The sequence below is a fragment of the Capsicum annuum genome, chromosome 9 (assembly GCF_002878395.1).
Source record: "Capsicum annuum cultivar UCD-10X-F1 chromosome 9, UCD10Xv1.1, whole genome shotgun sequence".
NCBI lineage: Eukaryota > Viridiplantae > Streptophyta > Magnoliopsida > Solanales > Solanaceae > Capsicum > Capsicum annuum.
Window position 1 is genome coordinate 144,561,308 of NC_061119.1, and position 72,089 is coordinate 144,633,396.

The following is a 72,089-nucleotide window of genomic DNA, read 5'->3' on the forward strand; positions in this document are numbered from 1 at the left end:
CTTATAGTGTTATGTCTTGTCTTTAGAATCTTGCCTTGGGAGGCATGGATAACTCTTGTAATTTGGTTTCTTAAAAATGACCCTTCTTATGTTAGGATGGTAATAGTTTAGAAAGTATGGTGATATGGTAAAACGAGGAATATAGAAGTCCCTAAGTGGGGAAGAGTCTAGGGTGATGTTAAAAGTTAAGATTTCGGAATGTGAGGTAAGTTTGTTGTCATGGGAAATGGCTAGGAAAGAAATAGGTGGTGAAAACTTTGTGAATTTATAAAGCGTGCTACATCTTTGGAAATGATAGATCATACCGCGAGTATATTAGAGGTAGGCTTGAATTTTGTGATTGGTAGATATACCAATAAGCTATGTTGGGTACCTGAGAGGTCTGGTAAGGCATAGTTTTATGAATTATTTTCATGGCTTAGTAGTTGTGTGATTTTGGGTTTTTAATTATAGGCTGGGGTTTTGGTTATAGTGGTTAGACATGGTTTGCCCATGTCTTTTACTTGTGGGTTCATATTATAATTGTGATGGAAGAGGAGTAGTGTTTCGGGAGATATGTAAGTAGTAGAGCCCGATGGCCTAAGTTAACTCTTTTTAGCTTTGGATAGGCTTGAACATGGAGGTGGTGTATAGCTAGCCTCAAATTCTCGTAGTGGTGTGTCTTGGTAAATTCTAAGCTGAATTGGACTTGCCCTTGCTTGAGTCCATTCATCCGATATTCTACGTATTTGTATTGGGGTAAGGTGTGGATGGTCCTAGGTTGGTTGCTTTCTTTGGATGGTATTGGCATCTTGAATTTCTTGTTCTTTAAGGGGATCCCAATGAGGATCATGGAATAGTAAGTTCACCAGTTGCAAACAAAAGTTGTGGCTTCGGTAAAGGTTCCATGGTGGAACTAAAAGTCTGAGAAAGTCATTTGGAATACGAAAGGGGACATGGAGTTCAAGTGTTCGTGTTGGTTTTTCGTTTCGGAAATTCATGTGTAAGGTATGTGCTCTTCAACACGTCTTTTTGTTTTCTAACATGGTTAATAGTTCTTCTTGCATCTTTGTTTTCTAACTTAGTTAGAGGTCAAAATGAAAGTGTTGGGGTTTAAATCGTGTTTGGGATATGTGATGATCTTCTCACCTTGGCTTGTGTCTTTGTCTTCTATTTTGGGTTGAAGGAAAGTTTGATGTGTGTTAATGTGTTACCACGTGTTTTTTCTTACCCTTACTCATCATGCAAAGACGAATAGTCCTAGTGGGTGAGATTGAAACACCCCACGTGTTGGACCCTTGCAAAATTTCTCATGTTTTAGACCTTTTAGACTTGGTATGACCCAAGGGTACCAATCGTTTGGATTGGCTACTGCCCAAGATATAAATCACTAGGTATGAATCGTATAGGAGCATACAACTGGTTAGTGCAAGTTGTAGGGTGCATGATCGTCTTGGTCTTATAGAGTCTGCCGAAGATATGGTTGGTGGGTACGATTGGGGGTGTCACTACAACTAGCGAGGTGTGAGTCGTATAGAAACTAGTAGGTAGGGTCTTGGCATGGTCTTGGGTACGAGTTGGGGTACCACTCGTACCCTAGGATACAGATGGTAAGGAGGGTTCATAACCCTGGACATGGCTTATTTTAATATTTAAGTCAAGGGTAGTTTGGACATTTCCTACTCCTAAAACCTTATGTACTCATGTTATATAGACCTTGGTGACCTTCTATAACACTTTTTAAAGGGATTAAAACACTTCAATTACTCTCTCAAACTCTTTTTTGAAGATTGGAGGCTAGGATTTCTTCATGTGTTCTTCAAAGGGCTCAAAGGTCGAGATTTCTTCAGTAAATCTTCTTGTATAAGGCATGTACTCCTTCCCTCATTGTTATTTCCAACTAAAGGCATATGTATTGTGTTTTAAACATTGATTTATGAATCATGAATGGTGGTTTTCAGAATATATGTTGAGGGTCTTGATACATATGGTTTGGTATTGGTTTAAACTATGTTTTTACATGTTATTGGCAATGGTTTGCATATGTTGGTACTTGTTGGTTATGATTTAATAAAAGGGTATTAAGTAACCCTAATTATGGTGATTTATGCATTGATTTTAGTCTTGGTAAAGGTATGCCCTCAACATGTTTGATAAAATGCCTAAAAGAGTATTTTCACTCTATTGTTGAACTTTCATTAGAAATCTTACATGGTTTGGTTTGGTAATGAAACCCTAAATGGATTTGGATGGTTTAAATGATATAAATTCTTTAAATGTTTGGCATGGTCATAAATGGTTTGGAAGGATTAGATGGTAAAGCCTTGGTGGCTATGAAATTGGTTATGCTTGTGGGGTACATAAAATCCCCCAAGAGGTTTAATATGGTAATTGGGAAGGGCACTTGAAAGTCCCCTTAAACCTATAAATGATTGGCTATGGATGATTCTTGTAAGTAAGGGTTGGTATGACGATACTAATATCAATGGCCTTGGTAAATAAATGGATAATGATTTGGTTATTTAGAAATTGATTTTAATTGGGAAATAATGGATGGATATGTAGCAAAGCCGTGGAAGGTGGAGGTCCCGGGAGGACCAAAATTGGAAACTCATATTTGCCAATATGAGGTTGGTCTTGGTGACCGTGTGCATGATGTCACACCATATTTGGGGGATGTACTAGTTATCTCATGGGATACTTCTCTGGTTGTGCGGCTACAAGCACTAGGGTCCTTTCAGAAAGGGGAGCTGAACTCATATAACCCGTGGATAGTTTAGGATGACAAAGCTACATAACTCAGGTAAAGGTTTTAATGACATGATAAACCCAGGTAAAGCTATGTATATATGTATATATGGTTGTATGCATTATGGATGGTTTTACTTGGCTTTGTAGATGACATTATTTTATCCCTATCTTGAGTACATGCTAATGTTCACCACTAACCCGTCTTAGGGCGGTTGTATACCCCCGCTATGCAGGGACCTATTATTCTACTTCTCCTTCTTAGTAATAGATTTGGGGACATATGATGTTGGATTGAATTGGTGAGCTTTCATATTTTGTAAGGCATTTATTTCATGTCATGGGTTACTTTACATGTTTTTTTGTCTTTCATAGACTTTGGTTTTCGACTATGGTTAGGGCATGTCCCGACTAGGTACTCTTTGGTTGGTCTAGAGGCTTTGTATAGACAACTGTGGACTTGGGTATGGTATGGATTGGTTATGTTTCATATATATATATATACATATATTGGCTTATTATAATGATATTGGCTTATGATTTCCAAATTGGTTTGGGTTGGTTATTGGGTGGTTGGAATTGGTTGGGTTGGTCTCGAATATAGACTTATCCAAGAGTCACCACATGGTTGGATACGCTATCGTGTCATATGTTAGAACAACATCTGACTCAAGGTATGCTTTTGGTGTTCGTGTTGGGTAACGGGGGCAGTTCCCGGTCCTGGTTGGGCTTGGGATTGCCCATTATGACAGGGCTCTGGTTCGGCTCGTGTCACACTCCCTGCATTTTTCTAACCCTAAAAACATGCCTCCTCTAGCTTAAATTTGTCTCACAAAAAACCTGGCTTAAACTTTTTGGAAAACCTTCCTCTAGAAGACATACATAAGTTCTGGACTGTTTCCATCTAGAGAAGTTTGTGGCGTTCAGGAGTCACTCAATTATGACTAGAAGGGTTGTTAATCTTCAGCAATTGAATGAATCTCATTGCAATGTAAGTCTTCTGTTTAAGGCTTAGGATCTATCGTTTGTGTTTCATCTAAGTTGATCGGAAGTTTTTGAGGTTCCCGTTAGAATGTTCTGTGCAAGTTTCTGTATTTCTAAATATAGCGGTGAACTTGAAACCCTAGTGTTATGGATAAGGATTATTTTGATTGATATTCTGTTTTAAAAAGGTTTTTGATTCTAAGTTTTCTGGAATAGTTACATTTATGAATGACACTTAGCCCGAGAATTTTGAAGTTAGTTTTGAGGAGGCGAAAAAAGCAGTTGCCAAACCCAAAGCAAAGCTGTCAAATTTTGGACCTCTGCCTCTATGCTACAAACACAGAATTATATCCCACATAATCACTACTACCCTGATTACCCAAAAAAGACTTCTCAACGATGTCACTTCGAGAAATGTGTTTGTTCCGTACTACTGATACTTATGCTTCAGCAAGTTTGTCGTATGGGTTGTTGATTACTCAAATCCTACTTTGTTATTCCATTAACCTTTTAGGTTTTCCTGCAGTTGAAGTCTCTGCCAACCACGACTCTAAAACCTTTGCTAGCACGGGCTATGCGCTAGTTGGTAATGAATGATTTAAAAAGGACTCTTTGAAAGCAAGGTCTGATCTCCCCAAGGTAAGTAAATCTATTGTTAATCCTGCTTTTACAGTGTTGAAGGAAATAGAAATAAAGGGGCGACTAAAAGTCATCGAAGAAGGGATGATGGGTCTTTAGGAGTCGATGACTAAGCTGTTGCAGCTGGGGAAAAACACTAGTACTGACGTGGGAAAAATACATATTTCACTTGGTGGCCTCAAACAAGAAAGAATCAAAATTTTCAACAAATTATTCAAGCGAGTCGACTCCATCAAGTCTGAAGCCAACCCTTCCCACAATGAGCTTGCTATTTATTCCTGAACTCCTAACTAATTTCTCTAAGAATGTGGAACGATCCTATGAGAGATTCTGTCACAACATGCATAATACCCTCACATACTTTCTCAAGAAATTATGGCTCTGTTTTCTAAAAATTTCTTCATTCAAAGAGGGTTTGTTCTTTTTCTGCTACTTTGGGGTCTATATAAGGGGCACTATCGTTCTCCAACTGAATGATTTCCTTTACTATTTGAACTTGACCTGTATGTCATGCATATATCTATCTATTTTTCTTGCTTGCTTGTTTTTCATGTCTTTTTGTTTTTTTACTATGCCAAAGGGGGAGAATATTCCACAGATCAATAATTATCAGTCAAAGGGAGCTACGTGCAAGGAAGAGTTAGCTATCAGTCAAGGGGAACCACCCGAACAAAAAAGACAACTGATATTTATTTTCTTTATCATTATAAAAAAAGAGGAGATTGTTAGCCTCGTATAATCACCTAATATTTTAATAATAACAAACTAACAAAACAAACATGCAGGACCTACCTTGGAGGATCTCAAAGTATGAAATCAAAAGATAGGAAGCAATCAATGAAGATCTCACACCAACATGGAAAGAATAAAATCAAAGATTGACCGACCTTGGAGGAGTTTAAAATAAGGAATCAAAAGATATTTACACACGGAATAATTAATGAAGATTTCAGATCAAAAATTCGAAAAGCAATCAAAAGAGACAATCAATATGAGGCAAGATCTGATGAAGACCAAGCAAGAAAAAAGATTGTATTTCCTATACAGACATATCTGATATGGATCAATCCAGAAAAGGAAAAAATATACCGGACATATCTGATATGGACGTGCTAACGATACGAGCCTTCAATCAAGGAATCCATACAAATCCTTGATTGAAAGAAAATTTCTTAGATTTTTCTCTTAAGAGCAATGAGGCAGCAAAGATGAAGACTATACAAGAGCACAAGCAATCAGAAGGATGAGCACGTAACTTCACTAGAACTACAATTCTGTCTCATCTTTTAATTCTTCATAAAGCTTTGTAACTCTCTTAATTTACAATTGTTACAAAAAGAAAAGAATAGGCAGTCCTTAGTTATACTAATTGTGATTGTCACAAAAACTGGACAGTGTTAAGCTTGGATCCAGGACTTGTCCATTTATGTTGCAATCAATATTTCACGCCAAGCTCTAAAGGAAATCCTCATAACCTAAGGAGACTGAAATAGGCACCACATTGGTGATCTGAAACAATATAAATTCTCCGTCTTCTTGTATACTTCATTTCCTGTCTTTAAGATATTTCGGATTTACTATTTATACTAATCTTGGGGTGAGTCGACTGACCAAGTTGATCAGTTGACTCGAAAAAGATTTCAATTCCTCCCCCCCCCCCCCCCCCCCCACCCCCCCCCCTACTTGAATTTCAACCTTCCCATTGCAACATACTATTTATTTGCCATCAGTGACTTTTGTGTAGCAAGCAGTTACAAACCAACTTAACCCGTGTAAACTCATTTTTTTGTTCTCATTGCTTCAACTCGGAAGTTGGAACAGCTAAGGCTCGGAGAAAATTATTCAGAAAACAGGGTTGAAAGATATTAACACTCCTAATTATATCCTAAGACCCTATTAGGAAATGAAAAGGAAAAAAGCAAGCTCTTAACTCTTCGTGCCTCCAACATCTTATTAGAAAATCTGACAAGTTTTCTGCTGGTTCTTAACCAACACAGCCAGTTGTTAACTGGAGCTTAGAATCAACTCATAGAATGTAACAGACCTTTCATTAATAGCAGGAGCGGTTAACTGTCTTAAGTATTGTAGAGATGGATTTCATGAAAGAGAATATGGAGATTCCTCTGTAGGAATTGACACATTGACCTCCATATACTCATCCTTCAACAACCCCAATAGGGATTAGCAGGTGCCGTTGTATTCCACTTCTTTTGCCTGCAAAATATTTGACATGGCTCTACTAATACAGGCCAAAATGAGTGGTTTGGGCACTCGTCAATAGACAGTCATGAAACTGCTTTACATCATACATGATTTATTCACATACTATGGATGACACTCTATACAACTCAAATTTACAAAGCATATCCTCTGACGTCACCTATCAGAGAATAAATCTTTTGGTATCAGATAGCAGAAAGCTTCTAGATAGTATATATACATATATATGACAAAACATTAATTGAAAACATATCATGCCACTGCCTAGTTAGTTCTCTTTGAGCTTATACACAGTCCCAACGTATTCTTCTTCATCCCAAAGGAAGGAACCAAAAGCAATAGCCTCCAAAACAATTCTCTTCAAACTTGCCAATGAAGTCGAAATTACTTCATCACTTGCCACCAAACCTGTCTTTTTATCACCGAAGAGTGCATGGCTATGCTTCTAAATCAGATTCAGGGCCTCCTTGGACTTCGGCTTCGCACACATCTGCAATGTTTCTGGGTCAAAACTCATCACATAATACTTCAGATTGTTTTGCTTCTTTTCACGGATAAGTGGTATTTGACCAACTGATGTAGATCGTGTGCTGCTGGAGCGATCAATGGGAACAATCCCCGATCCTAAGGACCGAATCTCTGAAAGTAAGAGTTGGTTGGAATTAGCAAGACCAAGGTCAGGGTTGACATGATAAAGTTTCTGCTCCAAATGGTGTCTCAAGGAAGCTGACTTCAAAAAATACCCATATAAAGGAACTTCTGTACTTAGTAGGGGACCAATTGTCTGCCACATTTGACTTCTCTTTCCAACCTAGAACAGTAGTAAGATGTTCCCTAACCATTTCCAGTACTTCAGAGCTATGGATAGACTCAAGTTCTCAGTCCTTGCAAGGCCGTATGAAAGCCTGGGAACCAAGTGCACTCTGATTCCAGAAAACTTTTAAGATGTTAGCATGTACATAATGTCTTCAACAGCAGCTTGACACTCCTGCTCTTTTACTTTAGCAATCCTCCTGCGATAACAATATATTCAAATTTCAGTAAGATAGTCTATACCGAGATGAACAAGTATCAGGTAATCTAACAATGAATCGTTCAAACAATTATTCCTATCATCATCGCACAAAAACCACCAACATTTACCTACTATTTGTCATTTTGCTGATGAATTAGGCACCAAAACAATGGCATGTCAAGCTCCTACCAGAGATTCCTTGTATAATATCAAAAATAGTTACATTCCTCAAAGAGCTGTTGCAAAAGTAAAATAGAATAGGAAACAAAATTTTGAAGAAAACCCCTCTTCCGTGTCATTTTGAAAGCACTCCTGACTGCTTAATGGAAATAAAGGAGGGCAACGTCGATAAAAGATAGCCTCCTATCCATGGCCACAACATTTTCGCTTTCTCCCATGTTCCACACGCTCAACATCACGTTTCTTACATTTGTCCTCAACTTGGTACTGCGATTCTTTCTAAAAAAATGAATTTGAAATTCTACAAATTAAACATTCATAAATCATTCAGGGGACAAGAACATGATAATCGCACAAAAATACCACCAGAACCGAACTGAAATTGAAATCATAGAATGCAAAAGCAGATAATTCTTAATTAACTAAATTCCATGATGACTATATTTGTATTGTTGTTGCACTACTGCAGCTTATTTTCAATGAGGATGTCACGTTGAAGACATCATTTATGCTGGACTACATTCTGAAGAATGATTTTTCTATCTGTGAAGAAATATAAGAGAAGAATATTATTGAATTGTTGTAACTACATTATTACATTGAGGCCCTATTTATAGACAATACATTCCAATCTTTTTCCTAATAGGACACTACATTACAATCCTTTTCCAAGTAGGATTTTATATGTTATTCCTATTCCTACTCATATTCTAACAGTCCCCCTCAAGCTGGTGCATAGAAGACATATGTACCAAGCTTGTTATGGATGTAACTAATATGAGAATCGGTGAGGGACTTGGTGAAGATATCTGCAAGAAAACTGATAAGGATTGTTTTGGACGTCTGGGAGACCTCAATTGAAACGGAACAAACTGAAAAAATGATCCGAAAAGTAGTAAATATTGCCGTAAAGTCGATGTGTCGCGGGAAAATTGCCGAAAACTGGTATAAAATATACGGGTCATCTCGAAATCAAGAGACGAGTAGATCTTGAACATGAAAATCACCGGAAACTTAGCCGAAACATGCTCACACACCGGATTATTAGATTTGATGGATGAAAAGTGACTACAATTTGAGGAAAAAAAAAGTATATGGGTAGGGTCGGAATGATGATACGACCCTACTGAAAAAGAGAAATATGTGTAGGGTCGAAATGATGGCACCACCTTATTGAGAAATAGAAATTATATGAGTAGGGTCGGAATGACGGCACGATCCTACTAGAAAAGATAAATTATATGGGCAGGGTCGGAACGATGGCACGACCCTACTGAAAAAGATTTGAGGAGTCACCAGAAAGATGCATGGTGCTATGCAACTCAGATATGAGACAGTAGTCCGAAAAGATGCATGGTGCAACGCAAATCAGATATGAGAAAATAGTCACTAAAAAGAAGTACGGTGCTAAGAAAAATAGATATGAAAAAGTAGTCACCGGACAGATGCACGGTGCTACGCAAAGATATGAGAAAATAGTCACTAGAAAGATACACAATGAGTCAGTGACCCAACTTTTGCTAACATAATCATTGGCCAGACGGGCGGCATATATGGATTATAGCCGCCCGTCGGCAGCAGAAACTCTTTGATTCTTTTACCAAGATCGTGGAAGCTTTGATACCATATGAGAAATATAGGAGAAGAATATTATTGAATTGTTGTAACTACATTATTACATTGAGGCCCTATTTATAGACAATACATTCCAATTCTTTTCCTAATAGGACACTACATTACAATCCTTTTCCAAGTAGGATTTTATATGATATTCCTACTCATATTCTAACACTGTCATTCATCTACTTCATGCAATTGTAACTCGGATAATGAGATTAAATGGAAAAGAAAAAAAATAAATGAAGTCTATAAACTCAATGATAATCGATAATTTGGTGATACCACAGCAAGCTTATGCTCCTGCATCGTCAGCTTTATTGAACGGTATGCTCGATATTCGTACAATTGTGGTGAGCAAAATGAATTAAGTCACTAAGGTGTCATATGGTAGGGTGTATAAGAATAGTGTAGAATATGGTATATTAGTAATGATGATATTAGTTATGCTTGCATTAGTTATGATGAATTTTTTCTTATGTAGTGTTTGACTTGGTGTAATAAAAATAATACGCATTGAATAATTTCTAAAACAAATTATTTACCAAAATCCTCTCCACAAATATGGTGGAAAGGATGTGGAAAAGGTTTTGAGGGGCACTTGTGCCTTTAACTATGCTAATGCATGCATTAGAACTCGTTGCATCTCTAATACCATGGAACTCCATTGCATCTCTAATACCATGGAGTTCCATGTATTAGTTATACACACCTTAATACCAAGTAGAGCGTATAACTAATTAGTTATATATAGGTTGAAAAAGTGTGTCAAACAATGTACTAGTAATACGCAAACTAATGCATGCATTATCTTTTCCAATGCACCATACCAAGCGACCCCTAAGTATCTTATTTGGGATTTGTTGTTCATTGAGAACTAGAACTAGAGAAGACTTAAATGGGTCACTTTCGAAATATTTGGATTTCAGTATTATCTTACTCAGTTTTGAGGATTTGAGCTTCCTAATTATTTTACTCAACTTCAGCTAGGATTTGATATTTCTTTCTAATGACTCCAGTTAAAATCATTTTGTTTAATCTTCATATATATTGGATGTCATGCTTCTGGCAGAAGGTTGAAATTTGTTGTTGATGATCATCAACTGTCACGACCTAAGTTCATCGCACATATTGTCCACCTTAGGCCTAGGCCCGCAAATGATTCGGTATTCGGACTACGTCACATCGAGACTCAAGCACGCGTAGTATGTGAACTTGAGTCATGCCTTATGAAGCTCTATACTTACCTCACCCATTCCAATGTAGAATTCAACTAAGGTGTCATATCCACACCATCTTCAGAAAATTGCCAGCTTAGAAGCCTACTTGACCCACCCCCATCAGCGGTCAGCCTTCAGGGGGGTCGCATACCCCTCCACCCCCCTCTCTTAGGGACTAAGGGGGCGTTTAGTAGAGTGTATTATTAGAAATAGTTCATGTATTAAGTGTGGTATTATGTAGTACTATGTTTGGTAAGATTTTAGATCAATGTATAACTACATGTATTAGTTATACACCCTACATGGTATTATATAGGGTGTATAACTAACAATCCCATTTGGTAGTATTAGTAATACATGAGTTTTAATACCATGAGACTAATATGTGTAAAGACAAAAATATCCCTCAAATTCTTTTAAGCATTTTTTATATTTTTTATATTTGTACTAATAAATTTATTTAAATAAATTAATTTACAAATTTTATTATTTAGAGAGAGTTGTCCAATGTTAAATAAAATCCAATATCAATCGAATATAGAGGGTACACCGTGCTATCAAGGATTTCGATAGTGGCACATCACACCTGAAAATTGGTAACAAATTTTTACTCATATTTTAATTTTTAACTTGACTAATTTAATGAAATAGAAAATCCCACAAAAATTCAAAGGTATAATTGTAAAGGAGATTTTTGTAGATCTTAAATCAAACACAGTACATGGTATATCTACTTTTTAATACAATGAACCAAACACTTGATAAAAATAATCCAAGCACTACAATCCCTGCATTACTAATCTCTGCATTGCTTATCTTCGTACCAAACGACCCCCAAGCATCCTCACTAGCGAGGTTTGCCCCACTATTGTTATGAGGGAGCATTGGCTCTAATACCATATCCATATTTTTCACGACCTAATTACATGACACATATTGTCTGCTCTGGGCCTAGGCCCGCACGGATTTGTCTTTTAGGCTAAGCCACATCGAGCCCCAACAGAGAACATACCATGTAAACTTGAGTCACTCTTATAAAGCTCTTTACTTCCCTCTCCCATGTCCAAACCTAAGTTGCTCGAACTCGGGTGCGGGTGTCCGATACGGGTACGGATCTAGAGGTCAGATCCTTCACGGTCTCAGTTTAAAGATTCGGGGATATGGATCTAGAGATGGATACGGGTGCAGAGATTCGGTAAAAAATAATTTAAATATCTAAAAATAGAGTTGTAAAACATAAATTATGAGATATTATGTGGAAAACTAGAGGAGAAATAATTGTTCAAGAAGAAAATCCTGAAAGAAGATAAAAAGAAAAGCATCAACATCAACAAACCCAGTGTATTCCCACCTGGTGGGGTCTGGGGGGGGGTAGGATGTACGCAGTCCATACCTCTACCTCTGACGAAGTAGAAAGGCTGTTTCCGATAGACCCCCGGCTCAAGACACGCGGTACCACACAAACACATAGTAAAGCACAGCACAAGGTTACAAGATTACATAACATAAATACGGCACCCATAAGTAATCTAAAACAAAGGAAAACACACAGATCCATAATAAAACATGGGACACGGACTCCTAACATGAATAAACCCCCACCAAGTAGTTCCCTACACTAGCGACTCCGGCTGGCCCTAGTCCTCTGCCCTGATTCGCGTCCTCCAGACCTTCCTATCTAGGGTCATGTCCTCGGTGAGCTGTAACTGCTACATGTCTCGCCTAATCACCTCACCCCAGTACTTCTTCGGCCTACCCCTACCCCGCTTAAACCCATTCAACGCTAGCCTCCCACACCTACGGACCGGGGCATCCATGCCCCTCCTCTTCACGTGTCCGAACCATCTCAATCGGGCTTCCCGCATCTTGCACTCCACTGGTGTCACACCAACCTTCTCCCGGATGTTCTCATTCCGAACTCTATCCCCTCTAGTCAGCCCACACATCCAGCGCAACATCCGCATTTCTGCCACCCTCATCTTTTGGATGTGGGAGTTCTTCACTGGCCAACACTCCGCTCCATACAACATGGCCGGACGAACTACCGCCCTGTAGAATTTGCCTTTAAGCTTAGGCGGCACCTTCTTATCACACAGCACCCCCGACGCGAGCTTCCACTTCATCCATCCCGCCCCAATACGGTGCGAGACATCCTCATCAATCTCACCGTTACTCTGGATCACGGACCCGAGATACTTGAAACTCTCCCTCTTACCTACCTCCTGTGATTCCAGCTTCACTACTACCTCGTTCTCCCTCCTCATGTCACTAAACTTGAATTCCACATACTCTGTCTTGCTTCTGCTCACCCTGAACCCTTTATACTCAAGGGTTTGCCTCCACACCTCTAATTTGTCGCTCACACCCTCTCGGGTCTCAGCTATCAGAACTACTACATCGTCTGCAAAAAGCATACACCACGGCACCTCCCCTTGAATACGCCGCGTCAACATATCCATTACCACTGCAAACAAAAAGGGACTAAGAGTAGATCCCTGATGCAACCCTGTCCGGACCGTGAAATGTTCTGAGTCTCCTCCCGCCGTCCTCACCTTAGTTTTCGCTCCATCATACATATCCTTGATTGCTCTGATGTATGCCAGCGGTACTCCCCTCACCTCCAAGCATCTCCAAAGCACCTCCCTAGGGACTTTGTCGTAGGCCTTCTCCAGGTCGATAAACACCATGTGCAGGTCCTTCTTCCTCTCCCTATACTGTTCCACCAACCTCCGTACCAGGTGAATTGCCTCCGTCGTCGAGCGGCCAGGCATAAATCCAAACTGGTTTTCTGAAATAGACACTATCCGTCTCAGCCTCACCTCGACCACTCTCTCCCAGATTTTCATAGAGTGACTCAGTAACTTAATACCCCTATAGTTGTTGCAACTCTGGATGTCCCCCTTATTCTTATAGAGAGGTATCATGGTGCTCCACCTCCAAGCCTCGGGCATCTTTGCCGTCTTGAAGATTTCATTAAACAATCCCGTCAACCACCTCAGACCAGCCTCTCCAAAAGATAAAAAGAAAAGCAATAACATAAAAATTTCTATATACAAGGCATTCCATTTTCTTCAATTTCATCTTAGCTTTTGTTTTGATTACATAACTTATTAAATCTATCCGGACTTTCCCAACTGATTTTGGTCAAAGTACCCAAAATTGGTTGACCAGATCGGGTACGGATCTCACACCCACACCCACACCCACACTCACACCCATGTCGTGTCAACACGGGTGCGGCACCGAAAGTGAAGAGTCCGAGTAACTTAGGTCCGAACCATCTTTAGAAGGTTGTCAGCCTAGAAGCATTCCATTCTTGCCTTACCCATCCTCATTAGTCCATCCTTCATCAGGGGTGTCACTACGTTGTTTCCTTGTTTATATAATGGAATTAATGATCAGATGTCCAGAATTTTTGCATTCCACGACTTCAAACTCAGCTTGAGTTTGGTTCTGGTGGTATTTCGGTTCAATTAGCAAGATCTTATCCCTTTATAATTTACGAGTTCCTAATTTATAGAATTTTAATAGCGGAAGTTATGCTCTTTGGATTACCAAGCTGAGAACAAAAGAAAAAGACATGAAGTTGAACATGCTGGAAATGCAAGAAAGTAAACTCTTTTGGTCAAAGATTGGTGGCTACCTTCTATTAACTTCGTCTTCCTTTACTTTTCATTGACTAGTTGAAAGCTTTCAATATGCCATTAAAAGAGCGAGTTAGTTCAATTTTTCTTTTTCTGTCCCTGTGTGAATGCATCGCTGAATCCGTCTTTCCCAGCTCAAGTACCTATTCATTCGCAAAACATGTGATGTAGTTTGATAAAGGACTACACAAGCTTGCGGCCAAGATTTCCAATGGAACGGCTCAAGAAATGATATCAATCGACAATCATATTTAGTGAATATGGAAAACAAGGAAATTATTAAGTATAAAAATATCCGATAAGTCTTAAGCCTCTTTGGATGGGCTTATAAGCCAAAAATCATAGGTTGGGAAATCTAACTTTTGGCTTATTTTTGTTCTTTTGATTTAAAAACAAGTGCTTAAAATCACTTTTTTTATTCTACCAAAACACTACAAAACTGCTTAAAAATTATTCTGTCTTAAAAGTGCCTAAAATAAGCAAATCCAAACAGGCTCTTAGGCTGCAATATATTCTGAACTAGTATCTTTACCTGAGGTTCTCGTAGTGAAAGATGATATAGATGAAGCATTTTCAGATCCAAAAACATCAGAGTTTAAAAGTATTATACATGATACATGTTCATTTTGTAGGCTTAACCTACAGGTTATTGCAATAAAAAATGGACTTAACATACCCGCGTCAGATATCACATCGATCAAGTCATGTCATCACTAGGTAATCGCTATTCAAGTTTCAAAAAGTTTCATTCCTACGCAAGGCACAAGATATTTCTGGGACTGCATAATCAATTAGAGAATTATTGTATCCTGGATTGCAACTTTGCTAATAACACTACTAATTGGTCCATATCTATAAGAAAACTATCTGCAACAATATATTGATTAACATTGAGGACACTAACTCACAGAAGCAAAACCTTCACTCATGTATTGCTTTGCCAAAACAATGCATTTTAAAGGTAATGTAGTTCGAAGACACTAACACAAACACGGTAGTCTATCTTCAACTGAGAAAAGAACTTAATCAAGCGAAACGAAGAAACTCATAAACTATTATAAGTTGACACAAATTAATAGTGATTGATAATTTCTTTGCGCCTCATCATGTCCTTTCTGATTGCAAGCATCAATGCAAGATTACTACGCCAAGTATCTCAAAACCATTCGGTGAATGAAGATATTGTTGTTTTCCAAGTACAAAATCTATATTAATCAACAAGAACTTCAAACTCAAGTTCAAACAATTTATGAACTATCAAATGAAGTTCAAACTATTTTCTAGAAAAATAGTAAAATCAAAGTTTAGAAAGAGATAAAGATAGAAAGAATCAAATCCACGGAATTCACAGTGTGTCCTTAAGAAATTTATTCCCCACAAGTACCCGAGGTTAATGGAATATATCTTCCCAGGATAAAATGATTCACTTAAGCAAATAGTGGCACCTCAAATTTGCTAAACTACTAACTCACTCAACGATTGTAGATCACACTTGAATTTTTTCACAAAGAAGAGAGTAATTTTTACTTCAAAAGTTCATGCCTTTACCTGAAGAAAAATTCAGGTATTTATAGTCAAAAGGTGGTGCTTCAGTAAGGAAGCAATGGTTCTTGAAAAGCCGTAACTTTCTGAAACACCACCGACCTGCGGACCCCACATACGCCCGCAGGTGGACCTCATGCGACCGCAGGTCATTAATTATCAATTTTCAGAATGTTTTCATGTCATGTGATGACCTAGGTGCGTCCGCAGATGGGCACCTGCGCATGCATATCGTCACTTCGTTATCAAACAGTGCCTCGAAGGGCCGCTTCCCTTTGAGGTGTGTCATGGCATGCGTCTGCACATGCTCAGGTGCGTCCACATCTGGAGACAATTTTCTTTCAAATTTTTTTATTACAATATCACTAATTTTCAAGTTTCAAATTAATTTTGTCCAAAAAGATAATCTCTGAATCGATCATTTTCCAAATCCAAATTTGAATCCGAAGTCGAGCCGAGCTCGACAACGCGAGGCTTGTCTTGTTCTTGCCTCACTATCCACATGGATGAGTGCTTCTATACATAAGAACAAGAATTTTCCTTCCTCCCACCAATGTGGGAGAAAATTCCTTTTCTAAAGTGAATAAACACTTCACCTTTTCCTCTATTTTCCGTTTACTTTCACTTAGAACCTATCAGATAATGATGATAACGCAACTATCTTAAGCATTTTTAAGAGAGAAAGGAAAAGAGCAGAGATGAAAGAATGTAATGTAAACAATAGTCTTTGAATAGGTGGAAAATGAAAGGCGAATAGCCAGACTATGGATTTTCTTTTACAAGTACAGCTGAATTATTGATTGATTGAGAGAGAGAGAGAGAGAGAGAGAGAGAAAGACGAGTAATTAAATTGGTTTTGTCAACCTCAAGTAAATGTATAAGTACACGTAAATATCTCCCAACTCTTTCACTAATTTAGTGGTTAATTGAGTTTTAGTTTGTGCTATATTTGCTCCAGGCTCCAACATCTGTTGTCCAAATCTATCCAGTTGAATCCTCCTCTTAACATGATAATACCAAACAAGATCAAGAATTTGGTAAATAATCATCCCTATTACTCTCTACCATCAAAATCAATAATCCAAAACAAAGGAACGAACACTTAGTGAGACTCAGAAGTTCTATGTACCTAAGAAACAAAACCAATGGTTTTACTGTGTAGTATGATTCGTATAAATAAGTCCTTTTTCTTTATTCGAGTTCTACAAATACAATTCTATCTCTAGATACAATATTCAAGAGAAGAGAATCAGGGGATTTCCACCAACAGAACTTTGGAATGTTAGTTCAACTCTGCAGTGACCCTTTGCTTTTTAAGCTTTAAACTTGGTTATAGAAACGCTGAATATAGAAGTGAAAAAAAGAGCATGTCAGTCAAGGAAGCTAGAAACATCAGAGGCTAACTGGTGGACACAATTACCCACCTGGTATCTACACGAGGTTTTTACTAGCCCAGAGCCCCAATTAACTATCAGCATAAAGATATACAAACGTATCCAGTAAGTATATGGCATTCATAGACATGACACAAATACTGAGGCGTTCTTGCAGTAGGGATAATTAAAGATAGTAAAGCCAATTTTTTGATAAAAGAATAAAACCAAGTACTAAAACAAGTATGGAAAAAGCAAATCAGAGAGGTAAGAGGGCAAAAAGAAATAATTGCACAAACCTATGCAGAAAAGCTTCATCAGATTCCAAGCTCAGATTCACCCGAGCCACAGCTTCATACCGTTCATAAGCCAACTTCTCCAACTGTTTCTGAACGGCGACATGGAAGTACTTACTATCATTCTGAAGCACAGTGCTCAGCCGCCTCCCAGCCTGCGTTGTTGGTTCCAGCGGCGCGTTGAAGCCACTGAATTCACACTTACTGCTGCTGCTACTACTACCACTGACCACTATAAACAACGATCTTCTACAACCGACAGAAGAATTGTTGAAAACAAAAGGGGTTGATGATGATAGCAAAGTCTTCACCGTAAAAGGTAAAGACTGATGAAGGGAAATTTTGGTATAGGAGAAGGAGAGGCCACAATCCATTCAACAAGCAATCAGCTAAAACCCTTTTCAGAAATTAGGAAATGGATAAGAGGGAGAGAGGATAAGGATTGTGACTTATCCACTCAAAAAGCAACAACAACAACAACAACAACAAACCCAGTATATTCCCACATAGTGGGGTCTGGGGAGGGTAGAATGTACGCAGTCCATACCACTACCTCTAGGGAGGTAAAAAGGCTGTTTCCGATAGACCCCCGGCTCAAGACAAAAGACATTAAACAGAAACATCAAAATCGTAGAACATGATACAAATAAAATAGGTACGACACTCGCAATTAGAGAAAAGAAAAAAGAAATACATACGTAAATCAATAACTCAAGTCATAAATAAATAGATAAATACATAAATTTGCCAACAAACGACAGCAAGTCCACCTACTTACTGACTACTACTCCTCCACACCCTTAGCCCTCTACTCTAATGCTTTTCCTCCATAACTTTCTATCCAGGGTCATGTCCTCAGTCAGCTGTAACTGCTCCATGTCACGTTAAATCACTTCTCTCCAGCGTTTTTTCGGTCTACCCCTACCCCGCTTGAAACCTTCCAAGGCCAACCTCTCACACCTACGAACTGGGGCAAAACCTCTCCACTCGAAAAGCGTTTGTACTATTCAACCGTGGACCGTGCTTTGTCTTAACTCGCTGGGGAATTACGTCTCCCTCTTGGTAAAAAGCGGCAGCATCAATTTATGGCAACTTCTTGTAAGACGCACTTTGACTACAACAAATATTCACTATTTCTCGGAGAAAAATTCACTTTATTAAAAAAAAAAAATTGGTCATAAAAATTCAAGTTCAAATTTAAAGTTGTATTTTAGAAAGTGAATAAGTTTCAATTTGCTTTTACTTTTTTTCACTCCCACTTCTTTCATAATAACATTTTAAAACAACTCCACTTTATATACATGCACATGGCAAAACAACTCAAATTCTTTAGTGTGGGAAGAACTTTGAGTATGAATAAAATTCATAAGGAACTTATCTCTCTGAGTTGAGAGTTTCTTCATCGATTAAGTTTTCGTATAAGATTTTACTCGGGTCAACTTTAAATGAGCATAACTCATAGAATATGAAGCATTTTGGGCTCAAAACCCACCAAATTAAAGATTTTTGAGTTTTCTTTTCAATGCCACTGATCGTTCGTTTATTCGATTTGGAGTAGAAAGTTATGATTGTTTTACTAAAATGTATCAGTGCTGAAAATTTTTTTGTGAATCGCCGAATAGTTTGGCAATGCGCCAAACTCACCCGAAAACCTTAAAATATCATTCATTTTGGAGATCTAAGAATGCACTTTGGCAAACTGCCTGATATTTGATGATCTCACCTCTAAATTGCTGAAATAGACATCTGGATACATTAAAAGGTCATTTTTCGACTTTTGCCACTTTCTTTTTATTTCCCATTAGCCCTAAGTTGATATTTTCCCTCCTCCTCATCCTCCAACCCCAAGGCATGTTACTCCAATGCAATTTTAAGTAATATCGAGTATTTCAATCATTTTTTTTTCACAATTATTCATGCAATCCTACACCAAAACCTAGGATTTTCAAGAAAAACTCAATCAAGACTCCAAGAACTGAATTCTTGAAACTTTCCTCGGATTAGAGTTTCTCCTTAACTTCTTGAAAAAACAATTAAGGTATGTAGGACTTCAATGAGGATTTTCTTTCATCCTCATGTCCAAAACTCCTCCGTTTTTATGAATTTAATTTCATAGTTAGGGTTTACAAACCCACTTCTAAATTTACCATTTTTATGATCCAATTGTATTATTTCTTTAGGTCTTCACTCATGATTATGAATTTTATGACTATTGTATTTCCTGTTTACACTTAGCAAGGTTCTTATTGCGCTTTTGATTCTTGACATGATCTTGACTATTGTTGTTGAAGCTTATATTCTAAATAGGGATGGTAATGGGATGATGTGGTGCGAGTGTGATTATTTTCTTAAACCCGCGAATTTGATAACCACCTCGCACCACATCGCATAACTTTTAGAGCCGCATAAATCCGCCCCACACATATCCGCGCACACCCACACTGCGAGCCCAAATTCTTTCTCGCTCTTTACTGGTTCACTAGAAGGACAATTAATAAAGGTAAAAATGAACTCTTTACAATTCACAAACAGCACTCCCTTTAGAGATACCATCTGTCTTTTCAACCAAATATCATATTCATTTATTGAGTTCTATTATAATTAGACAAGCATTGCCACCAGTGTTGAGCTAACAAGTAAATTATTATGACAACAAAATGGTGTATATAGTGTAATTTTTAGTACACAACTTCATAATTTACTTATGTTATCGCATTATTCTCTAGGGATGTTTCTTGAATTTGTCTTGATTTTCATTTTCTTGACAATTAGCTTATGAACATAAGCATACAAATTCTGCTCAAATGCTCTGTTCATATTGAAATGTCGAAAAGCTGACCAACATTAGATAAATTTGCCAAGCACCTTCACTTAAAATGCGCTACCAAAGCTACATTCTCATAAGCTCCAAGAAAAGAAATACAAGGTTGAACTTGAATACACATTGAGAGAAATGTACCCCAACTAAGAGCAAAAGAATCAACGAAAAGAGACAACGGAATAAAACACAAAAGGGTTATAGTATAACCTCCTTATTCCAGACTAAGTATTGTAGATACTAGTCTGCAAGAGAATGAACTTGAAAGACATACAGAGCAATTATTAACCACAGAGTATTACAATAAGGAAAAAGGTAAACTTAAGGTGTCTCCTTTTCTTCAATCTAGAAAGCCACCTTGCTTGTAACTTTCAACTACATCAATTAGAGTTTCCTCCAGTGGCCTACATGCCAATCAAACTTCTGCAGCTTCTCTGAACAAAAACTTGCATTCTCTGTCACATCGCTAAAACTGTAATGTATAACGTACATTTAGGATAATAGATTTAGATAAATGAGGAACTTCTATGTCTAAGAGCTCAACCAACGAGTGATTATTGTCCGATTTGAGCCTAGGGTTGTAGGGTCTATGGAGTTGTCTAAGCATCTCTTTGGGTAAGACATTTTAAAGTCATATAGTCTTAGGCCCAAAAGCCACAATATCACTACTGGACAAGGTTGTTACTATAATACTTATCAATACATCTAAGCATCTAATCACGCACTGAAAATAGAAAATGAAATAGCCATAAGAGAAGTTCCAATTTTCTTACGCTACTTTTTTTTTCTGTAACTCTTGAACCAGACACAAGAAACTAGACATTAGATTCCCACTAAAGAAGCATAAAATGGAAAAGAGAGAACTTCACCGTCTAGGATACTTGTAGTTGGGGTAGTGTTTCTTCAACATGGCAACTAAATCTTCTGATTTCACTCTATGAGCTGTGTAGTTGGGGTATGCAACAGTCTATTCTCAATTGAGATATGTTCAAGGAGGTGCATCGCCACTCAACCAGAAATCAACCCTTTCCCCTTTTGAAAGAGAACCACCATTCACCAAGACTCTTCAAAGATTAAGTATTATATTTTATAGTTATCCAGACTAATGATTCAACCTTCATTTTCTTGGGCTCAGCAAAATTTCTGCAGCTCCTTCCAATTTCCTCGATGACAGATGCAGGATCTTGTATACTAGGCATTGTCGACGATTCAAGATCTTCCCAGCTATGAAAACTGAAAAGCCTAGATACTAATCACAAATGCAATATTTATAGAAGGAAGATACACGCAAACCAACATTCTTGAAAAGATAATAGATTTTGATGACTCTAATAAATTTGGAACTAATATGCTTATGCTTTTCAATTTTTGGTGTTTCGGAATGGATCAAAGCATCCCATAAGTCGTAAGTGTTGGTAGAACTGAAGGTAAGGATATGTTATTGTTGCGCCCATAAAGCCGAATATCATCCCTCAAGACACTTGTGTTGACAACTCATCCAATTCTTGATGAGTAACATTAAAATTTTAAACCTAGTCCAGAATCAAAAAACAATTTTGCTACTTCTAAAAAGAGAAAGTCAATTTGAATTTTGCTACAAATTGTCAAGTTTATCTTTTATATAATTCTAGAATACTTAGCTATTAAGAAAATGAATTGTCAACTATGAGTTGTCAATGAATTGTGTATGAGTTGTCAATGAATTGTGTATGAGTTGTGTATGAGTTATATAAAGGCTTTTGAAGTCTATATACAGAGGCAATGACCTCTAGCTATGTAGTTTTTTAGTTCAACTCTTCTATTAATAAAACTTTGTGTTTTCTTTTTAGATCTTGGATTAAATTTTGTATTTTAATAGCTTTGGATTAAGCTCTTGTTATCCGTGGATTCGAATTGTCTTTAAAGCATTATCTTATAACACATTGAAGTTGTTCCTTCAACAAATTGTGTGGTTTACTTTATTTAACACATTAGAGAGTTTCTCAAAACATTGTGCTACATAAGTTTGGTATCAGAGCAATGGAGGATCTTACAATAAGGGTGAATAACCTAGAAGAAAGATTGGATCAATAAATCACTACTCTTCGTGAAGAACTCACTAGGAGGTTTGAAGAACTTGTTGTATTAGTGAGAAACAATCAAGGAGGTGTTTCCAGAAACCGGAGACAACATCAAGCTCAATATGCGGAAGGGGAAGATGATGTAGAGAAATATGATCTTTATGCACAACCAAGAATTGGTCATGAAAATGGTGGAGATATGTACAAGATTAAGGCTAAAATCCCAACTTTCAATGGTAATGTAAACATTGAAGGGTTTCTTGATTGGATCTATGAGGTGGAGACATTCTTTGAGATTATGAACATCCCTTCAGATTGTCGAGTACCATTGATGGCATATAAATTAAAAGGAGGTGTTGGATCTTAGTGGAATCGTCATCAAGAAGAGCTTCGTTTGAGGGGATGAAAATCATGTAAGATATTGGCCACAAATGAAAGCACTTCTAAAGGTTAGGTTCTTGCTTGTAGATTATGAACAAATCTTGTACCTACAATTCCATAACTATGTTCAAGGTAATAAATCTATTTCTGATTATACAAAGGAGTTCTTAAGATTACAAGTAAGGTGCAATCTTTCTGAAAATAAAGACCAACAAGTCGCAAGGTATATCAATGGTCTCAATGATTCTATCCAAGAACGTCTTGGCATACAACAAAATTGGTCAATAGATCAAGCTCAAATTTTGCCTTGAAAGCTGAGAGATATATAAAGACCAAGAAGTCTTACAAAGCCACGTCTTATTCTCGCCCAAAAAATATATCAAAAAGTTCTCCACGCCAAGAGGAGGGATAGTTTATTCCATCTAAAGCAAAGAAAGATGAAAATGCACCATCTTCTAGCAAAAATAATGATAAGCAGCCATCTAATACGATCAAGTGTTACAAGTGTCGTGAAGAGGGACACATATCAAGCAACTGTCCAAGAAGGAAGTTTGTCAACACCACTCATCATGATGAATGTGATGAAGAGGTGGACAACTATGAAAGTGAAGGTGAACCCAAACTATGTGAAGAAGAGGGAGAAGAAATAGTATGTGTGGTCAAACGCCTTCTATGCTCAACCATGCAACCTAAAGAGACACAATAAAAGAGGATATGCGAAAGCAAATGCACTGTCAATGGAAAGGTATGCAAGTTGGTAATTGATAGTTGTAGCTGTAAGAATTTAGTTTCTGAAAATATGGTTAAACACTTAAATCTTGAGACACACGATCACCCGAATCCATATACTATCGGATGGCTCAAGAAAGGAGTGAAGATCAAGATCACCAAACAATGTTGGTTACCACTTTCTTTGGGTAAGTATTATCGATCAAATATTCTATTTGATGTGGTTGATATGGATGCATGTCATGTTCTTCTTGGAAGACCCTGGCAATATGATGTGAACACAACACATAAAGGAAGAGATAATTAGTACTCTTTCATTTGGAACAAATGAAAAATCATTATACTTCTAAACAAGACTACTAATAATGCCTCTGAAGTAAAGGAGAAGAGTATATTAACCATCATCAAAATTATGTGCTGCATTAGTCGTCAAAGGAGATGAGCAACCAACAAAAGAAATTCCAGTGGATATGTAAAATCTGTTATCTGAATACCAAAGCATACTTGGAGAGCCTCAATATCTACCTCCTATGAGGAATATTCAACATCAAATAGATTTTATTCCAGTTGCTAGTCTTCCCAACCTATCACAATATAGGATGAGCCCAAAAGAGCATGCAATTCTAAGAGAGAAAATAGAAGAGTTATTTCATAAGGGACATGTTAGAGAAAGCATAAGTCCATATGTTGTACCAGTATTACTTAGCAGATGAGTGTGGACAGTAGGGCTATCAATAAAATCACTACAAGGTACAGATTTCCTATCCCACAAATGGATGACATGCTTGACCAACTCAGTAGAGCAAAGGTGTTTTAAAAGCTTGATCTAAGAAGCGGATATTACCAAATATGAATTAGACTCAGTGATGAATATGAAAGACTGCATTCAAGACAAAAGAGGGGTTGTATGAATGGCTAGTTATGCCATTTGGACATTCTAATGCTCCTAGTACTTTCATGCGCCTACTGAATTAGGTTCTTCGTTCATTCTTGTCACAGTTTGTAATTGTATATTTTGACGATATATTGATCTATAGCAAAAATAAGAAGGAATATTTTGAACATGTCAAAAAAGTGATGGATGTATTGAAGGAGATGAGCTCTATGTTAACCTGAAGAAGTGTGTATTCCTTGAAACAAAACTAGTTTTCTTAGGCTTTATTATCTCAAGTAGGGGTGTACAAACCAAGCTGCTAAGTCAAACCGAACCGATGAATCAAACCAAACCGAGAAAAAAATGACTTATGGTTTGGTTTGATTGGTTTGGTGTTGGCTAAAAAAACTGATCATTCTTGGTTTAGTTTGGTATTAGCAAAAATAAAATTAAACCGAACCCAAACCGAACCGACATAATACATATATAATTTTAATTTTTTATACGTAAAAAAATATTACTTATAATCTACTTTCTAATTACTTTTATTACTTTTTTATATTTAAAAAATAGATATATATTCTTAGGCCTTTAATTATAATATTTGTCCATTAGCAACAAATTTATACAAAATCCAATATTAATATAAAAACCTAAAACTCTTCAATTGCTTCACTTTATATTTTACTTTCCAAGTTTTTAGAGAGTTCTCATTATTTCCTCATCTTACTTTTGTCTTTCTCCTCGTTCATCAAGTTGTGATTTAGTTTTGTTTCTTTTTTTTTTTTTATGAAATTATGTTATAGTTAATTACTTTATGGAGTTAAGTTTTTAATAAGTTGTCTCTAGTTTTTTATTCTTTTGTATGCTTATATTTTATGTGAAGAGAACTTTCAAACAAGCTATCGTGACTAGCGACTTACAAATTAAACCACTGGGTATCCATATAATATTATTTTGAGAGATAGTAGTTTAGACGTCGTAGTAATTTGGCAACTTAATTTTAATTGAAACTACTCCATGGCCATTGTATTTATCTTTTTAGTAAAAATATTTAATTTTTTCTTCAATCATATTATAATTGTAAGAAAATTGAGAAAATCGAAAAATCGAGAAAACCAAAAAAACCCGACTAAAATCGAAATAAAAAAACATATTGTATATCGGTTTGATTTGGTTTATAGATTTGGAAAACCGACATTATTGGTTTGGTTATATTTTAATGAAAAAACGAACTAACCTGACCTATGTACACCTCTAATCTCAAGTGGGGGGATTCAAGTTGATGAGTCTAAAATAAATACAATAAGGGATGGCCAACTTCAAAACCTATCTCTGAAGTAAGGAGCTTCCATGGTTTAGCCACTTTCTATAGAAGATTTGTAAAGAACTTTAGTACTATCATGGAACCAATCACTAAATGTTTAAAGATAGAGAAGTTCAAATGAGATGAAAAAGCTAAAGCTCGTTTCATGGAGATTAGGGAAAAGCTGTCACAGGCTCCTATATTAGTGTTACCAGATTTCAACAAGACCTTTGAGTTGGAATATGATGCTAGTGGAGTAGGTATTGGGGCTGTTTTATCACAAGAAATAAAACCTGTTGCTTTCTTTAGTGAGAAGCTAAGTGAAGCAATACAAATGTGGAGTACTTACCAGCAAGAGTTGTATTCTGTTTATAGAGCATTGAAGACATGAGAGGTCTATTTAATGCCTAAAGAATTTATTTTTGTAACACCTCGATTTTCTGAATCGGAATGCTACATGGTGCTCATGACCCCGAAGGACCACAAGCTAACCCATGATTGATATCTATACCTGTACACTGCATAATATAACATGAAAATACGAAAATATGTACTGAATGGCCATAAGGTTCAAATCTGAATAAACATCTGATAAGACAATGTCTGAAAACGGTATAACAATACCAAAACAAATCTGAAATAACTGTCTAACATGCTATAGTCTGGAAAGCCTCTAAACTGTCTGAATAAAGAGTTGATGGGACATGTCCCCAACTAACTCCATCTAGCAACTGAACTAAAATAGTAAATGAAGCAATAATCATATCGTCCTCGAATGAGAAGGACTCATTGCAAACTATGAACACTGGAATGCTACTGCTGATCTGGAGCTCGTGCCTCTGAACCTATGGTGTAACATAAGAGAAAAAACCATCCCGCAAATGCATCAGTACATCTGAATGTACTGAGTATACGAGTGAGGTAGGCTAAATGCAAAAGGTTATACGCATGAACAATACTGACTGATATGAACGTGAGAATACATACATGCATACATAACTGTAACTAAAATCGTGGAGATACTGACTACTGAGTCTAAATACTGACAACATGAGTGTACTGATACTGAGATATTAAATAGATGAATGACTATTTCTGACAGTTTGAATTATAAAGAACTAGTCTGATTGACTGTGTCTGACAGTCCTGAAGCTGAATACTGATATCATGAATTCTGATAACTGATGTGAATGATAACATAAGTGATTGTATCTGACAGTCCATAAATCTGAAAGAAGTATCTGAGTTCTTTTACTGAGATCGGGACTGAAACTGAGACTGTGGGAAGTAGTTGTCTAACTGACATGCCCCAATAATGCATATAGCTAAGTTGGGGTCCAATCTCTGCCCCGACTAGAGGGGTGTCAATACCGTGCCACTGGTAAGAACAGTTGTGAGTGACCCTCATCTACCAGGTACTCAAATGAGAACGATGGGAACCCTAAACTGACAGGTTAAGATGCCTCAACCTACGCTAGCTACGTAGTTTTGAAACATAAGGATGACTGCTAAGAATCAAACCCTAAACTGGCTGGTGATTTCCCATCCTTGGGTTCACTAGGTGCTAACTTCTACTCCCATTTGAAGGACACTGAATTGAATAACTAAGCTAAACTGAATAACTGAACTGAACTTATTAGCTGAACTGATACTGATTATCTGGACTGATACTAGTGGTATTGTTTAGTGGAGCTAAACCAAGTTTACTAGATTTCGATGACTAACGGAATGTACCAAGTTCTGAGGACTGGTTAAGAGTACTAAAGTTACTGAGATTAACTGTGAATACTAAGGTTGCTGAGGTTACTGAGCACTGAGATTACTGAGATTACTGGTCTACTGAGATAACTGCATTTTCCTGAGTCACATGACTGACTGAATTCTATAGATCATGGCTTGACTGAGAGTATCGTGATAACATGACATGGCTCTAGGCACACAACTACATTTTTTTGGGTACAAGTACCCCTTGGACTCGATGGAAGGACTGACACAACTTGACTTTCTTGAGTACATGACCATTAATAACAATCCATAATACATGAGTGAGGGATTTCATGAAGTACATGGTCATCATAATATCTAACATGAATAGGAATGCTTATAATCAAGTCATAAATCTCATATTCTAATATCATGGGCATTTCAACAACATATACTATTCATAACAATTGTATACGAGCTCTTTGAACATAATAGACTAGCATGAATTTATCATATAGTTCACCCCTAAGTTATAATACATGATTTTTATCATTCTAGGCATTTTATCAAACACCTTACATGCATAATATTGAGTATAGGTGTACTTAACAAATTTAGAAATCTTGAACCACCCAAATTCATGGGTTTCCAACTAACATGCCCATACACTTCTTGGAAACACATTTAGATACCATCTTGAAACACAATTAACAACCACCAACATGAACATAATCACACAACAACATAAAGATCATAATTTATTATTTAAAACATGGTTCTTGAGCTCCACGGATGAAAGGGTTCCGTGGATGAACACTACACATACCTTATTTCTCAATTACATGAAGATTGATGGAGAGAATTGCTTGAACTTGAATCCCAATTTGAAAACCCTAATGTGTTCTTGAGAGGATTTTGAGAGAAAGAATATGTTTTGGTGAAAATAATGGCTTAATTCCGTGTTTAAGCATTATATCGGGGTGGAAAAAGGACCATTTTTCCCCAAAAACGGACTGTTTAAGTCACCTGGACACCCACATGTGTGGTGCACACTTTATCGCACACCTTAGGGTATGCGTCACACATCTTATTGCACATATTAGGGTGTGTGTCGCACACCTTATCGCACACCTTAGGTTGTGCGTTACACACCTTATGTCAGGCGACATACTCCACTTTACAAAGACATAACTTTTTACTCAGGTGTTGGATTTGGAAGAAATTGGTATCGTTGGAAATATAATTCAAAGAGGTTTCATATGATATATAGTAGGCCCTCTAATTCAATATATACAAGGATTTATGACTGATTGAAGTTGACCCAAGTTTTTACGCGCACTAAAACTTAAATGATAGGAAAGCTTTCAACTTGTACTTGAGTTAGGAAAACTCTATGATCTAAATTCATGCTTAAATAGATTCCCACACTACATAATTGATTAACACACTAAATTTACATAGGATTCGAGGCTTTTGAAATGTCTACACATAGGAATGATGGATTTTCATTCTAGTCCAAAATGTGGGGTATTACAATTGTCTACACTGAATCAATTCTTGAAATATTTTAGAAGTCAAAAGTATGTGGATCGCATGTTAACAAGATGGGCAGCATACCTGGAGAGATTCAATTATCGTATTGTCCACAAGTCTGGAGTAACTAATTGAGTGACAAATGCTTTAAGCCGACGTACAAGTCTTATGGTTTCTTTTGAAACTGAGTTACCAGGAGTAGACCAAATAAAAGAACTATATGAAAATAATGAAGACTTCGGGCGAATCTGGGTGAAATAAACAAAAGGCTTACCATTAGAAGAGAATTTTATGGTATAAGATGGATATCTCTATAATGGAAACCGCTTATGTATTCCCAAAGGTTCTCTACGAGACAAGTTAATTTGAGAGATGCATTCATGTAATCTTAGTGGCCATGTTGGGTATGCTAAAACTATTGCTAATTTGGAAGCAAGCAACTATTGGCCACAGCTTAAGAGAGATGCCGGCAAATTTGTGCAAAGGTGTCCCGTTTGCCAAACATACAATGGTCAGGTTTAAAACACCGGAATCTTTATGCCATTACCCGTTCCAATTACACCTTAGGACGACTTATCAATGGATTTTGTACTTGACTTACCAAGGACAACGCGAAGACATGATGCTGTTTACGCGATAGTAGACAAATTTTCTAAAATGACTCATTTTATCCCTTGTCGTATGATAACGGATGCCCATCATGTAGCTAATTTTTTCTTCAGAGAAGTAGTCAGACTACATGGTGTTCTAAGATCAATTATTTCAGATCGAGATAGAAAATTTCTTACTGCATTTTGGTTCACTTTACAAAAACAATTGAACATAGACTTGAAGTTTTCAAGCACTGCCCATCCACAAACAGATGGCCAAATAGAAGTGGTGAATAAATTTCTAGGGAATTTAATTCGATACATCTATGGAGATGAGAAAGGACAATGAGATTTAGCTTTATCCCCTGTGGAGTTTGCCTATAATAATTCTAAGCATAGGTTTATGGGTCATAGCCCTTTCTCCATTATGTACACTAGAGTTCCAAGACATATGGTTGATTTAGTGAAGCTACGAACAAGGATAATCCAAGATCAACTATGACCTTTGGTGATAATTATTCAGAATTATTTAAAGAGGTTCAAGATGTATTAGAACCATCAAACCAGAAATACAAGCAGTTGGCAGATAAGAATAGGAGGCTAATATTAATCCAAGTTGGTAACCAAGTAATGGTATACCTTAGAAAAGAGAGATTGCCTACTGGTGTTCATGGAAAATTGAGGCAAAAAAAATATGACCCATACACTATTCTAAAGAAGATCAACGACAATGCCTATGTAGTAGATTTTCCAAGTGAGATGAATATTTCAAATACTTTTAATGTGGATGACCTATCACTCTATCATCCAAATCAAACACTTTACGAAGAAAACTCGAGGCCGAGTTTCAAAGAAGTAGAGGAGAATGATGAGGAACATTAAAATTCTAAACCTAGTCCAGAACCTTCACGAATCAAAAATCAATTTTGCTGCTTCTAGAAAGAGAAAGTCAATTTGAATTTTGCTACTAGTTGTCAAGTTTATCTTTTAGATAATTCTAAAATACTTAGCTATCAATAAAATGAGTTGTCAACTATGAGTTGTCAATGAGTTGTGTATGAGTTGTCAATGAGTTGTACAAAGGATTTTGAAGGCTATAAATAGAGGTACTGACCTCTAGCTATGTAGTTTTTTGTTCAACTCTTCTGTTAATGATTTGTGTTTTATTTTAATATCTTGAATTAGATCTTGTATTTTAAGGGCTTTGGATTAAGCTCTTGTTATCCGTGGATTCGGATCGTCTTTAAAGCGTTATCTTACAACACGTTGAAGTTGTTCCTTCAACAAATTATGTGGTTTACTTTATTTAGCACATTAGAGAGTTCCTCTAAACATTATGCTTCATCAATTCTAGTTCAACTATTGAGATAAAGTAACTAAGAGAGTTTTAGAGTTGTAAACTGAAAGTAAAGTAACTAATGCATATAAGTAATAATTTTGGACAAGCAATGGATAGAAATCCAGAGTTAAGGCTTACGAACAATCATACTACACTAATGAACTTCATTCTTTAGATTACTTATCTTGGTTGTTGATTCATAGGGTTTATCGCATGATCATGGTCTCCCGACCTCTAATCGTCTACCTAACTTGGACATTACAACTACATTGTTGAGCGGGGATGTAATAATCCAATTAGATGAAAGAAGCTATCATCCTACATGTGAACCAAGCAAGGCTTCTCGGTATATCCCTATCCTAGTCGCTAATTCAAATTCCTTATTTTATAAAAGAATTAGAACCTTGTTCTATCTATCCCTACGTTCTATCTTATTATTTCCCCTCCCTCGGGCTCTCAAGGTCGATAATGGATGTATCTAAAGGGTAGATAATCCTTAGAATAGTTATAAAAAGTATAAAAAAAACAACCAGATATGATAAGAAATCCAAACAAACTCAATTCAAAGCGAAAGTAAACATGTTCTTGGCATTAACCCCGGAAAGGGAGGTTTAGCCACTAATAGACAACCGTAATCCAAATAAATGAATACATGATATATTCTTTTAAAAAGATAAAGTAAGAGAAGAAAGTCCTAATTGAAGTGTTTTCCATCCCTTCTCCAAGTTTCAAAGCCATCCAAGGCGTATAACATCAAGTACAAGTGTCCTATTTATAGGAGGACAAAACTGTCAAGTTTTTACACTAGGTCGTGTCGCGGGGTTATCATGGAGACAAACTGTTTTGGGTACCTTAGGAAGCTCCCTATGTATGGAATGTTCCCTATGACCTTTTCTTTGGTCTTCAACATGCCCTTGACATCCAAGGTGTCCAATTTACGTCAAGCTGTGTCTTGTGCTTTTGTTGATCCATTCCAAGCCTTTTGTGTTGTTTAAACTTGATTTGAATACTGTATATACTTTATATATCATAATAATAAACTCATAAAGTATCACATATCATTAAACACATCAAATTAGAGATCAAAACAACACAACATCCAAGACAACAAACTAGAAACTTAAGCTAAGAATACTAGTTTTGCCCATTTTGATCTTAAACTTGGTTTTGACTCTTGGCTCGATTCAATTTCACTTTAAACACTATAAAAAGTTTTTATAAAAATAATTACACAATCATACCATTAGGAACTCATTAAACATGTTAAAATCCATTGAGATCAACTAGACCAACACCTAGCTCAAGCTAGTGCCACGAGTTTTCTCATATGAACTCTAAATGATCAATTTGAGTACAAACTTGTTTGAAAGACACCTTTAACATTGTAATAAAGTACTTAAACACTTATATGCTCATTTATATCATAATTACTCATTAAGCATACAAGAAGTCCTTAAAACATAACTAAATAAGCCCGGATAACAACACTGACATGCATAAATCCACCTCAGATCATCACCCCATACTTAATGTCTGGTTTGTCCTCGAACAACTCTTTACTCTAAGCATCATAAGATGAGGTGACTTCATACTTCTACTAAAAGTAAGACACTCAAGTTATAACTACTATGACTACATAGACTGCAAGTTTCTACACTTAGCATGTTATGTACACAATTTAAAGTTCAAAAACACTACTCTAAATCGTCCTAGCCTCAAGAATCGACTCACCTAGTAGGAAAACTTATGCATATTGCTCAATCTAAGACATCATATATATCACCCAATATTTATAAAAAGTTTTCCCTCACAACAAGAGAGTTACCCATAATCACTCACAAAAATGAATTTACAAGACAATGGGTACAAAAATCAAATTGCGCTCACTCTCACAAGGAATTCACAAGTTACACTAGATGAACCATATACTTGCCCTTAGTGTAGTACTTCGCTAATATCAGAATGATGAAGATTAGGATCAAATAGGTCTTTAATAGTTGTAATGTTGGCTAAGGAACAGGTAGGAACTATTCTGATCGGTAATAATGACTATCTTCCCTAAGTGCTTTAATATATCACATTATACAATTAAGATCAATCTTTAACAATCAATTCTCACCTTTACTACCTTAACACATCTTTTGTTTTACCCTATCTCATTAAGCTCATTCACATATAATGTGGTGGAAGTATTTCCTATTACTTCATGATTCTCACCACAACACGGGGCTAGTTTTCCATGTCTAGCTCCGCGATGTGGGCTTATCGCGGTAAGCCACTGGATTGCATTGTACATCAACTTTATACACCAATAACTACTACTTTGGGGCTTCACTTTTACCTTTTCTCCTCTTATTTTCAAACTTCTTACTCAATTCACTTACACTAAAGCACTTAGGAGCTTTGGATCAAATTAAGGTCTATCAAAGAAATGATTAGGCTACATATGAGGCTACCAAAGAATAATCTAAAGGCTAAAAGGGGTTAACTAAGATTATGAGCCATGGTAGATCAAAAGAAGGTATAAACTTGGCTATCAAAGAAGCTCCTATATTATCTCCTAAACCCACACTTTTTATTTTGCTTTGCATACATACCAGGCAAGTTCTAGACATCAAATGTAACAAGGAATATACAAATATTTCATACGCTTATGGCACATGCTCAACTCAAGTAGGATCATCATAGACTCTTAACCAAACAATCACATGAATTCAATATTAAGCCAATAAGTACAAGAGTCATAAACTAGAGCCTAGGTGTCTAAAGAGTAGTAATTCACACAATCAACATGCTTTTACCATCAAAATACTTGCATCATGCAATCTAATATAGCACCAACAAGAATATCCCACACTTATTCTTAACAAAAAATTTTAAAATTACCCCAAAAATGGAAATTTTCTCCACCTCACACTTAAAATTCTACCTTGTCCCCAAAGTATACTTTTTAAAAGTAGAGATAGAAATACTCCCTGAGGACTCTAGGCCTAGCTAGTAGTATCTGTACATATCAAGAGGGTCCGAGGATCCCACACTTAGTCTTTGCCATGCTTCTTAGCTTAGATTTTTCGATACTCAGACTTCTCATCAACCTGTGACTCAGTGATCTTGGGCGTATTTATATGTCTAAGTACCATAATTTACCTATATTTTAGATAAATTTTGAGAAGAAAAATACATAATTCTTACATTTTTACTCTACTTTGATTTAAGTGAGCTGACCTATATGATTAGCATGATTTTCAGGTCTAATGAGGTAGATAAAGACACTTTGGGGACTGGAGATTTCAGAGGAAAACTCATACAAGAGGAAAAGAAGCTGTTGGACCAAGTGGGATGCATAGGAACTTTCTCCCAGGCTAATTTGCCATTTATAATAAGTTGAGGACTTAGAAGAAAATTATGAGAGAGAAGGCTATTAAAAGACTTGTTGCTGAATTTTTATGTATTATGCTGTTTTTGGGTTTTTGAATGCAAGAAAGAGCGGCTTAGTCTATTGGGAGAGAGAAAAACGTTTCTCCTTGATTTCACTATTTTTTGGATACCAAAATCGACTTCTAGTTTTTGGTATGATGAATATTCTTATGGTGATTTTCGTTTTATTCATGAGTAGCTAAGTTTAATTATTAGGGTTATGGAAACCTTGTAGTATACTATTTATTTCTATGGGTTTTGAATTCATTATGTGTAGATGCACTTATATTATACTCTCTTCGTTATGATTGAATTCTCATAGTTGCAAACATAGGGAATGTGCCATTAAAACATAACTTGTTTGATAGAAAATTTTATGTTGAGAAAAGAGAGTAGTGACAAGAGAATAGGGTTTCTAACCTCTATTTTATTCGTTAATGCCTTAATAGGATTAACAACTTGGAGATTTCACATAAGTATTAAACTACATTTTTGATTTGAGAGAACTAGAGTGGATTAATCCTTGTTTGTTGAGAAACACTTGGATTATGAATTTAAATGTGTTTCTCTGTAAGTGCATCCATGTATGAGTTCTAAATACCCATAGTTAGAAAATATTGAAAACTACAAGGTGGAAATAACCCTAACTTGTCTTTCTCTGTAATCAAATACTATTACACATATCATCTTACTGTTACACTGATAGTATTACTGTGTACTTAAACCGAAACCCCCCTTTACTTTGGAACCTTCGATCAACAGTCTAATAATAATTGCAATACTTTGTGATCATAGTATTCCCTGTGGGATTCGACACCCAACCTAGTTGGGTTCTACATTTGACAGCAACTGCTTGTACTTTATAATGATAGTTCTAATTTGGGCGTATCAAATTTTGGTGCTGTTACTGGGGAATACGGTTGTCAACTAAGTTTGTTATAGTTAATAGACCCTTTGGTCAAAGATTCTCAAACTTTACTTTTTGTTTGTTGTTTTTGTTTTGAACAGGTTGACTATTGTGCATGCCAAGTACACGGAGATCGGGTCGGCCATTATTACCTATAAATCCTGAACCATATCTCATTGGTAGAATGGATGCGTAACGAGACCCTAAAAGGATAGATGCTCAGCAGGAGCAGGCGAGATTGGCCGCATTGACAGCTGTATAAGTAAATTAGTAGAATGCTGATAACCCAGGTCGGGTACCAAATCCTGATAATGAGGACCTAGGTGATGATGAGCTATTAAATTCAAGGCGTGCAAATGATGTGGCCACACCAGTGAACAAGAATGTCAACAGAGATCGTCAGGCTAGTATGAGACCCGGAAGTAGAGCTGTGCAGTTTGCTTTTGATGATATTGATGACAAATTGGATAGGGCTGGTGCCACAGGGGCTATTATTCCCCCGTCTTTAGCACCCGGAGCCAAGTTCAATATTACTAGCACTATGATCCAGCTATTTCAACTCAAAGGGTTATTTGGTGGACTTGGAGGTGATGATCCAAATATATATCTAATTAATTTTATCTCAGTATGCAAGTCATTTGACAATCCAGGGGTTGGACAAAATACGATCCAGTTGCGCTTATTTCCATTATCTCTATCTGTAGAGGCAACTCTATGGCTAAACGGACTAACTCCCGACTCTATTACCAATTGGAGACAACTGAAAGATGCTTTCATAAAAAGATTCTTTCTGCCATCCAAGAAAGCACCATTAAGAGATAAGATAAATAGTTTTAGACAACTTCCAACTGAAGCTCTCCACAAAACTTGGGAGAGGTTCAAGAAGAAGCTTATACAGTGCCCAAATCATCAGATGACCAATCTCCACTTGATGGAGATATTATATAGGGCCTTAAATTTAGTGACCAAGCCAGTGCTAGATAATGCTGCGGGTGGGTCATTCATGGACCTCACCTTTCTTGAGGCATTGGAGATGCTAGATCATATGACAAAATAGAGTAGAGCTTGGTATATCAGGGATTCTGAGGTAGCAAGCTCTACTGTATCTATTGGTATGACTGCAGAACTGAGGTAAAAGAAAGAGGAACATGACCAAGATATGGCTCACATAAAAACGCAGATAGACCTTCTTACTAAGAATTTATTATTAGGAAAGACAAAGAAGGTTAAAGCTGTTGCATCACAGGGAAGAGCTGACTTCGATTTTGAGGAAGAAGCAAATTACTTGAATAATAAGTGGGGTTTCCGAGGCAGTGGCCAAGGAAACCAAAGTCTGAACTACTATGAAAAATCCAGGTACAAGGACCGAGCCCAAGGGAATTAGAATAATAAGAATAATAGGAGTGGTTTGTATGTCCCTCTTGAAAATCGTGAAGCTACTGCAGCTAGCTCCGAGAAGATATCCATGGAGGACATGATGGCTAAATTACTGAAAGGAGTTGAGGCAACCAACACGAGAGTAGCTGAGGTAAAAAATGATTTGTCTTCAATGAATCAATTGGTTGACTCGCATTCCACTTTAATAAAATAGTTGGAGTAGCAATTGAGTCAATTGTCAGTGGCATTTAATCAAAGGAAGGCTGGTACCTTACCAAGTGACACAGTATAAAATCTAAGAAAAGATGGGTCATGTATGGCAATTACTACTAGGAGTGGTAAGGTGTTAGAAAACCCATCTGTGGGTAAGCCTGTGGTTGATAGTATGGAGAAAAGTATTGATGAAGCAGATTATGATCATCTTGTAGAAGTTGAAAACTAGGATGAGATCATTCATGATACTATAGCAAGCTGTCAGTAGTCTGAAAAGATTGAAGATGAGAAGAACAAAGAAAAGAAAGTGGTGGAGAAAACTTTCCCAAAGCCACCCCCCTTTTCCTCAGAGACTGAAGAAGAAGGATGATGACGCCAAGTTTAGTAAATTCATGACCATGCTAAAGCAGCTGACTATAAATGTGCCCTTGGTAGAGGCACTGGAATAGATGACAGGGTATGCCAAATTTATGAAGGACTTTTTGACAAAGAAAAAGGCAGCAAGCTATGAACCGGCAGATGATTTCCATCATTGCAGTGCGATTGCCATAAGGTCCTTAGTACAGAAGAAGGCAGATCCAGGAGCTTTCACCTTTCCTTGCACGGTTGGATCTTTAGATTTTGCTAAGGATTTGTGTGATTTGGGGGATAGCATTAGATCCTACTCCAACTAATATGCGGCTCGTGATGGCAGATAGGTTAGTAAAATGGCCTGTCAGTATTTTGTATGATGTATTAGTGAAGGTGGGTACCTTAATTTTCCCTGTGGATTTTGTTATTTTGGATTACGAGGTGGAGTTTGAGGTGCCCATAATCTTGGGTTGACCTTTTCTCGCAACTGAAAGTATGCTGATTGATCTGCGAGCAAATGAGTTTTTATTTCATATGAATAACGAAGTGGTACATTTAGTTGTATGCAAATCAATGAAACAACACAAAGAAATGAATGTGTTCTCTATAGTTGATGTATATTATGAGGACGAGCAAGAATTATCTTTGGAGGAGCAGCTTACTATTGAGCCATTGGCTGTTGTGCGTTTGAACTTTGATCGTGAGGATATGGAAGAGTACGAAGAAACTATTTGTTCTTTGACAGGAATGAGGTTGTATTCTTATACCCCCAAGAAGCTTGATCTTGACTTTAAGAATCGACCTTCACCACCCGCGAAGCCATCCATTGAAGAGCCACCGGTGTTAGACTTGAAAGAGCAACCCAATAATCCGAGGTATGTTTTATTGGGTAGTGGAAATACACTACTGGTTATTATTGCTGCTAATCTAGTGAACAATAGGTGGAAGCTCTCATCTATATTCTTAAGAGATATAAGAGAGCTATTGGTTGGACTATTGCAGATATCATTGGTATCCCTCCTGTTATATGTACACACAAGATTTAGTTAGAGAAAGATTGTGTACCCATCATTGAGCATCAGCGTCGATTGAATCAACCTATGCAAGAGGTGGTGAAGAAAGAAATCATCAAGTAGCTAGATGCAGAGGTGGTGTACCCAATCTCAGACAGTAAATAAGTGAGTCCTGTACAGTGTGTGCCCAAGAAAGGGGGCATAACGGTAGTAGCCAACGAGAAGAATGATTTAATTCCACTCAGGCCTGTCACAGGATGAAGGGTGTGTATGGACTATCGAAAGCTCAACTCGTGGACACTAAAAGATCACTTTCCAATGCTATTCATGGATCAGATGCTCGATCAATTGGCAGGTAAAGGTTGGTACTATTTCTTGGATGGTTATTCCAGGTATAACCAGATCTTCATTGCTTATGAAGATCAGGAGAAGACAACGTTCACGTTCACATATGGCACATTTGCATTTAAAAGGATGCCCTTTGGTTTATGTAATGCACCAGCATATTCTAGAGATGCATGATGTCGATCTTCTCTGATATGGTTAAAGACACCTTGGAGGTGTTTATAGATGATTTTTTAGTTGTTGGAGACTCCTTTGAGTTGTGTTTGCTGAACTTAAGTCTAGCATTACAGCGGTGTGAAGAGTTTAACTTGGTACTTAACTAGGAAAAATATCACTTCATGGTGATGGAAGACGTTATTCTCGGTAATAAAATTTCTGCGAAAGGTATTGAGGTAGATAGAGCCAAGGTTGAGGTCATCGAGAAACTACCTCTCCCATCTCTGTAAAAGAGGTTCGTAGCTTCTTGGTCATGCAGGGTTTTATCGCAAATTTATTAAAGATTTCTCGAAGGTTGCAAACCTATTATGCAAACTTCTTAAAAAGGAGGCCAAGTTCTCTTTTGATGATGATGCAGGTAATCTTTTGAATGCATTAAGCTGAAATTAGTGGAGGCTCTAATTATTATTACTCCTGATTGGACAAAGCCATTTGAACTAATGTGTGATGCTAGCAGGGTGGCGCTTGGAGCTGTGTTGGGCCAGAAAAAGGATAAGCTATTTCATCCAATCTACTATGCTAGCAAAGCCCTGAATGAGGCTAAAAAAACTACACTGTCACTGAACAAGAGCTCCTGGCTGTAGTTTACACCTTTGAGAAATTCAAAGTGTATTTTTTAGGGACCAAAGTGGTGGTCCACACGGATCATACAGCTCTGAGGTACTTAATGGCTGAGAAAAATGCGAAGCCGAGATTGATCCGGTGGGTATTGTTGCTTCAAGAATTCAACTTTGAGGTAAAGGATCATAAGGGATATGAAAATCAAGTGGCGAATCACTTATCCAGGATTGAATATGAACAAGAAATCAAGGACAAGTTAGATATTGATAATTCTTTTCTGGATGAGAAGATACTAGCTGCGAAGCTCGAGAAGATTCTGTGGCATGCTGATTTCACAAACTACGTGGTAAGTAAGTTGATGTCAGATAATCTTTCCTTTCACCAAAGGAAAAAGTTCCTTCATGATGTGACTTAGTATTTATGGGATGAGCCCTATCTTTTTCGGCGATGTGCAGATGGTGTTATTAGGTGCTGTGTCCCAGTGGTAAAGATGTTGAGTATTTTGGAAGCATGCCATGCTTCACCTGTTGGTGGTTACCATGCAGGTGATCGTACTGCTCAGAAAGTATTGCAGAGTGGCTACTATCGGCCTACACTATTCAGAGATGCATATGAGTTTGTTCGGAGATGTGATCAATGTCAGAGGCAAGGATCAATCTCCAAACACCATGAGATGCCGATGTCCAAAATGATGGAAGTAGAGTTGTTTGATGTATGGGGCATCAACTTTATGGGCCCATTTGTAAGCTCATATGGGTTAAAATACATCCTAGTAGCTGTGGACTATGTCTCAAAATGGGTAGAAGCTGTTGCTTTGGCTGACAATGAAGGAAAAAAATTGTAGCATTTCTAAAGAAGAACGTATTCTCCCATTTTGGGGTACCAAGAACAATAATAAGTGATGGGGGATCCCATTTCTGCAATAAAGTTTTCAGGGATGCTTTAGCAAAATATGGTGTTAAGCAACATAAGGTGGCAACTTCATACCACCCACAAACTAATGGGCAAGTGGAGGTTTCGAACAGAGAAATCAAAGCCATCCTTGCTAAAACTGTGAATGCTAATAGACAAGACTGGTCACGAAAGCTGGATGATGCTCTTTGGGCATACAAAACAACTTTTAAAATGCCTAATGGCATGTCACTGTACCAACTTGTGTATGGAAAGGCATGTAACTTGCCTATTGAAATGGATCATAAAGCATTATGGGCACTCAGAAGGCTGAACTTGAACTGGGATAAGGTAGCAAAGCTGAGACTGGGCCAACTAAATGAGATGGATGAATTTCATCTCAATACATATGAAAGAGCAGACCTTTACAAGGTAAGGATGAAAAAGTACCTTGATCGGAGGATTGTGCAATGAAATTTTCAAAAGGGCAATTTGGTACTCCTATTTAACTCCAGGCTAAAGCTATTTCCAGGTAAGTTGAAGTATAAATGGTCTGGTCCATTCAAAATTATCCAAGTCTACTCATCTGGAGTAGTTGAGCTAGAAAACGAAGACGGGAGTGTCTTCAAGGTGAACAGACAAAGGGTGAAGCTATATATCGGGCCAACAACCTTGATAAAGTGTATAGCCAATATATATCTCGATGAAGTCTGAGTAATTGAGATAGCTGAGTCGTGCCGCGACAGTAAATCAAGCGCTACATAGGAGGCAACCTATCATTTTACTTTGCTTTTGTTATGGTAAATGAAAATTCAAAAATATGAGTCGAGCCACGACTGAAACTACGACGCTTGGTAGGAGGCAACCCATCTTTCTAATCATTTTTGTTATTTTTGATTAAGTGAAGGTGCATGAAGTACTAAGGAGGAGTGGTCAAATGTATAAGGCTCAAGTATGATTTGCATTAGAGTCGCACCTCGAATTATGTAAATCCGACCCAAAAAGTTTTGTGGTGCGACTTTATTTTGTGACTTTTAGTGAGGTCTGTGGTGGTAGCGTAGGGATCAGGCCGATAGGCTCGATCCCGAAGCGAACCACTAACCTCGATGGGGGTGCGTGGGCGAAGTCCCTACGGTATGGACCTTTCCGACCAAGAGTGCGCCACACATCTTAAGTTGTACAATTAGATATGCGCCGCATTGTAAATCACCTTTACTCACTGCCTAAACTAGGAGATACCCTATGTGCCATACATGTAAATATAGGCGATAAGGTATGCGCTGCATTTCCAATCGTCTATGCCCATTGCCTCAACTAGGCGATACCCTATGCGCCGCACATATAAATATAGGTGATAGGGTATGCGCCACATTTCCAATCGCCTATGTCCACTGCCTCAACTAGGTGATACCTTATGTGACGCACATGTAAATATAGGCGATAGGATATGTGCCACATTCTTAAGCATATGCGATTGAAGTTAAGTCGCATGTTTGTGCAAATTTTTAAATATAAGTACCCATTTTTGAGTGGATCAACCCGAACTATGTCCCAACTTTTAAATACCATCTCTACCCTAAAATTCCATTCCACTTTTTTTTCACCTAAGCGCCGCCCAATCCCTCCTCTCTCAAAACCCTTCTCTTTGCTCTACTAATCTTACAAGCTCCCTTTCTTTTTTCATCAAGAGTCCATCCTCAAGTAAGTCTTTCTCTTTCATTATCTATAGATCTTTTGTTAGTATGCTCATAGTTGTTAATTAGGTTTTGAAATAGTGCTTAAAGATAAGATTATGGTTAGTTTACTATTATTGGGGAAGATAAATCTCATTGTGTGAAAGAGCTCTCGTTGATAATCTTGATTTCACTCAAGAATGTGTTGCTTGGTATTCATTGTGAATTTTTATAAGTTGAATTATAGAAGTCTGAGGCATGATTGTGTGATTTGTAATCTTGATTATGTGAGTGACTTGATCATCACTGTATTGAGCATGGTTAACCCAACACTTCACATGTTCTTGTATTAATTTGATTTTGATAAAAAGCACAAGATTGTGATGTTTTTTCTATACTATGGCATGATGAGATTGCTATGTGTTATTCTTATTCCAGAATGGTACTGCTAAAATGAACTGAAGTTGGAAAGGGTAGTCAAAATCATAGGGCCATTATGTACTGCATTTGTATATCAAATCGAAAGACTGTTCTGTAAAGTGAGGGGTTGGAAGTGTTACTGCACCAATAATGTTATTGGCACATATTATCAAAATGCATGTCGAAGAAGTATGAGTACTCGACAACACTTAATTAATTAGTTTGTGCAAGCTAATTAAGTGTGGGGTGGTGCCATCACTATTTTCTTCTTAGATTATAGTGAATTTGATGGAATGATATTAACATGACTCTATTATGATCTCAGGTGACATGGCTCCAAAAGAAAGACAGGGAAAGGAGAAGGCATCCACATCTTAAAAAGGTCAGAAAAGAGCAAGAAAGGACCATGCTGATTCCTCCTCTATCAAGTGCCTTGACACAGTTTTGGGATCAAATAGGTTCTAGAGGAGGAAGGGACGGAATGGTACAAAAATAATAAAGTGAAGCAATATGTGCAGGTGGATTAGATTTAAAAAAAAGGTTTAGTGAGGCATTGCCCTCGCATTCTGGCAAAGATTATGGCACTGAAACTTGACTTCATCTTCCGAGACATGGGCGACTATAATGTTGATTTCACTCGGGAGTTTTATGCCAATTGGCCCCCTAAGACTGGTGGAAATGAAGTAAAAATTCATGGGCAGGTCTTGCAATTGAATAATGATTTCTTCAAATCTTTCTTGGGTACTCCAAGTATGGATCACTCAAGACTCAGGGAACTCTACAACAAATCTCCCTACCGAGCCATCAAACATACGCTGTGTGGATCAAAGTCCATGGCCTAGTGGACTCGTCATAAAGATAATGGTCATCACAACACTTACCCATATGCATGTTTAAACAGAGAAGCTCGCATATGGTTAAGGATAGTAAATTCCTGTTTCATTCCTGGGATGTAATTCACTAAGGTTTTGCGTGATCGGGTCTTCTTGGTATTTTCTCTAATGAAGGATATTCTTATCAACATTGGTGCAGTTATACGTGCTTTGATGTGCAAAGCAAGGGTGTACAACAGGACACACTTCAGTTTTGGCAACTTATTGACTGCCATTCTAAGGAAAGAGCGCATTAAGGAAGAGCCAGCGGACCATATGTTGCCGCAAAACCCAAAAAAGGTGGATGTCACGAAAGTGAAAGATCCAGAAATTAGTTAAGGCATCAACCTTACCACTGCTGAAAGACATGCTTGAGATAAGAGTTTTTTACGACATGATGAAGCTTACCATAATGAGTGGAGGTCGTGTTCCCACTAATGCAAAGCTTCGACAGCTGAATCATGACTACCCGCTTAATGATCATGCTCGAGCTATGTGTACAGTAGGGGCAAATTTTGAAGACTTGGTAGATGATGACCTACCAACAGATGATGACTGCAGACTATTATATTCTGATATGGAGGCCGAATCTGGTGATGAAGACTCTAAGGATGATTCTGATGTAGGGGGTATGACCCCTGATGTAGAGAAAGAGTTCGCCTAACCAAGTTTTTATTTATGCATTTACACTGGGGATAGTGTTTTCTTTAAAAGTGTGGGGTGGACTAGAAATGCTTCTAGATTGCTTATTAGTTACTTTCTGTTTTGTTCTTTGTGTACCTAGTTTAGTGCTTATGTTAGTTAATTTTGTTTGGTTTTTGTTTTGTTTTGTTTTTGTACATATGGTATTTTTAGTCAGAAGTAGGTGTTTATTTATCAATGATGGATGGATGACGACCGTCTTAAGAGAAAATTAGTCATTGGTTGCATGAAATTGCTACTTATGGACCGCATGGCATTATTACATGAGTATGCGATGGATCTTTACGTTTAAAACACTTAGGCTCTAGTTGTGACTCTGGTTATGATTGTTGGCTATATTGGAATTCATTTAAGTGTTGGGTCGAGAATCTATAATGCTCCTAAGTAAGTTGACCATATGCCAAGAGTGTGTAAGGCTGTTGTATATTCCTTGTTGCAACTGATGCTAGAACTTGCCTGGTGTGTGGGCAAAGAGAAATAAAGATTGTGAGTTTAGGAAATCATTTAGGCATTTCTTTGACATCCATTTTTTATACCTTTTTCTTTTTACCCACCTTTACGCATCATCTTTGCTAGCCCGGTTGAGCCTTTATCTTGTTCTTTTGTTAGCCTCATATGTAGCCTTATTCATTTTTTCTTTTTTTAGACCATAATTTGATCCGAATGCTCCTAAGCACTTTAGTGTAAAATAAAAATTTAAGTTAGGGGTTTGACAAATAAGAGGAAAAAGGTGAGATTAAGGCCCAAATTTTAGTTATTGGTATGTGAAAGTGTTATGGTTGAGAGTTGCAAAGTGTTGTTAAAAGTTTCAAATTTTATCCCGAACATGTTACAATGAACCTGTTTTGGCCCTGGTCCTTATTGGACATTGTGCACCTCAACTAAGGAAAATCACTTAAGTTAAGGGTGGCTATTATAGGGGTACGTAACATGAAAAGGGTGCAAAAAAAATAAAAAAAATTGAAAGGGTTGCATACTCCCACCATAGGGTTATTAATTAAGCTTAACGAGTTGGGGTGAAAAGCAAATCTGTGAAGATAGCAGAATTGGAAATTGGTTGTTAGAGATTGGTCTTAATTGCATAATGTAGTGTATTAAAGCGCTTAGGGAAGATAGTCACTATTTCTGGCCAAAATAGGTCCTACCCATCTTTTAGCCTGCATTACAACCTGTAAAAGGCCTATTTGATCCTAATCTTAGAATTCTTATATTAGTGGAGTATTACACTAAGGGCAAGCATATGATCATCAGTTGTAATTTGAGAATTCTTTGTGAGAGTGAGTGCAACTTGAATCTTATAGCCATGTTGTTAGAAATTGCATGATTGTGAGTGATTATGGGTAACTTTCTTGTTGTGAGGGAACATGGTTTATGAAAGTTGGGTAATTTATATGATTTCTTTGCTTAAATAGTATTTTGCCAACTAGTGAGTCCATTCTTGAGGACAAGTTGTTCTAGTAATGATCCATGAATCTAACTCTTGTGCCTAATTGTCGTGTGAGCCTATTTGAGCATTTTGTGTTTCCTATGTAGGTTTGCAATTTGGTATATGGATAGATTTATGATTTGTTCGAGGACAAACAAAGATTTAAGTGTGGGGTGGTGATCTTAGGCGTATTTATATGTCTAAGTACCATAATTTACCCATATTTTAGCTAAATTTTGAGAACAAAAATACATAATTCTTACATTTTTACTCTACTTTGATTTAAGTGAGCTGACCTATATGATTAGAATGATTTTCAGGTCTAATGAGGTAGATAAAGACACTTTGGGGATTGTAGATTTTAGAGGAAAACTCATACAAAAGGAAAAGCATCTGTTGGACCAAATGGGATGCATGAGAACTTTCTCCCGGGCCAATTTGCCATTTATAATAAGTTGAGGACTTAGAAGGAAATTATGAGAGAGAAGGCTATTAAAAGACTTGTTGCTGAATTTTTATGTATTATGCTGTTTTTGAGTTTTTGAAGGCAAGAAAGAGCAGCTTAGTCTAGAGGGAGAGAGAAGAACGTTTCTCCTTGATTTCACTATTTTTTGGATACCAAAATCGACTTCTAGTTTTTGGCATGATGAATATTCTTATGGTGATTTCCGTTTTATTCATGAGTAGCTAAGTTTAATTGTTAGGGTTATGGAAACCTTGTAGTATACTATTTATTTCTATGGGTTTTGAATTCATTATGTGTAGATACACTTATATTATACTCTCTTCGTTATGATTGAATTCTCATGGTTGCAAACATAGGGAATGTGACATTAAAACATAACTTGTTCGATAGAAAAGTTTATGTTGGGAAAAGAGAGTAGTGACAAGAGAATAGTGTTTCTAACCTCTATTTTATCCGTTAATGCCTTAATAGAATTAACAACTTGGAGATTTCACATAAGTATTAAACAACACTTTTAATTTGAGAGAACTAGAGTGGATTAATCCTTGTTGGTTGAGAAGCACTTGGATTATGAATTTAAATGTGTTTATCTGTAAGTGCATGCATGTATGAGTTCTAAATACCCATAGTTCGAAAATATTGAAAACTACAAGGTGGAATTAACCCTAACCTGTCTTTCTCTGTAATCAAATACTATTACACATATCATCTTACTGTTACATTGATAGTATTACTATGTACTTAAACCAAACCCCCCTTTACTTTGGGACCTTCGATCAACAGTCTAATAATAATCGCAATACTTAGTGATCATAGTATTCCCTGTGGGATTCGACACCCAACCCAGTTGGGTTCTATATTTGACAGCGACCGCTTGCACTTTTTAATGAGAGTTGTAATTTGGGCGTAACACTTTGCAAAAGCAAGAACCAATGAAGTCAAAACTAAAATATTAAAAATAAAACATACCTTAACTTGGGTTTCCTCTTAAGCAGCACCTGATTTAGTGTCGCGTCATGACCCAATCAACTTTTTCCTCCACCTTGAGGATATGAATTTTACCCCCTAACTTTCCATCCATCTTTTTGCTTTGCTCATAGGGTGGTGGTATAAAGTTTAAGTAACCGAGTAATGGGTGGTGCATGGTAAATCACTCGGCAGTGAAGTGAGGTGTGTTTTTATATTGCTTATCTGGTGCAAAATTAAGAATATAGGATTCGTGTTCCTCCTCTTCACACTCTCCCACTATTTTAGATGATTCCAAAGACAAGATATTATCTAAACATAATGTAGAAAAGTGCTTTGAGTAAGTCCCAACCAACCCCACTTCAAAATTTACACAATCCACAACACCCTCACTCTTATTCACCTTGTTAAATTTATTATCAAGATAAAAGGACAACTGAATGGATGAGATTCTTTTGTTTGATCCACAGATTGGCTAATGTCCTCTTTTTCTTTACGCCGCCTCTGTGGAGATGGTAGTGGTGGTATCTCCTTAACCTGTTCAGCAATTTTAGTTTTAGAGTACTCAGACTTCCTCAAATTAACAACAAATTTGTTTGCATCTGGTTGTAAAGTCAACTCTGCATCTACCTCTTTAATTGTCTTTGGTGCTTCTTCATTCAACTCTTTATTATTCCCCAAAGTAATTGCCACTACTTGGTTAGAAGGTTTAGCGTCACTTGGAAAACTCCCTTGAGTCTGGTATTTTCTACTTGCTGCATTTGCCTCAGCTAATTCTCCAGCTGCTTTGTAGCCACCTACTGGTTCTTCATGTTTGCCACCAACTATGCGTAAGATGCTAAAATTTGTTTCAGCATCTCTTCCATATTGCTAGTTTGGGTCGTGGACTGATTTTCTTGAACCTGCTACTGCTGAAACTGTTGCTGCTGATTGTTCCATAGTTGAATTGGTGTATGAGTTTTCCACATTGGATTGTAGGTGTTCACATAATATAGGCTTTGAGCATAGCCCACAAATATTTCTGAATCGGGATTGACAGCGCACATTGCTACAGAATGACCACTGTTACCATAAACCATACACCAACTTGTGGTATACTCCACAAATAGAAAAATATCCAACTTATATTATGAAGGTCCCATTAGACGCTTCCATCAAAATCTGGACAAAATGCCTCTCGATGGGGTCCCCCACGAAAACAACAAGAATCATCATCACTCAAAAACCATCTATCCCAGGCTGACATATCAAGAAGAGTGAGAAAAAAAAAGTAAAAGAAACTAAAAATAAAAAACTACTAAAGTATGTAAAAATTAATATAGCTAAACTAAAAACAAGATATTTGCATATTTACAAGTCCTCAGCAACGTCGCTAAAACATGTTGCCCCCAAGCATACATGCAAGTGTACGTGGTCTCACCAAGTAATACAGTGGCCGTAAATAAGTCCAAATATCGATCCCTCTGACACTTGCGTTGACAACTTATCCGATTCTAATTCAACTATTGAGATAAAGTAACCAAGAGAGTTCTAGTGTTGTAAACTAAAAGTAAAGTAACTAATGCGAAAAAGTAATGACTTTGGACTAGCAATGGATAGAGACCTAGGGTTAAGGCTTACGAACAATCATACTATGCCTAATGAACTTCTTTTGTTAGATTACTTATCTTAGTTATTGATTCGTAGGGTTTATCGCATGATCATGGTCTCCTGACCTCTAATTTTCTACCTAAGTTGGACATTACAACTACATCATTGAGTGGGGATGTAATAATCTAATTATATGCTAGAAGCTATTATCCTACATATGAATCAAGAAAGGCTTCTAGGTATATGTCGCTAATTCAAATTCCTTATTTTATAAAAGAATGAGAACCTTGTTCTATCTATCCCCATATTTTATCTTCTTATTCCCCTCTTGGGCTCTCAAAGTCGAGAATGGATGTATCCTAAGGGTATATAATCCTTAAAATAGTTATAAAAAGGATAAACAAACAACCAAGTATGATAATCAATCTAAACAAACTCAATTCAAATCAAAAGTAAACATGTTCTTGGCCTTAACCCCGAAAAGGGGACATTTAGCCACTAATAGACATAACCGTAATCCAAATCAATAAATATATGATATAATCCATTAAAAAGCTAAAGTAAGAGAATAAAAACCCTAATTGAAGTGTTTTCCAGCCCATCTCTGTTACACCTCGAAAAAAAATTGAATCTAAGTTAATACTGTTAGAGGAGTATAACATTAAGTTTATGAAGAATAAAGTAAGTATAATTGTTTATATTAATAATTGATTCCTATTGGAATAAAATTACTAAATGATGCCTTTTTATATTTTCTTTTATGTATTTTCTGATATTAGGGGCTTGTGGGGGCCACCTTTAATTATTTTCATAAACTATATTAAAAAGTGAAAAAAAATGAATTGGGGAACTTACTTTCTCATTTCACTGGAAACATTTCCAAGAAACAAGAAAGACAGGCTGTACTGCCTTGTTATTTTGCTACTCTATTTCTTTTCCGCTTTCTTTCTTTCTTTCTTTCTTTTTTCCCTCCTTTTCTTCTCTATCAACGAGAGAATTAATTTAAGGTATAAAGTAGGGGTTATACATGAAGGTAAAGGTACTTCTATTCTTTGAATCATAAGTTAAATAATTTTGTGGCAGCCTTAAAGGATTTCAAGAATTTATTTATATAGTCGATAGTTGGATTTGAATTTCAAGAGGTAAATTCTCCACTCCTTTCTTTAATTTGTTTGTAAATAAGTAATTGGGGTTATTTAGTTTGAATTTTTGCTCTAGTCGTTGAAATGGGTTCATGAGAAAAAGGGGAAATTTCGATAAAAGAGGAACCTTTTTTGGGGATTCCTATAAATTGTGTGGATTTAAAGTTGAATTGTATAATTGGAAATGAAAGAATTCCTTCCGGTGGAATCAACGCAAGTGCTTTTATAAGAGTACAAAACGAAATACTAAATGAATATACAAGTATAACCTATCTCTGAATACCTGGAGAAATAAGTACAAGATCTTATAATATAATAAGAATACAAAATGAAATACCAAATGAGTATACAGGTACAACCCATCTCTGAATATAACATAGGGATCAGTCTAGCCCATAAGAGGGAGAATAGTATTACTCCGAGCTCTAGGAGCTTACCCGAAATCTTTGATCCATAGCTACTCCGCATGATGCACACAACAATCACTCAAACCCATACTCTAATCTACAGGTTGTAGAAGTTTAGTATGAGTACCAAACACATGGTGCTCAATAGGCAACCGACGACAGAGCTTTAATGATAATGCAAATATCGATACCATGCAAGCAAGAATGTAAACTAAAACTAGTTATCCAAGAAAATGACATAATAATACTAAGGAGACAATAAGAATAAACTATACTATTCCAGCCATTCTTCGGAACAGAAGCGCTATACCATATATCACTGGCCAGTATACAATTAAAGAGCAGAAGAAGGATATATAGTAGTATACAAGGCCTAGGAGTACATGTAGAATATGAAGAAACAAGGGAAGAGAGGGATATATGTTAATATTATAGCTATATATATATATATATATATATATATATATATATATATATATAGGTATACAAGACTAACTCAAAGGGTATGACCTAAGGTAGTCTCTAGCATCTCAAGGCATCCTAATCTTAGTAGGAACTATAGCTGTCATAATTCGGGTCCCTAGTCCAAATGTCTAAACATGAGATAATTATCCATAATAAAAATAATCGTAAGAGAAAAGAATCAAAATCATACCTCGAATTTCTATATCAATCCATAATCAACCTGTCATGAACTAACCTTAATAATAATAATAATAATAATAATAAAGTAGTTGGCTAGTCTAGACAAACAATACCTAACCCAAAACCCATAATCCGAAAGGCTCAATCAGCACGCAACACAGAACAAACAACACTCATAACTTGTGCCGATGCAACCTCCCATAAGGCTGATAGGTATAGGGACCAAATAACATATTGGTGATAGGCAACATGCATGCAAGAATGAATGCAAAGTAAACCTATAATACCACAATCGATCAAAGTGCTATAAAGTAACCTAGTTTATAAACCTTCTCCAGCTCAAAGACTCATAAAAGCAGGATCTACAACAACCTCTTTTCTCTGACACGATGACTCACGGACAAAGGGGCCCCTAGGGGGTTCGAAAGTACCAGCATACACCAACTTGGTCTCGATCCAGGATTTATAATAACCATCATCATCCATCTACTTTGTCCAGTACCAGAGATTTGTATACATAAAAAATGCATGGACTGAAACCATGGCTAAAAGAATGTAAAACAGGTTGAAATCTCTCTCGACTACTATTGTAAATGGTAGTAGTAAAATTGTGGACCAAAATCTATCCCGGTTAGATTTCTAAAACATCATTTTAGTTCCAAAATCTCATAAATCATCCATTAAGGTGGTACAATTCCCATTATAAAAGAATTAGGTTTAAAAGTATAGAGTGGGAATAAATCTCTTTTTAGGAAAAACAATTGTAAAATCAAGAGTATTGGACTCGTACCATTAAGTGAGCATGAATGTACTGAATCTATGAAGTACCATCACCAGTATACGAACAATAAATTTATAAATACCTTAACATACATAGAATGCTACGTCCTTTACAAGGATAAAATGCTCACCCGGAGCCCAACTAATATCATAATCATGGCCTTGGGCCCAATTATATACAAATTATATAACCATAATACCGTAATCTAGAAAACCATGATAATCCACCGAGTCATGTACTTAAACTTATACTAAAGAGTTATTCACCTCAACTATGTCTCACATGCTAGCAACTTAGGGCAATAAGATCTGATAAACCTAATAGATATTTCATCTTAAGGGCCGATTCACCCTTTTATCCCCTGAAATCATAATTTAGTCCAAGTCATGGTGTGTCACGATCAGAACCAGGGCCTAGTCGTGATGGGTATCTCAAGCCCACTATGAGTCGGAGACCACTCCCTTAGAGTAACATTCATAACACAATAAAGATAAACAACGAAAGTCAATCATATCTATAAAAATAATACTAAATAAGACCAAGATTGTCTAAGAATTATAACCAACACCCGACCTACACATATCCACAAAAGCCTCTAAAAATAGAATACAAAATTAGGTTGGGACATATCCCCAACCATTACAATGGTACTCTTCAGTTCCCAAAATCTGAAAAGAAACCTAAGAAAATGACAAAGTTTTCTGGAAGAGGGAGGCTCACCACTTCACAGCAACTTAGCGGACAATCGTACCAACTAACGCTGCACAAGAGTAATAGAAAAGTCTTTGGACCCTATATCATGGAATGATGTAGCATCCTAGGATGGTCAGTGGGATAAGTACTAGTATGTTACCCAGGAAAAGTGATAAAATAATGCCATGTCCAAAATTAGTCAAACCACATACACATATTCATATATATATATATATATATATATATATATATATATAAGATGTTGAGATTAGGTAAGGGTTATTTAAATGAGATTTTAAAACTATTAACCTAGATTATGTATCTCTATCGGTCATAAGGGTATCCACAGACTATATGGGTTCAGCTTCCCCTGCTGAAAGGGCCCCAACACATGTTAGCCGTATAAACTGAAGAGATCCGAGGGAGGGCCAGAGACACCAAATATCTAACCATCCCAAATATATATATAAAGTATGAACCATGCACACAGTCATAGATATCCCACGCTGGCAAACGTGGTTTCCAGTATTGGCTCTCTCGGGACCTCCACCTTTATGGCGAGCTACATAACCCCCTTTAAGCCCAAATTAAAACATTTGTACATAATCCCAAATATTAACCCATGAGTTATTTATTAAGGCATTTTTCATTTGGTATCGTCAAACCAATTATACTTGTAAGCTAAGTCCATTATGCCATAACCTTTCGATGAATTATTACACTCCTAAGTTCCATTTTAATCCAAAACCATAGACACCAAGGCCTTTCAAAACTATTTTTATTCTGTTTAGCCTTTAATGTAATGCAGTAGTTCCAAAAGTAGGTTAAATCATACAAATGCCATGTTTAAAACCAAAGTTCATGAAGGTGGGTTGAAGATATTACTATTATCAAGCCAAAATCTAAAAAGTTGGGGAAACTCCTGTTCCCCATTTCAAATTCTCATAACCTCAAAAACCATAATTTAAATCATGAATATCATATTCAAAATATACGAAAAGCAATTCCAATTGTAAACAATCCACAATCCTAAACCCAATTACAAACCCACAATCAAATTCACATGAATAGTGATTAAACATATGCCTTTATATAAGAATAAAGTTAGGGAGTGGAGAGATGCCTGAACACCAAAGAAATTTGAAGAAAAATCCATAGTTTGGAGCTTGGATGATTAATTCTTTAAAAACCCTAATTTATCTAGTGTGGAAGTTCGAGAGGGGAGAATGATGTTTATGATTTGATAATTGATGTTAAAAGGGACCCTTAGATGTTTTAAGGTTGTGGGTAAAGTGTAAAGGAAATAAAAAACCAAAATACCCTTAATGAAAACATGAAGGAAAATTTCTCTCAGACTTTACGGGTCAGGTGACAACTCGTAGTAACTGGTCATGAGTCATTGCCTGGACTCGTGGCTGGGGAAAAAACCTTGGGTACCTTCTATAGTATTGCCTTGAGTTCCCTACCAAGACTTGTGACCTTAACCTATGACTCGTGAGGACTATGTTGTGACCAAGACTAACTAGGGCACACTTTATTGGTGAGACTACGAGTCACACCCTGCGACTCGTGACAAGTGATAACGACTCGTCACCTGAGTTATAGTCTAGACAGTATTGTCAGCACTCATAATTTTTTTGAGTCCAAGACCTGGGGTATTACATTACCGCCTTAGGATCATTCATCCCTAAATGAGGAGTTAGGATACCGCGCAGTATGAAAACAAGAAAGAATACACACATAGGTAAATGATATATTTGAAAAGCTACAAGAAAGGGAACAAAAATCATACCTCGAGCATTTCTATTCAACACGGGGAGCCTATATATCTTCCTCAGCTTCCCATGTAGCTTCTTCCACCTTTTGGTTCCTCTAAAGAAACTTCATTGAAGCCACAAACATAGTTCTTAGTCGATGCACTTGCCTGTCCAATATCTCCATCGGGACGTCCTTATAAGACAAAAAATCCAAAATACCAGTATTCTCTACAAGAATAATCAAAGAAGGATCACATACACAATTCTTCAACATTGACACATGGAACACAAGATGAGTAAAATTCATACTCTCGGGAAACTTCTATTCATAAGTAACATTCCAGACTCTCTTTACTATTTCATACGGACCAACATAACGGGGATTGAGCTTCTACATCTTTCCAAACCTTATCACTCCTTTCATAGGAGAGATCTTCAATAATACCTAACTTTAACTCAAATTCCAATTCTCTTCACATCACATCCGCATAAGATTTTTGGTGACTTTGAGCAGTCTTAAGCCTTTCTTTGATTACATTCACCTTCTCCATGTCTTAGTAAACCAAGTAAAGACCAAATAATCCAGTCTCACCAACCTCAAATCACCCAATTAGAGGCCTACACCTCCTACCATATAGAGCCTTGAAAGGAGTCATCTGAATACTCGAATGATAATGTCACAACCTGAGGCTACCCCTAGTTGTGACAACAGTGCTTACGATCACAAGTAACCATAAGCTAACCCGTGAGTTGGTACCTGATTTAAGTATTGAATAAAACAATAATAATGGACATGTGCGGAAATAACTGATAAAACCATAAGGTCTGAATACTGAAAATATGATTTAATATCAAGTTTAAACTATAGATAAAAACTTTTAAAAAATGAACTAACTGTCTAACCAACTATCTAAATGTCTGAAAGCCTTTAAACTAACTGAGGAGTTGAAGGGACAAGTCCCCAACTAACACTGACTGACTGAATATACTAAACTACTTAACAATTTAAATAAACCATCACGTCTCCGATAGATGAGGACTCACCACTACTGCTATTGAGTAATACTGGGATGTCTAACTACGCTCGGTGAACTGATTATCCGGACCTATGATGTGAGACATCATGGCGTAAAGAAGAGTATCTAGTTAGTACTTTAAATATACTAGTATATGTGATGAGGTCAGGCTGATATACATGGGGTACTATGCATATGAGATAAGGACTAACTATAAAGCATGAGATAACTGAACCTAAATGCATGAAAACTATAACATCTGAGAATGCAATACGAAGTATAAATCTAAAATCTGAAATACTGAAAACTATATAAATGATAAAATATAAATCTATACACTTGGTAAAACAAACCCAAACTGAAACTATACTGAATACTGTACTGAGACTGTGGGAGGCATCATCTAACAGACATGCCCCAATTTGAGATGATTGGGGTCCAACCTATAACCCAAGTTGGAAGGGTGTCAGTATCATGCCATGGTTACAAACAATGGTTGTGTGGATCCACTAAACTAGTATCCCGAAGGACTAAAGAGTAACCCTATACTTGCAGGAAATTCATAAGATATGTGTCAGCCCTAAAATGGATGGAAGACATCTCAAACCTACACTAGCTACGTAGTTCTTTAACTCAAAGATTGCTACTAAGGGTCAAACCCTAAACTGGCAGGAATGCCCCCATCCCTAGGTTTGCTCGATGCTGAATCCTACTCCAAACTTAATGGCATTGTTTAATGGACTAAACTAAGCTTAATTGAACAAACAACTGATCATAATAACTGATAGGATGATAATGCTCATGGTATATCTAAAATCATTCTAAAAGTACTGAAATTATGTAAACAGCTAAGTATGGGGTATTTATAACCCTTCAACACTAAATGGAAATAACAATACAGACATATAAAAGCTTTTAAACCATAGTAGGAAATCATTGTTCAAAATCCAACACTTAGGCATTTCATCAAACACATGAGATTCATGAACTTAAGCATGAGAATGAGTAAATCACGTGATAATAACTCAGTTACAATATTAAAACCATGAATTACTCATTCCATCAAAAACATGTATAATCATAGCTTGAAATCTAATTATTAGGATGTTCATGCGCATAATTCAACTTAATCATGTAAAATTCATAATTTAAAACATAAAAATCGATTCTTGGACTCCATGGGTGAAAAAGGGCCTATGGATGAACATCACATATACCTTAAACCCTTAAGCTTGAAAGAGAAATACCAATATTAATGCTTTCTTGAATGTTCTTGGATTTGGGAGCTTGAATTATTGGCATTATTGGAGAGAAAGTAATGAAATTTGTAAATCTGGGGGGAGGAGAGATTTTGATTTTGAGTGGAAATTGGAGAAGATTGGTGAATAATGCCCTAACTGAAGCTTTAAGTCGTGGATTAATGAATTAGGTTGAGGGGAAAATACATAATTGCCCCTCAAAAAATTAAACTCGTAACTGGATTAAGATTTAAAGGTTCATCACGACACGATAAGAGTTCCATTACCATAAGCACCGCGATGCGTTACTATCATGGTGAGCTATTGGAATCATGATCTAAACATGACCCCATCCTTATTCAAAAAATTTGAAACGTCCCCGAGACATGCTCCTTACACCCCTGAACATGAATTAACTAAAAACCAATATCTTAGGGTCGGGAAGACCAATTTAAAAATCTAAGAAGTTAAGGGGCCTTAAAAATAACTAAGTCCCCAATACTTAGTGAATTTTTTAGGTTTTAAGCCTCTTATGCATGCAAATAGGAGCTGAACTGAACTAAGAATAGTATGGAGTATTACAATTTCTCCACCATGGGAACATTCGTCCTCGAATGAGATTGATTAGGCTGAGAGTTCTGAACTAAGCCAACTGAGATCATATACTGAACATGCATAACTGCAAAGAAGATTACATAACTGAGTTTGAATTATGACATATGCCTAAACTGATTTCGTGAATGCATGCATCGACATGAGAATGGTTATAAGGCTAAGATAAAAATAAGAGAGTCAACTTATAAGTAACCATTACTTTAGACTGGATCTGGTCTCATGAAGAAAAATTAAGAGGTTTAAGACATGAAGACTCGGGGTGTTACAACATCTCCCCCTTGGTATTATTAGTTCCCCAAACGATACTGACTTGGCTGAAATACTAAGGAAAAACTGAGATAATGCACAGGACACTTACAAACTAAATTATGACTGAATATCTAAATCTGGAACATGATGCATGAACTGAACTGAATTCACAAATTACATGGATGTGAACAATTACCTCTTGGAATGGCCATACTCATGAAAATTTAGATAGTAAGACTAGATCAAAAGATGGAAAAACTATAGGAACTTGTCTGTCTGACTGCTAAACTAAATTGCTGGCTATACGGACTGAATCATATTGAAAGTTTATTCTCAATTAGAATATTTCTTCAACACTCTTTCTAAGAAGTTCTAATAACAGTAGGGAGCCACGAACTTAGTCATAACCTGAATAAGATATATGAGTAAAAACTCTTAATATGGCTATAACTCTATAACATGGAACATAAACCTATGAAACATAAACTAGGATAGAATTACTAGGACTTAGATAATGGAACTGCCTAATTCAAGTTTAGCCTTGCTCCTTAAATATTCACATGGGTATATATAACTAATCCAACCAAAGTCTGAGTTGAACTACCTACTCTCGCCATGTTCAAGCCTAATTTGTAATAACGAGGTACTGCACATAACACCGTAATGTTAGTCTGAACCATGCATTCAATACCCATGCATTTTCACGACTTCTCATCTCAAGAATCATTATTCTTACTACCTCAACAAATAAATTCAGCCCCTTACTAGGAATTTTCTAGCGCATGATGCACCCATCCACTTCCATACCAACATGATATTTAAGCCTATTGTTATAACCGCATACAAACTTCCAGGCAAACACCCATAAAAACATCTTTCTCATATTCTCGAAACTTTTATTAATAAGAACTTCCATGAACTATCTGTAAGAAGACATACCTAGAATTCTCAACTAATCATGATATATGCAAAAAAAATTTAACCTTAATTATCCTTTACCCTTATAGCCTTATATATAAAACAAGCATGCAACAATCTTTCCTCAACTAGAAATATTTACTCTCTCCCAATAAACGATTGATCATAAATTTTTCATCACCACTATATTAACATTAAGGAGAGATCACTTAAAGGTTAGAATAGGAGGACTTGCAACATAAAAGAATACTATGAATAATTTTGACTCTTAATTGAGGCCTGAGGAATATAGTATCAAAAACATGAATTCAATAAAGATATAAAATAAGGACATACATGAAAAAAATCTTAATTTCATTAATTATTATAACATACTATTAGTTTTGGGAACTGAACATACTGTAAAGCATGGGTACCTGAGTCATGAGCTGCATGACCTAAGTTTGTAGTTCATAAAGTCATGGAACATGATTCGTACTGCTTAGAAAACTAGAACTCCTTATACTAGGAACTTGAAGCGTGCATGATTCAATGGAAAGTGCATGGATATAAGTTGTGATCATGGAGCTGACATGTAAGACATCAGTAAATATCGTGATTACTGAAAAAACAAAACTTTACACTGAGATAAGGATGGGTTAGGAATCATCCTCCTTTATTGCTATTCACAACACACTAGTATCACTACTAGAATATGAGAGCCTGACTTGGTTACTTGTTCTATAATCTCCCCTTATCTTTAAGCTATCATTCTAAGTCTCTGGACCTATTTAATAAACTCTAAACCAAACTGCAATCATTTTTCTCTAGAGTCCAAGATATAACAATGCACATGACTAATAAACTCAACCTTAAAGACTACACCTAAAAGTGTAAAATCCTCTACTAATACTCCCTTTTGATATAGCAATCTTAACTTTCTATAGCCCTAATAGTCATCACCCAATAACTTAAACACTGACTAACTTAGAATCTTTGTGATTATCACCATACCATGAGTTCACACCATCTAAAATTTCAATTCTCCTTACTATTAGATCAACCATCCAAGATTCAAACTTCCTCCATAGCCGACTAATATCCCACCTCCAAACAAATATTTTTCCTTAAACCATAAGAATTTTCATTAGACCTGAATATCTGATATCATCATTCTATAGACCATAACATAGCTGGTAAGGACATTAATTACTATACTACTAGCCTCATTAAAACTTAGCAACTCAAGGGTACTATGTAAGCGCGCCCACACTATCATACTTAACTTAATTCTTGTAGAAACTATTTCAAGCCTACTGATTCACCTTTTATATAACTAGCCCCATGGATACATCATCTACTAACTATCGATAAATGCCATCCCCAACTTACTACTTCTAAGCTTCTGGATTTATACTTCTAATTCTAGATCATATGCTATCATAGGAATCTGAGAAAGGATATAAAAAAACATCCCTTAGATATTATCTTTCTTGCTCTAAGATATAAAATGATCTGATCCCTAAGCACTGAGATATTACCCCTCAATTTAATAACTAGTTCATTGGGAAACTGAAAATAAATGACTCTATTTCTACAGTTAATTGAGGCATAGCATGAGTAGAGCCAATCCATGTCGAGAATGACATCAAAATCAGTCGTCTCTAACTCCATAAGATCTACTAAAGTGATTTCTTAGGATATTGTAATCGGGTAATTTTTATGTACCCGTTTGGCTGTAACAGATTTACCCACTGGGGTAGATACTAAGAAAGGCTCTGCTAATATTTTTGGACTGACACCAAAATTAATAGATATATAGGGAGTTATAAGAGAAGGTAAAGCTCCGGGATCTAATAAAACATAAACATAAAGATGAAAGACCTGTAACATACCTAGAATCACATCAGGAAAACTTTCCTGATCATGTCAGGACTGGAGTTCATACAATCTGTTGTGGTGTTAACCACTGGTGGCACCGAAAGTGGTGTTTTGTTGAGCCAAATGACCTGTTGGTGCTGCTGAAGATTTAGTCTGACCCTACCGGCGACCATTTCTACCCTTCCGCATACTTACAGGGAACTCTTTCATTTGTGGTCTGGCTTGACACATCTAAAACACACACCACTACCAGCCTTACACACACCCTGGTGATTGCTACCATACTTTTTGCAGATCGACTTAGTACGACCACTGTTCATGCTACTCTAGGACCTATAGCCTAACATCTTATCCTGACTACCATTCATGAACTATGTCACTAGTGCACTAGCTGAAGAAGGAGATGGGGCTAAAAATTTTTGATGGAATAGAGATCGGTTACCACCCTCTGACCTCAGTTGAGAAAAGTTAAAGCTACTTATTCTGGCCCTTTTATTCTATCTCTTTCTCCCCATATTTCTCTTTCTCACTCTACTGACCATGAACTATAAGCCTAGCTAGGATAACAACTTACTGATCGTTCTGAGAAACTACTAAATAAGCTAAGTTAGTGATAGTAGCTCTGAATTCAGAGTGAGAGATATACTCATTTAGGGGATCTTTCTGAACAGGTGGATGTGCGGGCTGCTTCTCGTTCCTTCTTTTGTTTTTCCTTTTGGAAGGCATTGTCTATAAGCAAAATGAAGAATGAGTCAGAAAGATAGTTTTAAATATAACTCATGCTATTTCGCATGACATAAACACTGAAAGAAGGGAAACTTTTCCTAAAACATTTCATAGCCTCTTATCCATAAGTGTGGCGCACTTCACACCCATGCACAAGACTCTACTCAATGCGTCTTTCAGACTCCTTAAGACACTCTAAGACCTTAGGCTCTTATACTAAGTTTTTTCATGACCCGAGGCTATCCTAGTCGCAACAATGGTGCTTACGATCACAAGTAACCATGAGCTAACCCATGAGCTGGCACCTGCTGTAAGCATTCAATAAAACAATAATAATGGACTTGTGTGAAAACAAATGATAAAGCCATAAGGTCTAAATACTAAAAATATGATTTAATCTCAAGTTTGAACTATAGATAAAAACTTTTTAAAAATGAACTAACTGTCTAACTGACTATCTGAATGTCTGAAAGCCTCTAAACTGACTAAGGAGTTGATGGGACAAGTCCCCAACTAACTTTGACTAAATAAATGTACTAAACTACTTAATAATTTAAATAAACCATCACATCTCTGATGGATGAGGACTCACCACTGCTACTGCTGAGTAACGCTGGAATGCCGAACTACGTTTGGGGAATTGAGCATCTAAACCTATTATAAGACATCATAGTGCAAAGAAGAGTATCTAGTCAGTACTTTGAATGTACTGGTATATACGATGAGGTCAGACTGATATACATGGGGTACTGTGAATATGGGATAAGGACTTAACTATAAAATATAAGATAACTGAACATGAATACATGAAAATGGTAACATCTAAGAATGCATAACGAAGCATAAATCTAAAATCTAAAATAAGTCTGTAATCTAAAAGACTAAAAACTGTATAATTGATAAACTGTAAATCTATACACTTGTTCAAGCAAAGCCTAACTGAAACTATAATGAATACTCAACTGTGGGAGGTCTCATCTAACTAACATGCTCCAATTTGAGCTGATTCGGGTCCAACCTATAACCCCAGTTCGAAGGGTGTCAGTACCATTCTACAGTTATTAACAACGATTGTGCGGATCCACTAAACTGGTATCCCAAAGGACTAAAGAGTAATCCTATACTTGCAGGAATTTATGAGATATGTGTAACCCTAAGCTGGCTGGAAAACATCTCAAACCTACACTAGCTACATAGTTCTTAAACTCAGAGATTGTTACTAAGGGTCAAACCTTAAACTAGCAGGAATTCCCCAATCCCTGGGTTCGCTCGGTGCTGGATCCTACTCCCAACTGAATAACACTGTTTAATTGACTGAACAAAGATTAACTGAACAAACAACTGATCATAATAACTAACTGGATAATAGTGCCTATGATATATCTGAAATTATTCTGAAGATGCTAAAATTAGGTAAACATCTAAGTATCGGGTCTTCATAACCCTTCTACACTGAATGGAAATAACAATATGGACATATAAAAGCTTTTAAACCATAGTAGGGAATCACTGTTCAAAATCCAACACTTAGGCATTTCATCAAACACACGAGAGTCATGAACTTAAGCATGGGAATGAGTAAATCATGTCATAATAACATAGTTACACTACTAAGACCATGAATTAAGTAATTATGACAAGAGTTCAATATTCAAAACATGCAATGGATCATTCCATCAAAAACACGTGTAATCATAACTTGAAATCAAGTTATCAAGATATTCATAGGCATAAATCAACTTAATCATGTAAAATTCATAATTTAAAACACTAAAAAGGATTCTTGGACTCTATGGGTGAAAAAGGACCCATGGATGAACATCACATATACCTTAAACCCTTAAGCTTGAAGGAGAAACACCAATCTTGATACTTTCTTGAATGTTCTTGGATTGGGGAGATTGAATTCATGGCAATATTGGAGAGAAAGTAATGAAATTTGATGATCTTGGGGGAGAAAAGGGTTTGATTTTGAGAGGAAATTAGAGAAGACGGGCAAATAATGCCCTAACTGAAGCTTTAAGTCATGGATTTACAAATTGGGTTGAGAGGGAAAAAAAATTGCCCCTCAGACAATTAAACTCGTAACTGGATTGTGATTTAAAGGATCATCACGATGAAGTTAGAGTGCCATCACCATAAGCACCATGATGTGGCACTATCACGATGAGCTGCTGGAATCGTGATCCAAACATGATCGAATCCTTGTCCAATAAATCTAAAGCATCACCGAGACATGTTTCTTACACTTTTGAACATGAATTAACTCAAAACCAACATCTCGTGGTTGGGAAGACCAATTTAAAAATTCACGAAGTTAAGGGGCATTAAAAAGGACTAAGTCCCCAATACTTCGTGAATTTTTTAGGTTTTAAGCCTCTTATGCATGCAACTAGGAGCTGATCTAAACTATGAATAGTATATTGTATTACAGATAACTATTTTTGTATGAAAATTCAATGAGAGGAAAGTGATCAAACCATGTTCCCTTAAAATCAATCACATAAGCCCTTAGCATATCCTTCAAAGTCTAAATAGTCCATTCTGCTTGTCCTTCTATTTGAGGATGGAAAATGATACTAAGGTTCACCTTAGTCCCCAAACCTTTTTGAAATGAGTTCCAAAAGTGGGAAGTAAACTGCCCACATCAGAATGAAATGATGGCCACTAGCGCACCATGTAACTTTACTATTTCCTGAATGAACAACTTGGCATAATCCTCTCTTAAGTAGTTAGTCCTTATAGGCAAGAAGTGACCAGACTTAGTTATTTTATTCACAATAACCCAAATAGAATCATACTAATTACGAGACCACAGGAGAGCTATAATGAAATCCATATTGATTATCTCCTACTTCTACATGGCAACTCTATCTCTTGAGATATGTCACCAGGCCTTAAGTGTTCTACCTTAACTTATTGACAGATTATATACTTGGCAACAAAATTTGCCATATCTCTCTTCATATTATTCCACCAGTAGATCTCCTTCAAGTTATGGTATATTTTAGTCAAACCCATATGAATCGTCTATATAGACTCATGAGCCTCAGTCAAAATCCTTCATGAGCCTCAGTCAACATCATTTCTCGTAACCCATCAACATCAGGAACACACATTACCTTGATACCATAAGATTTTATCTCTTTAAATCTCAAAATCCATAACCTTTTGTTGGCCCACATCATTCTTAATTTGTATAAGTAAGGGATCCAAAGTCTTCTTCTCCTTTACCTCAGCACCAAGAAATGATTTAACCACTTCTTGAACAATGACTTCCCCATCCTCAAAGTCCAAAAGATGAACTCATAAGTTAACTAACCTATGAATGTACTTCACCAACCCTCTCTTATCCTCTTTAACATAAAATAAGCTCCTCATAGATAGCCTTCTAAGAGCATCAACAATAATATTAACTTTACCTAAATGGTGGTGAAGGCTCATGTCATAATTCGTAAGCAATTTGAACCACCGACTCTGCGTGGGATTCAATTCCTTCTGAGTGAACACATATTGTAGGCTCTTATGATATGAGTAAATATCCATATGCACCCCATACAGATATTGTTATCATATTTTTAATGAAAAGACCACAACCGTCAACTCTAAATTATGAGTTGGGTAATTCCTTTCATGAACTTAGTGCTGTCTAGAAGCATATGACATGACCCTACCATGCTGCATCAAGACACAACTTAGTCCTACACAGGATGCATCATAATACACCATGAACCCATCCATACCCTCAGATAGGGTCAAAACAGGTGCAAAAGTCAACTTATCCTTCAACTTCTCAAAACTACCCTTGAAAGCGTTGGAACATAAGAACTTGACCTTCTTCTAAGTCAACTTTTGTTAGTAGAGCAGCAATAGAAGAGAAGCTCCGTACAAACCTTCTATAATACCTAACCAACCCAAGAAGCTCTTAATATTAGTTGGAATTGTGGGTCCAGGCCACTTATTAACGGCCTCAACCTTCTATGGATCCACCTTGATTCCGTCACTAGAAATAACACACCCAAGAAAAATGTCACAACATTCATCCAAAACTCACACTTAGAAAATTTAGCATACAACCTCTGATCCTATAGAGTCTGTAACATAATTCAGAGATGATTGGAATTATCCTCCTCACTCTTAGAATACACCAATATATCATCAATGAAGACTATCATAAACATATCCAAAAATAGCTTAAATACCCAATTCATAAGATCTATAAAAGTATCCATAGCATTAGTCAACCCAAATTACATAACCAGGAACTCATAATTTCCATACCGAGTTTGGAAAATGGTCTTGGGCATATTAAAATCCTTAATTTTCAACTGATGATACCTCAAAAGCTAGTAAAAAAGATCATCAATCCTAGGAAGAGGATACTTATTCTTCACTGTGACTTTATTCAGTTACTGATAATCTATACACATCTAAAGGGACCCATACTTCTTATGCACAAAAAGTGTAGGAGCACACCACAAGGAAACACTAGGACGAATGAAACCTTTATCAAGAACGAGACAACGGGAATAAGCGCAGACGAAAGCATTCTGCCCTACTTCCGAGTTAATAAAAGACTTGCAAATAGTGACAAATTTCTCTAAGTGCATATTTGGATCATCACCTGAAAGTCCACCGAATATCCCTTTCAGATGAAGTAGTGGAATCATGGTGCTTGTGATGTTGAACTTAGTTCCGGGTGCCAATGGTAGAGGAATAATAACTCTAGTTGCACCTATTCTATCCATATCATCCTCATCCTCCTTAAGATAAAATTACATAGCTTGGCGATCTAGTATTGCTCTAAAAGGGCAATTTCTGTTCACTTCAGTTCATAGGTGCAACCACATCCTCTACACGTCTTTGGCTGCCTAGATTCAAAAAATCATCATCTCCCATATACTCACCCTCTGGATTAGGATGATGAGCTAGTTGACCATTATTTTGTTGATTCAAATGAGCTCCATCTTCTTCTTATTGATCAACCATTCTTCCAATAAGATGAGGTTCTGGGTGTAAGGGTAATAATGGTTCTCCCGACCTCCTTGTACTTGGCATAAATAAAAACTATCTTACAAAGAACAAAAAAACAAATAAAAGTAAAAATTAGGAAACTTGACCAAATGTCAATTAATACTCATAATCTTCATTGACAATTGTATTCCCCGACAATGGCACCAAAATTTGATACACTCAAATTACAACTCTTGTTAGAAAGCGTAAGTGGTCATTGTCAAATATAGAACCCAACTAGATTGGGGTCGAATCCCACAGGGAATACTATGTAAATTAAGCATTATGCTTATTAATGGATGATTGATCAAAGGTTCCTAGGTAACAAAGTGTTTTTTTGTTAACAGTGAAGTAAGATTATAGTAGACCGTGTTTCAACTAATAAATATGCTTGTAAAGTTTAATTCAATGAGAATAGTGAAGATAGAATTATGTTCACCAAGATGTTGTAGTAGTCAGGGTTGTGGGTTAACCTCAGTTCATATGTAATATATCCCAATTCCAAGAATCATTGAACTCTAAAGTTCACCTATTTGTTTCTCAACCTTAATATATGATTATCCCTTAATTCTCTCGAACTTAAGAATATGTTAATTTGCTCAATTTGTTTCTTAAGTGGGTTAATCCTGTTAAGGAATCAACCCTTAACCTAAAGGTTAAAGTCTTTGAGATCCTTGTAAATCTCTTCTTTTCCCAACATACACATTTCTACTCAAACAAATGGTGCTGTTGGGCTCACCCTTTAAGTTTGCAACCAAGAAAGGTCATTATAATGAAGAAGAGTTTATGCAATTGTAATTTGTTACTGAATTCACGCAATCCCACAATCCAAAATAACTAATCATATCAACGTTCTCATAACCCTAGTTATGGGAGTTTTAGCCACACATCTCCAAAGAAGAAGAAGAAAACATTATTTTGTTCATAAATTTATTCAAAGAATCACTTACAAAAGTTCCCACAATTGTTCTCCTTGAACTTCAAAGAAGAATGGTGGAAAAATGTTCAGATCCACTATTTCATCTATTTCTTAAAGAATAATGAGTTACAAAATGTTCTAAATTTGAAAAATGAATAATAAATAAATGAAAGATATCTAATCTAAACCTAGGCTGGGTATTTATATGTTCCATAGTACTGGGGATTTGAAATTTGAACTCAGTAATGCCGTGAAACAGTTGACGGTCAAGTTGATGGCCCATCAGTGGCCTGATGGTCCATCACTGATGGTCCTAAGATGTTGCATTCTAGTTAAGAAGTGACGAGCATATTGACAGGACATCACTGGCCTAACGGTTTATCACATGAACCATCGCTTGATCACTTGAGGAGCCATTTTATTTTTCATCCTAATAGCCAAGTTGATGGTCCATCAGAGGTCTGACAGTCCATCACTTGGACCATCACTTGGGTCATCTACTCTGTGCATTATGTTTAGCTTTGATGGACACTCTGCGGTCTGCCACATGGTTGACGGTCTATCAGTTTGAATGTCAGTGTCCTTTTTCTACTGCTTTTTCAAGTTACTTCTTTAGCTAAGTCCTTGACCTGAAAACACTAAAATCCAGCATCAAAACAACAACAGCTGCTTGAAAACATACAATTATCCCTTGAAAAAGATGTAAAATATTCTATCAAAAGCCGGAACATCAACACCCTCAACTTAATATAATTACTTGTCCTTAAGGAACTCAACACCAAATCTCATATATGAATAACACAATGATGGGCATTCAACTATTGAACTATATTTCACACAACTAATCAACTGTCATCTCACTTATGTAGTCTCAACATATCAGGATCTACATCTAGCATTATTTACGATTCAGCATAAACACAACCCTAGACATACATCCCACAGAATTCAATAAAACTAAGTCTAACTCAAATTGCCCTCACAGTTAAAGAAGTTTACCACACATCATTTATTTAGCTTGTGAACAACAATTAAGACACTCACACTCATTAAGGAATTTGCAAACACAACATACACACCCATAAGCTTGCCCTTATCATCTAATGTTCCCCTATGGTTGATTCGCAAAGATAAAGCAGGTCTTTCTATGGCTTGAATTGAGGTTTCAGTGTTAGGCGAGGATCAATTTTGAGAAAAATGACTTTAAGTTTGAACTTCACTCTCTTTTTGCTTGATTGCTACTCACCAAGACTAATTCTTTTCTAGTTTACTTATAATCTATACTATTCATCCATGATTTTTTTAGAGTATACATTTGCCACCTTCAACTTATGCTGATGCAGTCAGTTAAGGTGTACAATATCTAACTAGATCGGGGCTAGATGCAATATTTTATTTCAACTCCAACTCCCATATATCAACCTATTAACCTCCTGACAGTAGCAATCCCCAACTTAGGCATTTTGCCTAAATTAAGGTGCACGATATCCAAAATTAGAACAGGGCAGAGGTTAGGTGTTAACCTCCTAAAGAGAGTGAATCAGAGTTATGGGGAATGAATAAAAACTAACACAAGCTCAAAAAGGGTTAAAAAAGGAAAAATATTTTTGGTGGGTTATTCCTTACGGCTAAATGGACTAATAATTAAAAGGGGCCTGCTATCTTATCTTATTTAATCAATCACAAAGCAATATAAATAAACTAGGAAAGTTCTAGTTGTACACACTATGCAAGAACTATAATAAATACTCGCACACACATGCAATGAGTTAACACTTAATCTACCAACTCTTTGGGATTTACATCACATGATCAAGTTCTGGTATAGCAACTAATATTTCATAGTCAGGCCTGAATAAAATCCTGTTCAGCGTATGGGCAGAGATATCAATTGTGACCCATCTTACCAAAACTGACTCCCTATCAGGCAAGTCTAAAATTTTTGAGCCCTTGGGACAGTCTTTCTCTGCAAATTCCAAACAATTGGAAGAAAACTCCCGCACAAGATTCAGTTGGTATGGCCCGAGTGGTTTACAAATCTAAGTTAACTCATATTCATTAAATCATTGCTATAGCTCTAGATACTCATGTAACTCGATCGTTATAATTTGGTGCTCTTCAGAGATTGGCCTTTTTATTAGCCTGGTTGTTGTTTGTTCTAGTCCATCAAGATACTTATCCCATGCTCCTTCAATATACCACCTTATTACTTCCCATATTTGAGGGTCTTTGATTTTAACCATATTGGTATCCTTAGTTTCTGATGCCTCAACTTGGTTGGGGTTGGATGTGTTAACCCCTTCCTCATTAGGGCTCAAACTTATACTATTGATGCTGCTCTCGCTCTTCTCTTTAGACTGGGAGAGTTCTAGTTCATCCTATCCTTTTGTCGAGTATTTAAAGCCAGAGCCTTCTCACTTAATGTCGGCTTATTTCTGCCCTTTCCATGTTGGGTCCTACCACTGCCTCTGCTTATGGGTAGTTTGCGTACCATATTTTTGAACAATGAATCAGGAAAAGTTAGATCAGCATTAGAAATAATCATTGTAAAACTTGACTTGACGAGTGGGTTGATGATCCGTCGCCCTGGCCATCAAGTCGTAACCAGTGAAGCCTTTATCACTTAGCCTTGCAAAAGTTACAGTGATAGACCATCTGGGGTTTGACGGTCCATCAGGTTGTCCATCGTGGCTAAAATAGTAACCAATTCCTTTAGACACTTTCCAACAGTTAAGGTGACAATTCGTCGGGTGTCTGATGGTTCATCAAATTGGCTTCCACTTTGACTCTTCAACAATAGTTTTCATTTTGGAAATTCATTGAACATATGGTGAACATACATTAGTTATGTACACAACAATGTCATTAATTCATCATTAAAATAGAATTTTTGCCATTTTTAGTATATGGGTTACTCAGACTTCAGCCAGAACAATATTTACTAGAGTTTGACTTAGTTAAAAACACAATAATGCAAAAGAAAACAAGATGAAGTACCTTTCAAGAATTAACAACTTATAACACATTCATCATTCTAAAAAGAAGAGAAAAGTTGCGATCATACATTGATTTCGCAGTATTTTTGACTACTCTAAACTTGCAGACTTTTACAAATACTATAACTACTAAATTCCTTTATCAGTGAGAGACTTAACTTGCTTTGTGATGAGAATAAGAGAATAAGAGAGTTATTTAAATAGGAGAGAATAGGGAAGAAGAAGAGTCCTAAGAGGAGATGAATGACCCTGGGTACTTTGAATGTAGAAAAATTTAAATAGTTTTAGGATTTGAAAGGGTGGAAATGTACGTAGCCATTTCCCTTTATCATTTTAAAGATGGTTGGGTTGGATAAAAATACCTTATTGAGCTTTAAATTGAACCGACCTTACTCGCTAAAAATTAGGGTTAATTTGATGGATGCACCGATGGTCTGTCAGGTACCTGATGGGATGCTAAGTTCACCGTCAAGACTTACTAGAACCTTGATCAATCGACCATATTATGATGAGTAAGGTGATGGTCTATCACAAAGCTGACATTCCATCACACTTCCCATCAAATCTATCTAGTTACCAAAATTTTCTTCTTCAGGGTGACGATTATGTTGACCGTCCATCAAGACTACAACGGTCTGTAACATTATCCATTGAACTCATTCTAATAACTCAGGTTTTTGGATTTCTTTTGACGGCTCAAGTGATGGTTCGTCAGGCCTCTGACGACCCATCAACTTTTCTGTTGGCTTTGAACTTATTCAGCTTCTATTTTCCTGTGTCCTTCTTCTTGCACACTTACACAAACACATCAAATTGCACCAAAACAAACTATTAACCCTAACTATGCTTACAACAACACACTGTGGGTTGCCTCCCACTAGCGTCTAATTTAATGTCGTGACACGACTCAGTCTTCTCGATTACTCAGACTTCATCGAGATAGACTGTACCCAAGCACTTAACCGACTCCGTTGGACCAATATATAACTTGAATCATTGCCCATTGACCTTAAAGTCACTCTTGTATTCATTTTTGAGTTTGACTACTCCTGAAGTATAGACATGGTTAACTCTGAATGGGCCAAACCACTTTGACTTAAGTTTACCTAGGAAGAGTTTCAGCCCGGAGTAGAAGCGGAGTACCTAATCGCCTTTCTGGAAGTTGCTTTTTTCAATTCTCTAATCGTGGTATCTCTTTATCTTTTCTTTGTATAGGTCTGCTCTTTCATAAGCGCTGAGATGGAATTCGTCCATCTCATTTAGCTGCCCAGTCATAACTCTGCTACCTCATTCAAATTTAGATTCAGCCTCCTGATTGCCCACAGTGCCTTATGTTCTAACTCAATCAGCAAGTGGCATACCTTTCCATAGACTAAATGGTGTGGTTACATGCCAATATATGCTAGGATGACCTTAATTTCCTGATTTAAAATCTCCACTTACCCACTAGTCTGTGGGTGATATGGAGTTGCTACTTTATGCTGTTTTACCCCATATTTTTCCAAGTTAGCCCAGAACACTTTGTTACAAAAATGAGATCCTCCATCACTTATAATAGTATGCGGTACTCCAAAATGAGAGAAGATGTTCTTTTTGAGAAAGGCCACCACTTTTTTCCCTTCGTTGTCAGCCAGAGCCATTTCTACCTATTTGGATAAATAATAAATATCAATCAATATGTATTTCAACTCATAGGAACTGACGAAGGGTCCCATGAAATCAATATCCCAAATGTCGAACAATCAACTTCTAGCATTTTTGTCATTGGCATCTCATGGTGCTTTAAAATTGACCTTTGCCTTTGATACTGGTCATATCTCTTCACAAATTCATATGCATCCCTGAACAAGGTTGGCCAATAATAGCCACTCTGTAGCACTTTCGTTGTAGTACGATCACCTGCATGGTGACTCCCGACTGGTGAAGCCTGACAAGCTTCCAAAATGTTCAATATGTCAACTTCTGGGACACATCTTCTGATAATATTATCAGCACACCTCCTGAGTAGATATGACTCATCCAAGAAGTAGCTTTTCGCATCATGGAGGAATTTCCTTTTTTGATGAAAGGAAAAATCTTCAGGAATAAGATTACTTACCACATAGTTGGCAAAGTCCACATACTAAGGTACTCTTTCAAGAACAACAGCAAGGATATGCTCATCAGGGAATGCATCATTAATTTAACATTTATTCGTGATTTCCTGTGTTCCATCAAGTCTGGATAGATGGTCTGCGGCCTGATTTTTGCATTACTTCCTTTCTTTGACTTCAAAGTCAAACTCTTTTAGAAGCAAAACCCATCTGATTAATCTGTGTTTAGCATCCATATTTTCTATAAAATATCTCAAGAAAGCGTAGTCTGTATGAACCACTACCTTGGTTCCCAACAGGTAGGCACAAAACTTCTCTAAAGTATAGACAACCACGAGAAGTTCCTGCTCAGTAACAGTGTAGTTCTTCTATGACCTATTCAATGCCTTGTTCACATAGTAAATAGGATGGAATAATTTTTATTTCTACTGGTAAGCACAGCCCCAAGTTCTACTTCACTTATATCGCACATGATTTTGAAAGGCTTAGACTAGTCTGGAGTATCAATGATAGGGGCAGCCACAAGCTTCTCCTTAAGGCATTCAAATGCCTTTCTACAATTAGCATCAAATACGAACTTAACTTCCTTCTCCAATAATTTGCATAGTGGGTCTGGAATTTCAGAGAAGTCCTTAATAAATCGGTGGTAGAATCCAGCCTGTCCCATAAAACTACAAACTCCCTTCACATAGATGGGAGGGGGTAATTTCTCTATCTCCTCTACTTTTGCCCAGTCAAACTCAATCCCCATGGATGAAATTCGGTATCCAAGAACAATGCCCTTCTTCACCATAAAGTGGTATTTCTCCTAATTCAGCACTAGA

The 72,089-nt window shown here is 36.7% G+C and overlaps 1 non-coding gene across 1 annotated transcript; it reads right to left on the reverse strand.

Moving 5' to 3' along the window:
- Window positions 1-6,593: 6,593 nt before the first annotated feature.
- On the reverse strand, window positions 6,594-21,890 carry LOC107853298. Its single transcript, XR_007045027.1, has 2 exons — window positions 17,461-21,890; window positions 6,594-7,583 (listed from the first exon to the last, which is right to left on the reverse strand). It is a non-coding gene; the product is annotated as a UV-B-induced protein At3g17800, chloroplastic (transcript).
- Between the last annotated feature and the right edge of the window lie 50,199 nt (window positions 21,891-72,089).